Source organism: Anguilla rostrata, chromosome 2 (genome assembly GCF_018555375.3).
Source record: "Anguilla rostrata isolate EN2019 chromosome 2, ASM1855537v3, whole genome shotgun sequence".
Classification (NCBI taxonomy): Eukaryota; Metazoa; Chordata; class Actinopteri; order Anguilliformes; family Anguillidae; genus Anguilla; species Anguilla rostrata.
Genome location: NC_057934.1, coordinates 63,891,707 through 63,956,337, shown reverse-complemented (window position 1 = coordinate 63,956,337; position 64,631 = coordinate 63,891,707). Strand labels below are relative to the sequence as shown.

General features: G+C 48.6%; 3 protein-coding genes and 1 non-coding gene across 11 annotated transcripts in view; 3 read left to right on the top strand and 1 right to left on the bottom strand.

Annotated features, from left to right (window-relative positions):
- The window catches only part of l3mbtl2 (L3MBTL histone methyl-lysine binding protein 2), a 15,309-nt gene extending 13,049 nt beyond the window's left edge, over nucleotides 1-2,260 (bottom strand). For 3 of the 5 annotated variants that reach the window (XM_064323811.1, XM_064323815.1, XM_064323814.1), the window contains exon 1: nucleotides 2,132-2,260. The gene's annotated coding sequence lies outside the window, so the exon portion shown is untranslated. Of the gene's footprint in view, nucleotides 1-465; nucleotides 631-1,987; nucleotides 2,102-2,131 lie in introns of those variants that run through there. The other 2 variants (XM_064323812.1, XM_064323813.1) reach the window with 2 other exon arrangements.
- Nucleotides 2,261-2,436: 176 nt separating this feature from the next.
- On the top strand, nucleotides 2,437-2,508 carry trnaq-cug (transfer RNA glutamine (anticodon CUG)). The gene has a single exon. It is a non-coding gene; the product is annotated as a tRNA-Gln (tRNA).
- Nucleotides 2,509-3,669: 1,161 nt separating this feature from the next.
- On the top strand, nucleotides 3,670-7,535 carry LOC135248837 (RING-box protein 1-like). Its single transcript, XM_064323810.1, has 5 exons — nucleotides 3,670-3,829; nucleotides 4,883-4,961; nucleotides 5,074-5,144; nucleotides 6,005-6,090; nucleotides 7,288-7,535. The coding sequence occupies exons 1-5, from the start codon at nucleotides 3,752-3,754 to the stop codon at nucleotides 7,298-7,300; spliced, it is 327 nt and encodes a 108-aa protein (XP_064179880.1). The 5' UTR covers nucleotides 3,670-3,751; the 3' UTR covers nucleotides 7,301-7,535.
- A 5,104-nt stretch (nucleotides 7,536-12,639) lies between these two features.
- Nucleotides 12,640-61,392, top strand: ep300a (E1A binding protein p300 a). 4 transcript variants are annotated; one of them, XM_064323809.1, is made up of 31 exons: nucleotides 12,640-14,979; nucleotides 25,523-26,130; nucleotides 31,402-31,578; nucleotides 31,968-32,298; nucleotides 32,762-32,875; nucleotides 33,628-33,867; nucleotides 35,405-35,510; nucleotides 35,805-35,939; nucleotides 36,419-36,536; nucleotides 36,837-37,020; nucleotides 38,105-38,182; nucleotides 38,422-38,507; nucleotides 38,646-38,780; nucleotides 39,103-39,543; nucleotides 42,345-42,557; nucleotides 43,042-43,228; nucleotides 45,036-45,154; nucleotides 45,953-46,192; nucleotides 46,901-46,989; nucleotides 49,431-49,511; nucleotides 51,796-51,852; nucleotides 52,416-52,493; nucleotides 52,650-52,717; nucleotides 54,095-54,245; nucleotides 55,033-55,179; nucleotides 55,391-55,504; nucleotides 55,640-55,805; nucleotides 56,157-56,324; nucleotides 56,419-56,580; nucleotides 57,040-57,321; nucleotides 58,141-61,392. In XM_064323809.1, exons 1-31 carry the CDS (start codon nucleotides 14,886-14,888, stop codon nucleotides 61,042-61,044), a joined length of 8,073 nt encoding a protein of 2,690 aa, XP_064179879.1. In that variant the 5' UTR covers nucleotides 12,640-14,885; the 3' UTR covers nucleotides 61,045-61,392. The 4 variants fall into 4 exon arrangements, with proteins under 4 accessions (XP_064179879.1, XP_064179877.1, XP_064179878.1 ...); XM_064323807.1 differs by having other exon boundaries at nucleotides 49,401-49,511; XM_064323808.1 differs by having other exon boundaries at nucleotides 35,402-35,510.
- Nucleotides 61,393-64,631: the final 3,239 nt, after the last annotated feature.

Genomic DNA, 64,631 nt, shown 5'->3' with positions numbered 1-64,631 from the left:
GAGCAAAGCTGAAATGCAGGTTTTTAAAAACTGATAAGAACTATTTCATTAATAAAAAATAACCAAACCAAACCAAATCCAACAGTTGGATGAAACGTTATAGAACCAAATGGATACATGTCATTTCATTTATTTTAGAAGTCAGAACCACTGTGATTTCACCGCCTGTTTAAGCAACAAATGTATTCATCAATCATTGTATTATGGCAAATATATGTTATAAAAATGACTACTCAATACAAGTCAATTTAAAGTATTACAGAAGAATAAATTGTTTGTTTTAACAAACATATCGGTGCAATGGAGTCCACACTTGCTCAGAAAGTCGAAATTTGTTCTGTCTTTTGGATTTCCTTTTAGGATACTGATTTTGGTGTGGTTGGGTAAAAAGGTTCTGTCTAGTGGTATTTTCTTATAATACAAACTATTGTTTGTTCAGTTGACATTTAATTTATTGATTATAACCTGGTCTCGTGTGTCTTATTGATTATGTCATTTTTGTGTTCCTGAGAGGAACACTGATGTTCTCCACTTCTGTAAGTCACTCAGAATGTCTGCTAGGAGTTGAATTGTAACATCATTCTGAACAGGAATGCAAACCACACCAGTGTATTTAAGGACAATTCTGAATTTGACACATTGCATGTAGAACCTGGCAGATTAAGCTTACAGGAAATACATTACATTACATTTATTTGGCAGACGCTTTTATCCAAAGCGACGTACAAAAAGTGCATTTCATGGTCATAGACAACTGCTAAACACAGGTTCAGTAAGGTACAATACTTATTTTGTACAGCTATTTCTAGCCAAGAACACAGTTTAGTTCACACAGTGAACGCTATTCAGACCTAACCTCTGCAAAGCCAACTAGGCAGAAGAATAAGCTACAGTATTAGGACAAATACAAATTACCAAGAAGTGCTGGGATGGGGCAACATGTAACAAGTGGCGGGGGGGGGGGGGGGATTTAGAGTGAAATATACAGCGTGGTGGTGGTTAGTCTAGGTATAGTCTGAAGAGATGAGTCTTCAGGCCACAGCGGAAGATGGGTAGTGAGGGGGAGGTTCGGAGAGGGACGGGGAGTTCGTTCCACCACTGGGGAGCTAGGGTGGAGAAGCTCTGTGATCCCTTCGGGCGGGTGGGAGGGGTTACAAGGCGGTTACAAATACGAGAGTTTGTTTGTCATATAGAGTAATGGTCATTTATTAATAAAGAAAAGGGGCAGCTAAAGGGGACTAACTGTATCCTTGACAAGCAGAGAGTGTTTTCTGTAGGTTAAATGGCTTAATGCAAGAAAGAAAAACCCTGCTGACATTCAATCCATAAAAATTGGTTTGCCTGTGTACGGAAGACACGCTGATAAATTCCAGACTTGGTAGCCCAACGATCTCCTCCAGTTCACCCATGAAACGTGGCTGTCTAGGAATCATGTCACACATCTGAATGACCTCCACAAATTTCTCCTCCAGTCTAACGCATTACCTCCTTTACACGGGCTAAAACGACTTCCGTTTTAAAGAGAGGCGACCAACTTACGTGTAACGTTAAAATTCTACCTCATTATTTATACAAGAATAAACTGTCGGACACACTTTGAATTGGCATAAACGAGTTCCCCACATAACACGAGATGCATACGTGTACAATTGTCACTTTAGACGCAACGTTACAAATAAATATAATAATGCTCCAGTTCACCCTGTATTAAAAAGCCAACCGTTCAAAACAAGATAACGATAGGCCACCTGAATGAAGATGGCACTGAAAAGCCAAGTAGCCTACAGTGCACCTACTAGTTAAATTGTACTCCAGAAATATTCCCTGTCATTATAGGTAATGGATTTAGGCAAGATGATTTATTTTAAAAAGCTGACGAGTTCCTTCGAAAGATTATCTCTGCATATGACCCACTTGGAATCATATGTTTTGTTTTACCGCGTACTAGCCAACATTAGCTAGGTAGTGGTTTAGCCTCGATGTCTACCTTTTTCTCTTGATTTTCACACATAGAGCTTACAAGCAAAAACGCTGTATCTTTGAAAATGTGCAATTAATGCAATTATCAATGCACCTAGCTAAAACACACGCTGAAGGACATTAACCCCATTTAAAAAAAGAAACTGCTTACCTTATAAACTCATCCACTCCATGATGAGACATGCTGATCTATTCGACTATCCTATTGGCTAGGTGAAATTTTCAATCTTCCAATCAGAAAAATGTTTATGCTTTCTGGTGGTTGTAGTTTCTTGCTACTTGTGTACTGCAATCCTCAATATTTGCTTTTGTTTTTTTTTTAAACTTAGTAGGCCTACATAGCTTGAACAATCCATTTGAAGTATTTGGATGATTTAGTCCTATTAACAAAACTTTTTTATTGATCGTATATTTTCTCATAATGATTTCTGGCCGTGTTGGCTTAGTGAAACGTATGGTTCTATGGTGTAATGGTTAGCACTCTGGACTCTGAATCCAGCGATCCGAGTTCAAATCTCGGTAGAACCTGACCTTTTCCACAAAATTGTTGGCTACGTGAAGTTAAACAATACGTCAAATGATGTATTGCGAGCGGACTTCGGGAACATCAAGACGCGTTGTAGATATTTCTGCTATCTGCACTTTAGCGAATTTTTACATAGCAGGTAATGATTTCTAATATCATAGTCTTTATAACTATTATTACCAGAGTTGTAGAAGCCAAACAGTAGCCTATGTCTTCAAAGCAAAGAAGAAAATCACCATCAATGATTTAAAATGAAAGCATGTTAGACCAAAAACACTGAAAATGGTAGCAGAAATAAATGAAGCATGTTTTTTGGACATAAGCCACAAAATTAACAATTTTAATCAATATTATTATTATTTTTTAAATAAAAATAGCAGGGATAGAATTTGTGTATTGTTTTGACTGCGCTCTCTTTCATTTTAATAGTTAATAAATATTATTCCAATTGAGGTTATTTACATAAATGCTACAATTGGTTGATACAAATGAATGGGTTACAACATCTTTCTGAAATAAAGTTTGGATGCTGCGATTACTATTTTGAAATTGTGAAGAGAAGTATATGCAGCTATGACCGATAGTTTCTCTGGATCCATAAGTCGGCTGGCAACCCTGGGCGTTAAAAAGCCGACACGCCACAGGATTATGTTGCTGGAAGACCATTTTTCATAAAACAATGATTTGTTTTTTTATGAAATGTCCCTATTATTCCAAATGAAATACTTTTAGGGGGAGAAAATGTGTTTATAGTGTAACATAAATTCAAGACCACCTAAATGAGAAAAGAAAAAATTGGTATACAATTCCAAAAAGAGGTTGGGTTTTTTAAGATTAGCCCAATCCAGTTTACTTTAAAAGTATTATTGACAGTAGTAAAATAAAATAAAAAGTTGATACCACATTTTTCATACGTGTTCATAATCACAGGCTTCTTTATGTAATGTGCCATAAGTCTCCATACGTATAAATTTAAAAAGAAATTAATAAATCTTCTTACTGATGTGTTTGTTTACTGTTAGGTATAGTGCTGCACACGTTCGTCTTGAGATACCTTCTACATTTGTAATAAGTACCGTACTCTTCAAAGATAAATCTCTCTGTAGCCACTGTTCAGCGTTTTTTTGAGAACGCACCAGCTTACTACAACATTTGTGCGTTTATCGACGTCACCGACGGCATGACACGCTGAGTAACGACCGGTAACGACGCGCAGACGCACACACACTCAGCTGAACGTACAAGATGGCGGCGGCAATGGATGTGGACACTCCCGGTGGCACCAATAGCGGAGCAAGCAAAAAACGCTTCGAAGTTAAGAAGGTGATTTTTGAGTGAAAAATGACAACTTGCTCTTTTCTTTTGATATCTAACAACTGAACACGAGTTTCATATACGTAATGGTGGTCCATGAGAATATCTGTACATGTGCTAGCTAGCTAACAAGACTATAGATATGGACTTGTCTGGCTAGCCAACATCAATGAGCTAATAACTATTAATCGAATTTACCGTTATTTTATTCTATGAACTTTCTAGGGAGCTGACTGTTCGCCAGCAGAAAGGGGTGTGAATTGATTTATTTTTTTCCATAAGTACAGTTAGTCAAACTGTCAAATGGAAACGTTGCTTTAAATGACAAAGCGGTTTCCTGCTGTTCTAATTCCGGGTAAGCTAAGTTCGGGGAGTTCGAATCCACTGACCACATAAGTGAGTGGTTCAACACGATGTAGTAGCAGCCAGAGCTATCTACGGCTCTGGTAGCAGCTAGTCGTATGTGACATTCTAGTTAGTTTGGTTGTAGGTCATGGGAGTAGAGGTTCTTAGAACCGGTTCTGCCCCCCTTTGTTAGCCAGCCAGTCTCAACAGACAAGGGTGTCCACATCCTGTAAGTTTTAGTTGCTAGGAGCCTGAAATAAAACATTTAAACCTAACTTGGTAATAGGCAGTGTAGTATAGTAACATTTAAACCTAACTTGGTAATAGGCAATGTAGTATAGTAACATTTAAACCTAACTTGGTAATAGGCAGTGTAGTATAAAGGCTAAGGAGTTGTAACCTAAAGGTCACAGGTTCACTTCCCTGGTAGGACACTGCTGTTGTACCACTTGGGCAAGGTACCTAAGCTGCATTGCTCCAGTATATATCCAGCTGTATAATTGGATACAATGTAAGTCGCTTTGGATAAGAGTGTCTGCTAAATGCCTGTAAACTAAATTGAACTAATGTAAATAAGCAACTGATGTAGTTATTGCACATAATAATTATTGTCTGATAAAGGTAGTTGTTGTCAGGAATTTGTGCAGGTCAGTTAGTCTTAAAGGTGAACAATAAGTGTCGGATGGGTCAGTGAGTAACAGTTGTGTCTGTCACCAGTGGAATGCTGTGGCACTTTGGGCCTGGGACATTGTGGTGGACAACTGTGCCATTTGCAGGAACCACATCATGGACCTTTGTGAGTATGATTGGCCTGTAATAACGGTCAGTTGCGTGCATCAGAGTTCATTATTTGTGCGGTTCGTGAGCCGTACTGAACTGGTTGCGTTTGTTTTCCTCCGTTCCTCTAGGCATTGAGTGTCAAGCCAACCAGGCCTCGGCTACCTCAGAGGAGTGCACTGTCGCGTGGGGCGTTTGTAACGTGAGTGTTCAGGACCGCTGTTTCCTCCGTCACTGGTCCCATTCTCAGCACAGCAAAAGGCATCTTTAGCCAGCATCTCTGTGTTGGGCTCTTCCTATGTGATGTAAACGGGGACCACAAACATCCTGGCCAGCTTTATTGCTGCCTTGTATTATGCTGTGCTGGCATTAAATAAAACATTTGTTGACCCAATGCTCATTTGGGTACCTGCTGGTTTTCTGACTTGTTCACTAATATGCAGTAATGGTATTACAAAAGGAGAAAGTATAGAGGTATTACAAGTCATTTATTTCATTGTTTCTCTGCTTTAGAGCAGCGTTTCCCAACCGGTGTGCCGTGGCACTCTGGTGTGTTGTTAGGTGAGGTCAGGTGTGCCGCGTGATTTTTAATGTTCAAATGAATTAAAAAATCTTAAATGAACAAATCCCATTCACAAAAGCCGAACTAAACGTAATTGAAATGCATATTGCTTTATTAAAACGCCAAAAGAACATTTAGGCCTACTTTTGGCACGTCACGTCAACGTCAGTACATCGCTCGTGGTTTTTTTCTGTTGAGAGTGGTGTGCCATGAGATTCTGTAAATTTGGAAAGTGCCGCGGAAGGAAAAAGGTTGGGAAACGCTTCTTTAGAGTTCCAGTGTATATTGTCTACACGGTTTCTGTATGCAGTAAGTTAAACCTAACTAATTTTGCTCGCTACCATTCAAGACTTGAAAGGAAATTAAGTATATCCTCATAAAGGGGGTGGAAGTGTATGTCTAATTTGTGTTCTTCCTGCAGGTTTGAATGTTCATAAACTGGTTGTAATTGACTGTAGTTCACGGTTTTCATACTGACCTTCCTCTCCCTCTCAACTCAGCATGCTTTCCACTTTCACTGCATTTCCCGTTGGCTGAAGACCAGGCAGGTGTGTCCTCTGGACAACAGGGAGTGGGAGTTCCAAAAGTGAGTATTTGTGACATCACTTCCTGTGTGTTATTAGGCTACATTAACTGGGGGTATGTCGATACTCTACACATGGCAAGCTAGTTGTGTGGGGAAAAGGCAAGCTAGTTGTATGGGAAAAATAAATGGATTGATTGATTATAAACAAAAGCAAAGCCGAAATGCTTATGTCTGGCTTTGAGGGTTTGTAATGTCTCACATAATTTGGACCATTTATAATAAACACCCAAATCAAAGATCAAAGAGATGTCATATAGCCTACATCAATCACTCAGGGGCGACATAGCTCAGGAGGTAAGACCGATTGTCTGGCAGTTGGGCGGTTGCCGGTTCAAACCCCGCCCTGGGCATGTCGAAGTGTCCTTGAGCAAGACCCCTAACCCCTAACTGCTCTGGCGAATGAGAGGCATCAATTGTAAAGCGCTTTGGATAAAAGCGCTATATAAATGCAGTCCATTTACCACTCAACAGCAACAAAGTTTGCTGTCAGAAACAAGTTTTTTCTAAAAGTTTTTTATGTCAAGATTTACATAGCAAGGAAAAGAATGAAAAGTTACAAAAACCCTGGCCAGTAGTGGCTGGGCAGAGCAGGTCCACCAGTCCCTTAGCTCTACCAGGTGTGGCGCATTGTGCTAATTGAGCCTACTTGTGCCACACAGAGGGGGGGGAAAAAGTAAAACAAGAGAGAAAGCGCGTAATGGTGCATGTGTATTACACACACAGTGCTCATGGCGAAGACAGTGAATTTCATTCCCTCATACCCTGCCAGTTGTGTGGTATTTAGTTGCGCTGGGTTTTTGGTATTAAGTGAAAGATCACAGCAAAGTCGGCCTCCCACTGCTGTTGTAATGGTGGATTTTGTGGATTATACCCAAGGCCTACCGAGCACAGCACCATTTAATATCAGTTTAGAACTGTTATGGAAGTAGCACTTCATGTTGTCTTTCAAGTGTATGTGAGGAAGTAGATGACCCTCATTCATTTTTTCCAAATGTTCCTGAAGTCTGGCAAGTATACATTTACAGTTTGATGAAGGAAGTTTGCCGTGGTCCTAGGCTGTAATATTTATTTTAATAAGCAGTCCTCACTCTTGAGTGCTTATGAAATTAAGATGGAGGGAGGAATATATTTGAACTTGTATTGAAGGAAATGTGTTTCTAACTGTGCATGTGCTAAAACTCTTTCCTTTTTGTGCAGATATGGACACTAGTGATGGAACCAAGGAGCTTTTTCCTTTGCTTCTCTGCTGCAAGCCAGAGGACTGTCATTAATACACTGCAAAACTAGGACGCGCGCTGTTATCAAGGGACCTGTACCCTCTGTTAAAGACATTTTCTTTTTTGTTGCAATTCCTCATTTTGTTTTGAATTGCACGAAAACTTAATTTTTAAATGTAAACATTTTCAATATGATAGTATGCTGTATATAAACAACATAAAATTAAATGATTCCATGACAGTTGTTGTACAGGAACTCCATATGTTGCAGTTGAAATGGCACCTTGACACCGGTGCTGCTTGTTGAATGCTGTAGTACTACAGTACTGCTAAAAATTTTCTTTTTATACCTGTTGCTTTGTTCTTCAACTCTGAGTTGCTCATTTAGTTTGTGGGCTGGTCTCTTCACTGCAGCTTCTTCTGTTAATTTGCGAAACTGTGGACACATGGCCATTAAAATGAACCATTTGGTGGATAATTAATAATTCAAAAAAAGCAAATGACAAGCCAAACCTGCATTGTTAATAAGTTTGAGGAAATAATTATGAAATAACTTAAATACACTTAAACTGTATTTGAGTTCTTTCATAACTTAAATTGAACTTAAATATTCAACAACCTAATTATGGTGCCTGTTGATTCACCTCAGTTTTAAATTTGATCAGTTAAAAAAAATTTGGTGCCTCTTATATAATTGTTTGCACTATAGCACAATAAGCATAATGCGAACATGGGACTTTTTTTCTTCGTGGAATGCACACTGTAGCTATTTCTGACATGATGTGGATAAGAGGGAAAATAATCCTTCTGCCAGGCGTGTAATTCACCATTTGGGTGTTCTCAGCTATAAGAAGCTGTAAAGCGCGTGGCTAGCACAGCCTGGAGATAATACATAGAGCAGGAACTTACGAGGGTAGCCATCTGAGGTTTGAATGTGTGTGAGTGTGTGTCAGAGAGGGTGTCCATCCCCCACTCCTCTCTATCTTTCACTACATAAAATATGTGGCTTGCTTTTCGTTATGAGTTTTAAAAAAAAAATTTTAAGCAAATTGGCAAGTCAGTTTTTAACAGTTAGTTGGAAGTGGGCATCTGAGTCCTGCCTTTAGGTCTGGTGTTCTACATTTCTTCTCTGGTCTTTTGGAATATTCTGCTTCATTTTGGTTTTTGGATTTTGGTCTTGGCACATCCTTGAATTGCTTTGGGACAAGCATGGTGTGGTTTGGTATTCTCTCTCATTCATTCCTTGTGTGAGTGCGAACCTATCCATGTCAGTAACATTTGTAATTCTTTTAAGGTAGCTGAACCTCGTTTTTCGATTAGACGTGAATATATGTTGTAACTTAATAAAAATCTTAATCTGGTTTTGAGTAGTACATTTTGATAAAAGTTGATCCAACAGTTTGCTCTGCCGATAGACGATTTTGTTGATTTGATTAATAATTGTTATCTTTGATAATAATTACAAATTAAATCAAATAAATATACTTTACATGATAGATAAGTGAGGTATTTTAACTTGATGCGCTTGTGTTCGGTATTCAGAGTGCCAGACATTAAATTAAATTAAACATATTTTACATAATCCTCACTTCTCCCACACCTCTAAGCATGAAAAGCGCCAAAATAAGAAAAACGAACAACTTGTTTAATGTCAGTTGCAGTTGTGGTTGGAACAAAAACTAGCACACACAGGTCCCAGAGTTTGAGAACTGCTCTAGTCGAGGAGTGCACAGCAAGAGTCAGTCCATTTCAGTATACTGTGCCAATTTCTGCCCTTAATTATTTAATTAGCTTAATTGTGTCTTGAGCTGACATGTAGAAGCATCAGCTACAGCCACAGACTGCAAGTGTGTCCTAAAGATCTTACTGTGCTGAAGTGCAGGAGTGAACCAGCGTAGTTTATTGAGCTGTCAAAAAACTAAAGCGAAGGTAATTGGTTGGAACAAAAACCAACACACAGACCAGTCCTCCCGAACCAAAGTTTTGCACCCCTGCTCTACTTGATTGTGGTGTCTGCAGTCTCAACTATGCATGTTGTGACAGCCTTCAATCTTCTAGGAAGGCTTTCCAGCAGATTTTGGAACATCGCTGCGGGGATTCGCTTCCATTCAGCCACAAGAGCATTAGTAAGGTTGGGCACTGATGTTGGGGGTATAGCCTGGCTTCCAGTCGGCGTTCCGATTCATCCCAAAGGTGTTTGATGGGGTAGAGGTCAGGGCTCTGTGCAGGTCAGTCAAGTTCTTCCACACCAAACTCAGCAAACCATTTCTTTATGGACCTTGCTTTATGCACAGGGGCATTGTCATGGTGAAAAAGGAAAGGGCCTTCCCCAAACTGTTGCCACAAATTTGGGAGTGCACAATTCTCTAGAATGTCATTGTATGCTGTACCATTAAGATTTCCCTTCATTGGAACTAAGGGGCCTAGCCCAAAACATGAAAAACTGCCATAGATCATTATTCCTCCTCTACCAACCTTTACAGTTAGCACTATTTGGGCCAGTACAGTTGACAATATGCATTTCGCCAAACCCAGATTTGTCTGTCAGACTGCCAGTTAGCGAAGTGTGATTCATCACTTCAGAGAATGCGTTTCCACTGCCACAGAGTCCAATGCTGTTGTGCTTTACACCACTCCAGCCGACAATTGGCATTGCGCATGGTGATCTTAGGCTTGTGTATGGCTGCTTGGCCATGGAAACCCATTTCATGAAGCTCTTGATGAACAGTTCTTGTGCTGGCATTGTTTCCAGTGGTTGTTTGGAACTCTGTAATGAGTGTTGCATTTGAGGACGGATGATTTTTATGGGCTACAGGCTTCAGCACTTGGCGGTCTTGTTCTGAGAACTTGTGTGGCCTACTGCTTCGTGGTTGAGTTGCTGTTGCTTCTATACATTTCTCCTTCACAATAACAGCACTTTCAGTTGAGTGGGGCAGATCTAGCAGAGCAGAAATTTGACAGACTGGCTTGTTGGAAAGGTGGCATCCTATGGACTTAAATGGGAGGGGGGTGTTCTTATAACAGCCCTTAGGCTAACTTTTAAATGAGTAATTGAATGCCACTTTATACACGATTCTTGTTTTTATTGTGCATTTATGTATTTTTGCACGGCTAACATTTGAACTACTTTGTCCATCACGATTATGCTGCCAGATTAATAAATAGCTTGGTGAACAATGCTGCCATGACAATGCATACTCAGCTGAAAATAATATGTTCAGTAGAATATTAATTATATATATTTTATACCAATCTGTCTGAAAGATATGTTCAGTGAGGATACGGAATGCATATTTAATATCAAGCCATTAATTTGGCTGCTGATGGAAGGAAGGAGACAAAAATCGTTTATATTTAAGTTCCCATGTGAAGTGAGATGATTCATCAGTTAGTAACCACCACTATGGATACCAGCACTATAAAATGTTAATCTAAGCAAACCAGGAACAATGTTTGTTCCTTTTAACCTGGTAGAGGAAAGGAAAACGTAGGACTGGCCAGGGTTATTTACAAGGCTTTTATGCCAAATGGCTGGTGGCTTCGAGCTATGGTCAAAAGTAGGGATGAGAGAGTGAGATTTCATTAATTCCATAATGGGTGGAGCTACAATGACATGTCAGTCTTTAACCTATAAGAACCAAATAAAAACATCCTGCTCTCTTCTGCAATGCACAATGATTGGATTCACATCTATGAAAGTACAATAAAGCCATTCATTTGTGTAAGTGTGCCCAAAATTGTTTTGGGGGCTAAGGCTTTGGAAAGAGGGAGGGTCCTTAGTCCTGCCTGGACCCCTCACATGATTTTACATTGCATGATGTTCACTGTACATGCAATTGCCTGAAAAGATATGACAATACAGGAGTTTCGTGCCATCTCTAAAAATGGCACACATTCCAGATTATGGAGGCAAGACTGTATAATGCCATTATATAAAAGGGGATACTGTACTGACAAAGGAAACTAGAGCCTGTTTGTTTAACTTGCATTAATAATAAAAAATCCTAGAGCCTTTAATTTGGGAAAGGCTAGAATTCATCCAAGAAAAAAGTATTTTATGTGATAGCATATATATTTTTCAGCAGGGAATCATGGCAAACAAACCTCCTGGACTTATTTGAATAAACTACTACTAGTAGTAGTTTTGACTCAAACTAGGCTAATAATATTATATATGGACTTTCTAAAAGCATTTTGCAAAGTACCTAAAGTGTGACTTGTCAAAATGAAATCGGTAGGAATTACTTATTAGTTGAAGTTATTTCAGAGTGGGTTTGAAAGTACAAAGCTACAAAGTAGTTAAACTAAAAAGAATAACTTTTGGAGGGATACTCTTGTAGTGTTCAAATCCAGTTTGAAGCAAAGCTAGATGCTCTCTAGACTGTAGGCCAATGGGAGATATTTACCCGTTTAATGGCTTGTTCAAGTCATTATACATTATTATGTTTTTTATCACAAAGGAAGAGGGTGGGATGGATCTCAGAGGGGAAACAGGAATAAGAGAGCAAGCTGGATATACAAAAATCCTTAGAATAAAAAGTAAGGAGAATTTAGGAGATTTTTGGTTTTCTAAGCTGAGAGATTCAGCTGTCAGAGTTGGTGTATATACCACAATGTATTTATGCATCTAGCTTTAGTTTTCAATTACTTTCATTATCGTTGGAAAGTATAGGTTTTGTCTCCACAATAATGAAATAAGAAAGGCAGACTCTGCCTAAAATGAGTGAGCTTTAAAAATGTCCTTGAACTAATGGATGCTTTGAATCCCTACAATGAGGAAGAATAATGAACAAAGAGTAAAGGGATTTTTTAAAGCTCCCAGTAGATTATAAATGAAAAAGAAAACAAAAAATAAATTCACGTATAGCCTACAACATCCGTTAAGTGGACATTTCAGATGTCAGCAAAATAACTTAACATGTTGCATTAACAGTAAATGAGTAGGCTAGATTAGGGCCGATTTGAATATCCAAACATCTTTGGCTATTCAAATCTGTTGTTAGAGTCACTATCCCATTTAAGCATATAGCCACATTAATAATGATATTTTTATCCCTCTCATTATGATATTTATGAATCAATCAACTTTCGAGAATCTACCAAAGAATGCTAGTAGAATAAGGAAGAAATTATCTAATTATAATCAAATTACCTATTTTTGGCGTGACACTGCTCCCCGCTGACATCGTTCTGGTACTACGGTTCCGGAAAAGGACGAAATACCTTCCCGGGCATTCCCGAGCTCTACCCCTTTCGAACAGAGTACCTCCAAACCCAAACCCCCCACCTCCCCAGCAGAGGATAGAAACAACAAGCCACCATTTTGTTTGTGCAAAAAGACGGGAGACAGGAGAGAAATCGAAAGAGGGAGCGACTGTTACACCGAGCACAACGACATCGAAATCCGCCGCCGCTATACGACTGCCAGTGTCATCTCGGAGCAAAAAATAAGATAGTCCTATAAGAGACAAGAACAGAAAAGTTGCTGTTTGTGATCAAAGGAAAGGGTGCTCATTTTTACGAAGCCTAGAAGAGAGACAGAAGAGGGCAATAGCTACATTATAACGAAGGAACATCTGAGTGATACATTCCAATAACTCTAACTAATTGTCAGAGGATGAAAATACAAAAATGACAACTACCGGAAATGTGAAATAACCATTGATTAATGGTCTGGGAGAGGGACAAAATAACCAAAAGGGGAATATTAAAACGAATCAAGAAAATTAAAAGGATAAACGAAAAGAGTGTACTCCAGAGACTCAACGAAAGGATGAGGAAACAGAAATACATTTTATGGAGTTGTAACTGTATTTCTGGACCCGAAGCTCGCCGCTTCTAAATCACCCATAATATTGTAGCTAGCGACCCCCCTCGCTCATCAGATTTGAGCTAATCGACATCGCCGTTTTCTCTTGTGCTTCGTTTTCTCTCGCAAACTCATTGTTAGGCTATATATTTTGTTTTATGTGGTGTCAGTGGAAAATACAAGGGATTTACTGAAACATCTGCAATCATTCAGCTAGTTACCACGCACCTGTCACTTATGGGTTAGCTATTTTTCATTATACTTGGTAGGCTGTAGCAATAAGATAGCTACTTGATACAAGCAATAACACTAAGACTCACAAGACGAGACGTCCTTTACAAAAATAAAAGGCTAGATTGAGTATATCCTATAGGCTATATATTTTAATAAAAAGGTAGCAGACCGCCTTGTGCAGAAGCCAAGCGATGCATTCAGAAATTAGATATGGTTCCAGATTTGTGCAAGTATTTTGAATGTATTTTTCAGCGATCAACAGCACATGCAGAGGATGCCAAATCCAAATTCGATAATATACGAATCACAAATGTTTTTTTTTAAATGTACCAGACAGTTTAATTTAGTTGGACCATTAAATAAATCGTGTAAGTATGCGGTTATACGTCAGATATTGGCTGGATACCTTATAAGCATCAGTGACAAGTAATGTATTATCTTTTTACTCGAACCAGTCATCGACACTTGCACTAATATTGCACCCTGCCATTTTTTTATTCCACAAAACAATATATCACACATTTCCTTGTGGAAGCCCAATGAAATTAATGGTGACTACACATGTTTTCACCAACTATCAGCTGGATTGCACCTGATTAACATTTTATATTAAAGAGCAACAACACACAGAGAGTGGTTTATTTTGTGGTATTTCACGAATACATCACCAACAGCAGCCGACGACACTGGAAGACATGCGGCTAATCGTATAGTTATAGCCTAGGCTAAACTTTCTGGTCAGTTTTGAAATGACAAAAATGTGATTGGCTCATGTTTAAAGTTTTTCCCCCATGGGTCTCCACTCAGACATCCAGTGCATTCAGACAGTTCAGAAAACATATCACCCCAAAAAATTAATGTCATGTAAAAAGAAGTGACATTTCTTTAAATAAAAAACACTAGTTAACTCCATCGATGAGTCATTTGATGCGATCAGTTTTTTTCAAGCCAGTATTTGGTAATGGGATCAAACTGCAATTATTACAATGGAAAGCCTGTCCAACTTGAAGTTGTGCTCCTTCTGGAGTTCGTCTTGAACGGCGATTTCCCAAAAGCAGTTTCGGGGGTGCATTTCTGAGTTGCAATTACAGCACTAGCCTCGCCCTGCGATTCCCCCAACCTTGCTCCCAACCTTAGATTTCACCGCCGAGGATGGCGGAAAGGACGGATACAGTCATGGAGGACATGTCTTGGGACAGTTTCTCCGTCTCCGAAGAGGCTACATAAGTTAGTCAAAGGCCTGTACGGTTCTCTCCTCTCGCTGACTCCCCCTCCCTCCTCCTCCGCTCGCAGAAATCTATAAAGAACAAAAAATCCGACAGGGGAGGGGGGTTGATACGCCGAAGCTGAAAACGAGAGGCGAACCCAGGAAAGGAGAGTGTTTTGTGTACGAGACTTTCCCCCCCTTCGTGCCAAAAAGGAGGGGGAAAAGTCAACCATTCAAAGGGAAGAAAAAACAGAAAATCCCGTCAGGATTCAAAGGGAAGAAGCCTGTCTTTCGCGGATATACAGCTATATTTTTAATTCGTAAAAATATGGCCGAGAACGTTCTGGACGTTGGCCCGCCTTCAGCCAAGAGGCCTAAACTCTCCTCTCCGGCACTTTCTGTCTCCGCTAGTGATGGAAACGGTAAATATATGCATTTTAAGTAACTTATTTGAGCTTCTGTGTCCATTTTTGTGTTTTAAAGTCCAATGTTTCCATGTATGCTCGTCTTTGAAGACGGAAGACTCGTGCGGGTAATTGCCTTTATCGTTAGCCGTAGCCAGCTTGCTTCTGGGACTTCACAGAGACTAGCTAGCTAGCTAGCTAGCCTGCTTGTAGCTAGCCAAGTTACCTGAACGCAGACTCCGGGGGATTTTTTTTTTCGTTTTTGGTTTCGTTTGTTGGATGGATATATTATTTAAAAATGTACAATTAAACGTGAATTTATTTAAGAAACATCAAGACGACAATACACTTACTTTAAATGTAGAGGTGATTTCATGTTTCAGATGAGGCTGACAAAGGCAATAATTTCAGTAAAGATAACGCTGGCTAGTTAGCTCGCTGCTCGGTAACATGTAAGGTGCCTAGCTAACCATCTAATAACGGTAACTTATCTGTATTAATGAAAGGCCTTTCATTTGACGTTAACTGCTAGAAATGTTCGAATACTTTTGAAGAGCATACAATAATGTTTTACTTGCTTGCTAGTTGGCTAAGTATATTGTTGAATGTTAAAGATGGCGAGAACTTGTACCCTAATAAAACTTAGGGAAATGCAGCACATACATGTATCGTTTAGTTTGTTACATATCTTACTGGTATTTTTGATCGCTACAAACTTGCATTTTTGTTATTGTTTTATTTAAAGCGGAGACGACAAAAAAATAAACATTTGTTTGGTGGCTTGTGGGCCAGCGTTAGCCACAGTTAGTTAGCTAGCTAGTTAGCTCGAAAGCAATATTCAGCTGTAACAGGCCCATGTTGGCTAGCGAGCTATGTTCAGCATTGCCATTGTTAGTTTTTCTGTTGGCCTCAGCTAAGGCTCGCTAGACTGCGGCACATTATAAAATTAAAATATGCTTGTTAACGTTCAGTTGCTACTTGGCTGACTGGTTGACTTGATCAGTTGTTTAGACGCAGAAACCTAAAATGTCACTGCGTCGTGATCATGGATTTCAAGTTTGATTATTGTTTTCAGGCTGTTCGACACAGCGTATGAAGTTAGCAAATGAGTTGGTTAGCTTGCTCGCTAAGTGTTTCGGACATTTTTTCATTGTATCCCGTTGCCATTGTTCCCACTCATTGGATTGTAGCAGTAGTATTCACGTCACAAAGTGTTTCATATTTTGATCGCCGAATTAAATGCACAATTTTATCCTTCACAGAGCCTTAAAAAGTAATTTGACTAACTTTGTTCATGAGCTCTTTGCTAAATTCTTTTAAAGTCCGAATACAGACTTCCATGCTTAATCAATTAAGGGAAATGTTGTGATTTATGTTTTGTGAGTCTGCAGTTGTATATGGCTTGCTAACGTGTTATCATTTATGTTTTGAGTTTCCAACTGTTCTTCCTCATATTTTATTAAATACACTAGCCATTGCGTGTGACCATCTTCCCTCTTTAATAGTGGTTGTGCAATGAAACGTAAGCAAAAACTACGAAAGCCTTCCTCTGTTATAGGGACTATATTAAACGTTAAACTGTTCATCTTATCGAGTATATTGGCTATGAAAAAGCCCCAATATCCCCCACATTATGTTGCTTATTTTCTAGTGCCATGTTCATGTCGCGATCGCAATTTCCCCAGTCCGTTAATGTTGAATTCCTAAAATGTTGGGGCACAGACAAGATTCAGTGGTCATTGTGAAGAATTTGATATTTGTTACTTTATTGGTTTGATGGCCGAATTGCGTACTTTGTGTAGTCTCTGCTATGTAGTTAGATCAGAAGCAAAAAATGCGTCACACTTTTAGTTCTACAGAACGTTAAGTATGATAAGCTGAGTATAGAGAACTTGTTGCTGATCAGGCAGCTGAAATGCATAGACACTCAGGGTCTTTGAACAGCTTGCTATGTAGCATGTATGCATTTTGAAGAGAATGCCTGAACTTGGCTCTTTGCAGATTTAGCTAAACAAAAGTATGGTGTAAACAATGCAGTTTTGAGATTATGGCATTGTTTGCTAAATTATATTGTGACAACTTTTTTAGATTAATGTTAACCCTTTGCTTGACTACACTGAAATCCACATGTTGAATCCTGTCAGTAGTGCCTTGTTCAACAGCTGCTTCATATAGTCTTGCAGTCAAATTCAGAGTACGACAAAATCACTTGTTGCCTCTTTACAAAGTTTCTGGGAGTTTTTCTTGCCCCTTTTAATTGCAGTATTTTCCAACAAACATTTTCTATCAAATGTAACAAATTTGTGTCATTTTGTTGAGTATTCATTGCTTATCTCATTTAGACTGATACATTTTTTTAAATCAGGGTCTGCCAGGGTGTATTTCCAAATATTCTGCAAAGTGACTGCCCTTGAGGGGCAGCTGCTTGTCTGTCTGGTACAGGTGCAATAGTTTGCTAAACTCACGGTTTGGTTCACAATTTTGGTGTCATGATTTTGGTTTTTCTGTATGCAAATTAGAGAAAAAATACCATTGCCAATGCAAATCTTGATTAAATTTAGAAATTTCTTCAGTTTAGTTTACTTTCAAAAGGAGTGTCACTTTCTTAATGTAAAATAATGTTCACATTATAGGCTAAGGCCATGAACATTTAAAGCACATTAAAGTCAGCCTGGACCAGACTATGTAAACAAGGCAGAGTAGGTTCATTAATTTGAATCTGATTAAAGATGGCCCACTCTTAAATGAAACATTTTTCTAATTGTAATTTAAATGCAGTATTTTACTGTCAAAATGAAAAGAATATGGTTGCAACTTTTCTCTCAAAGAGTGAAGCAGCATTTTGTTAAATGTGTTTCTTGTGGTTTTACCAGAGACACTGGGGTGATGTTGGGGTAAATGGGCTGTCGTGTTTCACATGTTTCCATCGGCTTGCAATGCACTTGCAGTCTAATAATTAGTGGGCTTGCTTTGGCAAGCCCACTCTTGCTATCTTTCATATATTTTTTTTAATTATCTGCACTTTCTGCCCAATGTTTCTAGCTCTAACTAGTCCGACAGTTTTTGTACTACATTCAAACTTTTTACACCAAAATGACTGACCCTAACATGTTAGCGTTTCGCCCACTTTAGTTAACCTAGTTAGCACGTATGGATACTATCCTGCACGCATGAGTAGGAGCTAATGACACACAGCTACAACCACCGATACAGATGTATGGACACACGAAGGACAACAAATAACCTTACAGAGGTGAGGACATGCCATAGCTAGCTAACTATATAGTTAGCCAAGTTCTACTCATGACACTTAGGATATGACTAATCCCTGGAACATAATCGCTACTTGCTGATCCCCGGCTGTATATGTAACACTACGGTGCGCCCTGGGTCTGGACGGTTTCGTGCTTCTTCTTTCGTGCCCCCCCCACTACCTTTATTAGCACTAAATCCATATTTCTAAGTAGCGGATTTAAACCGTGTCGGCAGATCCTTTAGCTGTTAAACTGTTTTTTTTTTTTCTCCCCTCATGCACTTGCCATTTCGCAAACTGGCTGAAGTTTCAGCCATTAGCTGCACTAGCCACAACTGCACCTGTGCAAATGGTTCTGCTGGTTTTGGATTTAAATGGAAGTGGTGTGAGTTTGTGATCTTTGTATTTCTTATTTTCGGTGTTGTTTGCCAGCAAGTAGAAATGGGGAACATAACTGCTACGTGACAAATTTAAAAAAGCACACAGTTGTTGTCAAAGTGCCTATTTTGAAAATATAGCTGGATATGAAAGGGGACTTTTGAAGCTACTGAACCGCGGGTGGTAAACCGAATGGGAGCCTTTGCATCCCTACTGTCTGGTAATGGAGCGAAGCTGTGGCAGTCCGTGTTGCTGTCTGTGAAGCGTAGCGGACACTGTTCTTTGGAATCAGAATACATGCAAGTAGCAAAGGTTGAGTAAAAGCTTATGGGGGAAAGATGATGTTCATATTTCAGAAGAAGAACAGTGAGTGCCGGTTCTACAGTTTTCATACTGGAGTGTGATGAAAGTAATAGCCTGATACCAAAAAAAGAAATCGGGCACTGGAACGATGTGCGTTCACAGATTTGTTGTGCTAATGTCCTGGATTCTTGCCTTTCCAGTGACTAGGGTTGTGGTGGTTTATGCAGCACAACTCATTTTTGTGAACGTGTGTTACAAGGCGTCCTTTAGGAGCTTGGTGCATTTGTTCTCGTAAAAGGTTTACAACGGTACAAGAAGCTTGCGGTCTCATCAGTTGCTGCTTTTATAGACTGCTTACAATTTTTGTATGCAGATATGAAGAAAATTGACTGACTAGTTGAAATCCTGGGCCATAGCCAGATTTACAGATAAATACATTTTCTGTTGTAGGAACCAGATTTTTACTCCATATACAAATTTCCGAGAACAGAAAACATTGAGAGCTCGGTACAGAATGTCAGCGTCATCTTCCACACCTCAGACATTTTTGGATGGTTCACATTTCTTGACAGTATATTTTTCACTTTTGGTTTCAAGTCATTGTTAACCAGGACTGTTGCTAGGAGAAGGATGTTAAGGCTGTCCCTGAAAAAGACTGATTTGTTTGACTCTGAATAGATTGCACTCGGTGAATGTTTTCATTTGGCATCTAGTGGTAATTTGCCCCAAGAAGCTCAATCAGGCAAAACTCTGTCAGAGGTCTGTTGAGCTTGGTTTGGGCTGGATGGAATAAAAGCAGTTCACCCCTGCTGCGTTTCCATATTTTAAATTCCACATCTGCAGAAGTGCATTTTGCAAGTTGCCGGTTGGATGCTTTACTTTGAAGGCATGTGACCTTCAGCTTTAGCCCAAGTTTTTTTGTTTTTTCTGCCGGAATTAGTCTCCTGGTTTGTTCTGCTACATCATCGATTAACTGTGCGTCCTCCCATTTCCACACCCTGGTCAGTGTCGCCAGCGAATTGAGTGATCACATGACCCAACGGCCAATGACGACGGGTGGAAAGAGTCTGTGGCCTTTGCGGCGCTCAGATCAGTTGGTCTGTTCCTGGAGTTCTCTGTTGAGTTTGAGGAAATGCCAAACCAAACCTGAGGGTAATGCTGCCCACTGGAGCACTGCTGATTGGCTGGCCATGGCCAACATCAGGAATATGATTGGATGCTCCTGTGAAGCGCTGGCGTGTGCTGTTCATGCTGCTATGTATCGGCTTGACCTCGTTTGCACCGCTTTTCGTGTGGCCTCATGTGGCTCTTCCCTGGTGCTGGTGGAGCAGGGAGCACACAGAGTGGTGTGTCTCTGAACGCTTGCTGCTGTAGAACGTCTGAAAGGCCTGTGAACTGGCTTTCGTCGGAGCGTGATGGCGGATGGCTCTTGCCTGTACACTGGGCTGTCCCCACGAGGTTCACTGTAGTTCAGCACCGGCACTCTGTGGAGAAGTCTAGGGCAGGTGAACTCTTCTCTTTTATAAAAAGGCAGAGCCTCTCTGTGTTTCCTGACTGACTGTAAAAGCTGTGCAGTGAGTTATGAGTGCTTAGGTTATGTGTGTATGCGATTGGCAGAAAGGACCCAAGCTGTGATGTCACAAACCTTAATTATTTGCTGTAATTGGGGTGCTGTGGCCAGGCCTACAGAGGGCAGTGGCATTAACACTGTGCCACAGAGAGCAATGGCATTAACACTGTGCCACAGAGAGCAGTGGCATTAACACTGTGCCACAGAGAGCAGTGGCATTAACACTGTGCCACAGAGAGCAGTGGCATTAACACTGTGCCACAGAGAGCAGTGGCATTAACACTGCCACAGAGAGCAGTGGCATTAACACTGGCCACAGGGCAGTGGCTTTACGCTGTGCCACAGAGGCAGTGGCATTAACGCTGTGCCACAGAGGCAGTGGCATTAACGCTGTGCCACAGAGCGCAGTGGCATTAACGCTGTGCCACAGAGGGCAGTGGCATTAACGCTGTGCCACAGAAGGCAGTGGCATTAACGCTGTGCCACAGAGGGCAGTGGCATTAACGCTGTGCCACAGAGGCAGGGATACACTGTGCACAGAGCGTGCATTAACACTGTGCCACAGAGAGCAGTGGCATTAACTCTGTGCCACAGAGGGCAGTGGCATTAACACTGTGCCACAGAGGGCAGTGGCATTAACGCTGTGCCACAGAGAGCAGTGGCATTAACACTGTGCCGGTGTGCCTTGTGTAGAAGGGCAGTTTTCTCGTAGTAGTCTTTCAGTGTTTAGCTGTTCAGGCCGTCCTGGCCTCACAGGTGTGTGGTGCCCTGTGAAAGCGCGGTTTGCCCTTTGGAGAGGGATCGCGCGCCCCGCTCCCCGGGGGCGCTGGGTTTGGGGGAGGTGAGGCGAGGTGAGGCTCTACCCTAAAGCAGCGGGGTCATGGAGAATCCCGTCCGCCCCTCTGTGAGGCGGTGCTGTGTCCTGCCAGTCATCCAGAGCACCCCCAGCCCTGCTCTGCTCAGCGGGGTGAGAGTGTAGCCGCTGTGTCCTCAGTCACAGGCTCTCCATTAACCTCACCCTCTCAGGTCTGTGTTAACGCACTGCTGCTGCCCATTCACCTGTGTGTGTGTGTGTGTGTGTGTGTGTGTGTGTGTGTGTGTGTGTGTGTGTGTGTGGTGTGTGTTCAGTGTGTGTGTGTGTGCATGTGTGTGTGTTTGTGTTCGTGCGTGTGTGTGTGTCTGTGTGTGTGTGTCTGTGTGTGCGCGCGCGCTCTCGTGTGTACCTCCGTGCATGTTTGTATGCCTGTGTGTGTGTGCACGTGTGTGTGTTTGTGTTCGTGCGTGTGTGTGTGTGTGTGCGTGTGTGTGTGTGTGTGTGTGTGTACGCAACGCATGTGCTCGGTTGACCCGTGTTTGGATGTCTGACAGCCTGGGTTATACGCTGTTCTGATTAGCATTGATCAGGTTGCACCGTCATGATCGAGTTCTCTCTCATTCTCAGACTGGCTCTGTATTTGTTCATTTGTGGCTGTCGGCGTTGGGACAGTTTCTGATTTCTTCAGCCAGGAAGGATCAGAAGAACATCTAATCCCCCAAACTGCCTTAAATCTGGAAGGCACTCAGTAGTGAGCAGGACGGTCAAAGGTCTAAAGGTGTGAGGCACTTTGCAGGTGCGATATTGCCAACAGGACACAGTACATTCAGGCAGATTAGCCCTGTGACCATCACTGGCCAGGCCAGCAAGCTTCAGGCCCCTTGTGGAAGCGTGGTGTAGATTCCTCAGGGATGAACTCCCTCACACACGTCCTCAGGCAGCTGTACGCTACTCTAGCCAGGTCTGCTTCAGCATGGGGCACCAGAGCCTAGGGTGGTGATCATCGTTCAGTCCTCCCGGGCCGCAGGGGCCGCTGCTTTTTGCTTTTGCTTTAATATCAGCGACCGATTCAGACCCCAGAAACCAGGTGAGGTGAGTTAAGGGTGTAATCGTCTGCTTTACTTCATCAATTAAGTGCTGAGTAACAACAAAAAGCAGCAGACCCTGCGGCCCGCCGGGACCAGGGAACGGGGTCACTGGACTGTGAACACACCCGTTTGGTGCAGAATAACAAGTGTAACAGCAGCATGGATCACCAGGACGTGGACAATTCTACAGAAGCTCGGAAAATTTACCTTGTGCGCTGTTGTATTTAGCGATTTAGTGCTGGTGGTTCTGCGTGCCTGCAGAAGGGCCGTATCGCTGTATGGGGGCCGTCCGTGCTGTGTCGCGCTGGTGGACCGGCTCAGAAGTTGGGGGGGGGGGGCGATCGGACGGCCCGCCCGCTGTCGAGCAGGAACGGAAGATCCGGACGCCGCCTTGCCCCACCCCGCCCCGCGTCCTCGCCCCAGGCCGGCCCCCGGCTTTTTTCCGGCCTGCGCCGGCACGCTCGGTCGTCCGATTCGCCTCGCGCTCCGCTCGCTCTGAGCACCGCTGGTGGATTTGAAGAAGTCCCCCCCCCCCCCCCATTTCGGCATGGCGTTGCGCGCGATCATCGCTGGCAGGAAATGGAGGACAGAGGGTGTTGTTTTTCTCCTTCATTGAGAAAATGGTGCCCCTTTGTGCCTAACCTCCTTCATCTTCATAATGGCTTTGAACATCAGCGTGTCCTCAGGGGGCTCTGGCATTATACACGGTCCACCCCCCCCCCCTCCCCCCCCCCCGCTCAAGAAATTAATCTCCCTTTTTTTCTGTGTTTTAGTGCAGGTTGGTGTGAAAACCATTTGTTGCATTTTAATGCCTCGCGGTGTAATCTCCAGCACTTCAGCTCCTGAGCGTTCAGTAATGTGGATCCACGCCGCTCCTCCTGCTGACCGTAAAGCTGCTCGCTGCATAAACAGACATCACAGGCCGAAGCCCGGACTTTGGCGCTGACTGACCGGATTTTTAAAAATTATATTTTTCTCTTCCCCCCCCGTTGGATTAGGGTGGGTCCAAAGCCCCTTTCACAACCTGCAACATTGTCGGATTCAGTTGTCCAGGTTAGGCAGCGGTGTTCCCTGTGCACACACCGGTCTCCTTCACGGGAAAGGTCCATGTCGAGTCTGCTCACACATGACATGACTGCTCCAGCTATACTGAGCAAGGCAGGATGTCTGCCCTGTGAAGCAATGCAGGACAGATCATTAACGCTGCGTTAGTTTGTCTAGAAAGCAGCCAGATCATGTTCTGAAATAATAGTTTTGGCCAACAAGTGAATCCTACCAGCAAAACACAGCTGAAGAGTGGATAGTTTTATGATGATTTATGGTAACCTCTTTAGCTGGCATAGCTCAGTTATATGATCCAAAATGGCTAAGGGTAGATAAACAAAGGAAGCATGATTTATAAAAAAAAAAAAAGTTACAGAAATAATTATTTTAGCCAAGTTAAATAGCTCTGCCGTATCTGCCTCTGATAATGGGGTCTGCTTCATTGCGTTAAAAAAGCAACTCAAAACTGGCAGAGCCTGACACAGATGTTTACGAGGGCGAAGTATTGCACAGCACCCGAGCAACGTGTGAGGCAATGATGACAATTTTGTAACCGTGTTCTTAAAGGAGACAAAGCTGCGTCACGCAGGGGGCAGTGGCACCGTTTGTTCCATTCCTAAAATAAACGTCCGCGTTTCCCATCGAAAAATGACACGGTGCGGCTCCAACATCGTCCGCGTGCAGCGTCGCGTATCTGTGCGAGAATTGTTGAGAGGGCGGATTCAGTAATGGTTGTATTTGTTAAGGAAATTGTGCCAAAAACAAAGGTCTTCTTGGAAGGACGTTGTAACCTTTTGTGTCCTTCACGTTGCTGCTTCTGCTCACACTGGAGTCGCAGCATAAGATTTCCGTAAATCTTACACGGTCCTGACCTGGCAAATTGGCGGGAACGTCTTACACGGAAAACCGACACCTGCTCCTGTTCACGCGTGACGCCGACACGAAAAGTTGCGGGAACATTTACGGGTGAAGATGCGCGCGTGAAAGGGGATTCGGTTTGCCGTGGCTCATGGGGATAATTCCTGCATTAGTTGGTCCCAGTTGTGTGCCAGTTACCCACAGGGTGCCAGTTGTCATGAGTGAGGTGCCCCTCTAGATTTGGCGCTAGCTGTCCTGTAGTACGGTGTGGTCGACTGTGTGGCAAATGGGCCTGGCTTTTAGTTAGTGGGCGAGTGCTCTTGGCCCAGATCTTGCTGGGGTGTGTGTGGCACAGTGGAACCCTGCAGCCCAGTTGATAATTCCAAAGTGGGGAAATAAAAAGGGGGAATGGCATGAAGTGGGTCCACTGGCACCTGTGAATCCAAACCAACATTAAGCTAAAAAAGAAAAAACATGCCCGTTTCAAATAACTTAGGCTAAATTGTACTTAACGGAATCATTTCAGTCGATCTCATTTGCCTGTTTGTGTAATGGTTGCAATTTTGCATGTGTGCACATCCATTTGGCACACAAATTTAGGCCCCTATGCGATAATCTGGCTGCAAACTCTTGGAAAGGCATTTCAAAGAAAGAATTGCCTTTCAGGTGGCGATGGGTATCTTGCTGCTGTGTGGCGCTGCTGCAGATAGCTGGGTCTAAATTTGCATGCGATTTGCTTCACACTCGCCAGGTTTAAGATGGCCTTTTCATGGGTGCGGTTTTCCTTGATGTGTGTGTTGTCTGTGTGTGTTGTGGTTTGTATGGAGCTGTGCATCGGTCTGTGATGTCTGAAATACACTGTCATCAGCCAGTAGCTGAAGGCTCATTTGCCTTCTGCGTATCTGCCTATCAGCACAGCTGAAATCAGTTCAGATAACGGTCTGATAACCCGCCGCTGCCTAGTGAGCTGCCATTCAGCTTACCGCAAAGCACCGTGAAGTTTTCGGTCTCTCTCCCTCCCTCTCTCTCTCCCCTACAGAGAACCCCCCCCCCCCCCACAGGGCGACGCTAAACTGATATTATTTCCACTTCTTTAACTTCGAATGCACCAAAATTATTTTTCCAGTTGGCAAACGTAAATTTTCTGGAGCAAATGTTCCTAAAATGGGAGCCCTGTGGAGCCTTTCCCTCTGTGCTGGTGTTGGTATGGGCCGCTGTCTAACCTCTCTCCCCCCCCCCCCCACCCCCCTCAGATTTCGGCTCGCTCTTCGACCTGGAGCAAGACCTCCCGGACGAGCTCATCAGCTCCACGGACCTGGGCCTGGCCAACGGCGGGGACCTGAGCCAGCTGCACACCAGCCTGGGGGGCGCCGCCCAGGACGCCGCCGCCAAACACAAGCAGCTCTCCGAGCTCCTGCGGTCCGGGGCCCCCCAGCCCCCCGCCCAGCAGGGCGGCGCCGGCAGCCCCGGCGGGGGCCCCATGGGGCTGCTGGCCGGCATGAAGTCCCCGGGCATGGGGCCACAGCAGCAGCAGCAGCAGCAGCACCTCTCGCCCCAGCACGCGGGCATGATGCAGCAGCAGCAGCAGCAGCAGCAGGCGGGCATGGTGGGCGCCATGAACAGGGGCATGATGGGAGCGCAGAAGGGCAACGGGCCGCAGCAGGCGCCCGCGCCCCAGCAGCAGGGCATGATGGTGGGCCAGGTGATGAACGGCTCTCCCAGGATGGGCTACTCGAACCCGGGGATGGGCAGCAACAGCAACCTGCTGGCGGACACCCTGCAGCAGCAGCAGCAGCAGCAGCAGCAGGGAGGAGGGGCACAGGCGCCACTGCGGGGGCAGCAGCCAGGAGCACTGAACAAGGTAAACAAGGCACCTGTGTGAGCGGCAGAGCTCCGTACTGCTCCAGCTTACAGAGACCGTTCACCTAAAAATTAAATTCCTCTCACCCAGAGCACTGTCTGTCCATACAGATAGTATCGCTGAGATTTGATCTGTTTTTTTTTGGGTATCCGCTGCAGCTCACCCCGATGCAGTGGACCTCATAAGACCCATATTTTTGTGGTGCTCAGTGCGCCAAAAAATTCACATAAAAAAAACTCAACAGCAATATCTCCTTCCAAATAGTGCGTGTGAGTTCCAAAGAGAGTTTTTTAATGTACATTTTTGGGACATTGAGCGCTACAAAAATATGGGTTAGTTGAGGTCTGTTGTATCAGGGAGAGCTGCAGTAGAAAACCAGTCAAATCTCAGCTGGATGTATACATGGTGCTCTGAGTGAGTGTAAACACATGGCTTAATTACATTTTTGGGTCAACTAGGGTTACAACGAGTTTTGTTGCTGTATCCTTGAGTTGGGGATTTTTAAATTTATTATTTGATTTTTATTTATTTATTTTTTGATTAACCGATGAGTTTGAAAGGAATTGAATTGAAGGGTATAAGGGAATTTGACTAGTAGCAGGGCAGTTAGCCTTATTATGCTGTTTGAGAGTTACTGTTGGGCCTATTTGTGAGAGTGATGACAGGTTTGGTAAAAAGGTGACTCCTTTTCTCCTGCTGTTACATGCGTCGTATCTTTTTAAATGCGGCTTTTTCATTTTATGTGGAGTTTTAATGGACCGCATCTCCCTGTATGGGACTGATGACATCATCATGCAGAAAGGCTGGTATTGGCTGAAGGAGCCCAGTTGCCTGCATAAGCCAGGCTGCTCTCAAGAGCAGGGGAGCCAGGAGCAGTTTCTGGGTGCTGTACCCCTTCTTCCCCCCACAGTTCCCATCTGTTGACTAAACTAAACAAAAGTTTTCAAAAGCCCAGAGTCCTGAGTAGTGTGATGCCTGTTATGAGACCAGCCCCTCCTTTTCTATGTGAAAGTTGCAGGAGGCGGGAATTCGGTGCATTCCATTCATTCGAACCCAGCTCTCGTCTCTGAGCTCCTCCTTAGTATACGCGTCCAGTAGGCTTCATCGAGGGCGAGGATCTGAAATCTGGCCTCGTTCAGTCCGAATGGTAATTTGCTGGGCGGGTAATTGATGCCGTTCTCCCTGTGGATGTGGTGTGCGATCGCGTTGCCCGCTCTCGATGATCTTTATTTTCTTACTTTGTTCTCGCGCTGATTCAATTACCGGGGTCCTCTCGAGTTTTGGTAATGCGTACGATCGATTTTTATTATTAATTTGTCCATTTACTTATTCCCCGTAGAAAGTCTTGCGCTGGTGATGTCACTGGCATCCGGCGGGCTGTGGGTTTAGCGCTCCCGCGGCGAGCTTAAAAGGCGCGGGCGCTTCCGGAACGTCGTATTTGGTGCGCAGCAGATATAGCCTATTTGCCACGGGAGCACTAAAGTGTAGTCGGGATACTCTTCCTCAGTTGGGTTTTGTCCTGGCACACGGGCGTGCGTATCGACGTGCGCGTTGCATACCGTAGTGCTTGCCGTCAGAGGCGGGGCCGTCTCAGGGCAGCGTGCGCTGCAGGCTCTGCCCTCGGGTGTCGTTTCTTGTCTTGTGTGTGGTTGCTAATGGACGCTTTCTCGGCGCGCTCCTTCCAAGGACCGTAGCGTTTGCAGTGGCCGTTTATTGTTGCGCTTTCTGTTTGAGCCCAGGTCTTCCTTAAATGAGCGGAGTGACCGGGAATGTGCGCGGGCTGGAAGGGGAAGAGGCTGGCTGATTGTCCCCTCCCTCCGTGCGTTCCGCTTGTGTTTGTTGTTTGTTGCAGTGCGCTGCTCCAGCATTAACAGCGAGTGCACTTACAGGAAGCAGCGGGGCGTTTATTAGTTTGTGATGACAAGTGCGCGATGACTGCACTCCGAGTGTTGATGTGTGGGTGTTCTGCGCCACAATGATGCATTGTGCTGGCTATTCTGTCCCATGCTCTGCACCACTGGTCGCTGTTCTGCCTCCCATAATGCATCTGCCACGCTACTGGGTTTTTGCTGCTCCATGCTCTGCCATGGCTGTGCTATTCTGCCTTGCTCCCATATGATTGCATCGTGCTCTGGGTGTTCGCCTCAATGCACTGCATGCTGGCTGCTGGGCTGTTCTGCCTCGCTCCCATAATGCATCTGCATGCACTGGCTGCTGGGTGTTCTGAGGAAGGCTGGACTCATTAGTCCCTATGTGCATAAGGAGGAATAGGACAGAGCTGCACTGGCCTGCTGAGCCCCTACAAAGCACCAGTGAGCTAAATGCACACAAACCCTAAAGGGCCAGAATCCACACATCGCGATGCAGAAGCTCTAAACCCATTGCCGTCGCTAACATTGTTACCTGATATTTTATTTTGCAGTTTAGCTTCTTTTGTCGTGATCTGTCAGAACGACGATGGTAACGAGTGATAATGTGTCTTGCTTGCCTGGTGAGATGCGTACTGTTGTTGGACGATGACTGCGGATTATGGAAGCCCTGAAACCATATCCACTCCCCGGGTATGTTCTGCGTTCTGTAGCTGTGAATGGACTCCGATGCGCTGCTGCTTGGCAGATCGTCACAGGTGTTCAGCGGCACCTTTGAAAACCCTCTCACAGGGCTGTTGTAGCCCAAAGGATTACTTTAAAAATGTGTTCAAATAAAACCTGCTTTGGTGGGAAATGAGTCTCGGGGAAGAATAAGTGAACGCTCATTCTGGGTTCTGTGTTCGCTTGCTTTTGAACCATGTTTTCCAAATTATGTTTGAAAGTCACCACTAAGAAAAATATATCTGAGACTGGGCAGTGTCCTTCAGAAACATTAAGCTCCTTCTCTTCTCATGAGCTGTGTGAGGTGGAGCAGTCCTTCTCAGCCTTGTTTGTTGAGCAGGTGTCTTTGTGCTCATTTTCACACCAGCTCAGTTCTGACTGAGGTTGATTGGTAAATGTGAATTAACTATGCAAAAATACGAAATGAAGGGGCTGGGGGAAATGAGCTGTGTTTTCATTATATATTATGTATATTATGTATATATTATGTATGTTATGTATGGATAGTCTTGATGGGCAATATCTGTGTTCACAGAATACCTCAAAGGGATTCTGCCCACAACATTTTCATTTGGCTGAATGTTTGGCCAGCATTTTGTGCTCACTTGGACATTGACCAGCGAGTGAGCCAAATTAAATCCGCAGTCTACAATGCAGTGCAAATGGAATGCAAACAATGTTTTCAAAAAAAATTGTTAATTACAAGAGAGAAATGCAGTATTCTGCTAATTACTATAATCTCTGCTATCATTTGCACATTTTAATAAATTGTGGATTTAAGTGGTGGAGTAAACTCCTTTTTCTGTTCAGTTATTGTGGCATGAGATGTTTGACCCGAGCCGGGTGATGAAATGGGGTTTAAAATATTTAGCCTCTGGACTCAGTGAGCCCGAATTCCAAATTTAATAATCGGCTCTGCAGTAAGGCCTGGGGGCGACTGCTTATTTTCACTTTATTTTTGGTGTTTTCCCACTAAAATTCAGGGGCAGTTTGAGCGAGGGGGGGGGGGGTGTGCTGTAACTTGCATACAAATTCCGTCGCACCCTTTCAGATAAATCGGTGTGTTTTTGTGTTCTGAGCTGCTCGGTTCGTCCCGTGTCCCGTTGCCTCGATGCCTTCCGTTTGTCCAGAGCCGCATTTGGAGAACGCGGTGCTCCCCCTAATTCACGTGTCCAGAGGCGCACCCCACTACGCAGACTTTAGAGGCCAATGAGACGCCGAGGGCGGGGCAGGTTACTTGAGCGCTACTGCTGATTGGGTACTGATCTTCACAAGCTGTGGAAATTAGAAGGAACTTAAACAAGCCTGTAACCCAGCTTTGTGAGTGTTATTGTTGGAGTTAACACTGGGATGCAAGACTAGGACTCCCAGAGGTACTAAAAGAAATTGTACGGTTACGCAATGAGAGGTAAATAATTGTTCTGTAACTGTTAAAATCTGAAGGTGTGGCACATCTTTGAGTGATACTGGGGCCCAAGGCTAGCAAGAGTACTGTTACAGAATTAGAGATTTGTGGTTTATTAACAGTGTACCAAAAGTGGAATTTTATGGCGACCGTTTAAAATGCGATGCTCATCGAACTCCTCTGTGCAGTGTTTGAGTTGAAGAAGAAACTTGTGTTTGTGCGCTTAGAGTGCGTTCACAGCATGTGTGTGTGTCTCCTCCGTTCAGTCTTCCATTTTCAGGGAGAAGCTCATTGGGGAGCACCAAACGGGTGCTGGGTTAGGTTCGGGTGTAAGCTGCTTTAGCATTTCACTGGCTGGAAGTAGTGCGCGGGGGTTGATTGATTCGTTGAATATTAATGATGGACGAATCTCAGTGAGTTCTGCTCTGCGTGCGGAACTCCGGGAATGTGGTGTTGGTGCATTTTCCATGGGAATTCGGCTGCGCAGAGTCAACGGTTTGCTGCATTCTGCTTCAATCAATTCGCAAACATGAATCCAAACGATGAATTTAAAATGGTTCTCCTCAGACTCTTGCCTCCCAAACAAGGGCTTCCCTAAGAAAGGGCTTCAGATTTTTTACCGGTTGGGAGACGTGAAATTTGTGAATGAGACGAGTGTGCGCTGCACTCGGCTAACCGCGGTTTTGTCCTGACGTGACTGCAACCCCACACGCGAGAACATCCAAAAATAAAACGCCGTCGCGTTCAGGCGCTGCGAGACTCGAGTCCCCGTCTGGAACGTTGGGTTGTTCTCCTTTCAAAGCGCAGCCTTGCTGCTGTGCCCCCTGCCTGACATCACACTAACCAGCCATGTCATTACATTGCATTTTAGCAGACGCTTTTATCCAAAGCGACATACAAAAGTGCATATCATGGTCATTGGAACAACTACAAAACACAGGTGCGATAATGTCGTCCTTTTGCAGCGGCTGTTCTCTGTTTGTTAAGCAGAACATTGTCATTCCATGATATTGGGGGGTGGGGGGGACTTCATGCTATTTCCTTGATGGGGAAAATGTTGTAGCTACCTGGCTAGCTGATCTGTGTAATCCGTATGAATTAAGTGGTGTGCGTGTGACATAAAATGCACCCTCAAACTGGTACTCATGCCCTCGTCTCCTTGTGTCCCTCTTTTCCCCCCTCCTTTTCTTTCTCTCCCTCTCCCTGTCTTTTCCCTCTCTCCTCCCCCCCTCCCTCTCTTTCTCTCTCCCTCTCTCCCTCCCTCCTTCCCTGCAGATGGGTCTGATGGGTAATGCTGGTCCCTATGGTGGCCCGTTTGCTCAGTCTGCAGGCCAGGGTCTGGGGGGTGCCGGGCTGGGCCCGCAGCTCCAGAACAAGGCAGGTCTTCCCAACAATCTGGCCCAGTTCAGCATGGACAAGAAGACCCAGCCCATGCAGGGCATGGCCAACATGGTGAGAGTCCAGTGGCCCGTGCCTCTTCTGTTCCTTCGGTCGGAGCGTGTGCGTGCTGGCATGCGCTTAAATCCATTTACATTAAAGACTTCCAGCTCGACGGTTCTTATTTCAAAATTCCCTGAGCCATCTACACCTCTCAAGTGCACTGTGACCATTTTACCTGCGCAGTTCTTGGGCAGTTGCTGCCCTTTTAACTCCTCAGCTCTGTCCTGTAGCTAATGGCTGCTGTCTCTCCACCCCTGCCCCTGTGTCTCCACCCCTGCCCCTCTCTCTCCACCCCTGCCCTGTCTCTTCCCCTGCCCTCTCCTCCCCCTGCCCTCTCTCTCTCCCCTGCCCCCTCTCCCTCCACCCCTGCCCCTCTCTCTCCACCCCTGCCCCTGTCCCAGGGCTCTCCGCAGGCCTCTGCAGTGGTGCCCGGTGTGACGGGACCAGGAGGGGCGGGGGGAATGGTGTCCAGCCCCCAGGGCGGGCTGGGCTCCGCCTCTGCAGCCTCGGCGGCAGCGGCGGCGGCGGCGGCGGCAGCAGCGCCCCCTACGGCCGACCCGGAGAAGCGCAAGCTGATCCAGCAGCAGCTGGTGCTCCTGCTCCACGCCCACAAGTGCCAGCGGCGCGAGCAGGCCAACGGGGAGGTGCGCCAGTGCAACCTGCCCCACTGCCGCACCATGAAGAACGTCCTCAACCACATGACCCACTGCCAGGCCGGCAAGTCCTGCCAGGGTGAGCGCCGCGCCTGCTCTTGATGTCATCGCTCGCCGCGCGCGCCCCGGCCCGTGATGTCATCGCTCCCCGCGCGCACTGCCCTGTGTGCGCTCACACACAGCCGATTGCGTGATTAACCTCTGAGCCGCTTTTTAATCGCGGCTGGGCTCTTGTGCCCTGCCTCTGCTCTCCACACTGGTGGTGCTGCATGTTCCCCTCCTTACAGAAACGCAACGCACTGCAGTATACTGTACATGTGCGGCCGCAGTACAGGATGTGATGCATGTAACTCACAGAAATGTATTGAGAGAGAATTTGAGTGTTCTATGTACTATTATGATTATTATTATTTTTGTTCAGTGTCTTTTTCTGATCTTGAGACTGCATTTTATCTCCGTAGGATACAGTAGGGTAGCCTGTTCCCCTAAGGGTGAGAGTTTGGGAGGAGCTCATTCTAACGCGCTGTTCCTTACCCCCCCAGTGGCGCACTGTGCCTCTTCACGACAGATCATCTCTCACTGGAAGAACTGCACGCGGCACGACTGCCCCGTCTGCCTGCCACTTAAAAACGCCGGGGACAAGAGGAACCAGCAGTGTGAGTGTCTGTCTCTGTCTGTCTGTCTGTGTCTCTGTCTGTGTCTCTGTCTGTCCCTCTGTCTGTCTGTCTGTGTCACTCTGTCTGTCACTGTCTGTCTCTCCATCTGTGTCTCTGTCTTCATCTCTTTGTGTTTCTCTGGTCTGTCTCTCGTCTCTGTCTGTGTCTCCGGGTGATGTGTAGATACAATGTATGTGCATTGATCCCATGGCTCCTTGAAAATCTCTGAATAATCTTAAATAAATAATGTCTCCGTGCAGAACATTACTGTACTGCTGCGATTCTTGGCCTTGGCTGAGGGTTTATTTTTTGTATTTTTGTGAATGTGCTGATGGCCGCTTGGCGTTTTGTCATTTGTTTGTGTTCCTGGCCTGTGAATCACAATGGCGCACTGTATGCTGGGAAAGTACTGTGAAGACCCGTCCTCTCCCTGTCCAGTCTCAGGAATGCCATTGAGTCTGTTTCCTTCTTTTCCATTGTGTTATGGGTAAGAGTGTTAACACATCTCTTTTTCTCCCCCTCCTCCGTTTCCCTGTCAACTTCTGTTTTTCACTTCCCTCTCCCTCTCTTCCCTCTCTCCTCCTCCTGTTTCTCCCTCTCTTCCCTCTCTCCTCCTGCTGTTTCTCCCTCTCCCTCTCTTCCCTCTCTCCTCCTCCTGTTTCTCCCTCTCTTCCCTCTCTCCTCCTCCTGTTTCTCCCTCTCCCTCTCTATTTTGCCTCCCTCTCTCCTGTTTCCCCCCTCCCCCCCCGCAGCTCTCCTGGGCAGCGCCAGCGTGGGCCTGAGCTCCTCCCTCGGGGCCGTCCCGGGGGGTCAGCCGAGCGCCCCCAGCCTAAACCCGCCCAGCCAGATCGACCCCAGCTCCATCGAGCGGGCCTACGCCGCCCTGGGCCTCACCTACCAGGGCAACCAGATCCAGGCCCAGCCCGCCCAGCCCGCGCTGCCTGGCCAGGGGCTGCAGGGCCAGCCGGGCATGAGGCCTCTCAACGCTATGGGTCAGTGCGGCGCTGCGCGGGTACAGCTCGGGGGGTTAGGAGCCAAATTCGGCTGAAATCGACACGCTGGTCGGGGGCGTAGATTCAGATTCTGCGGTTGTGGTAAACACAGGAAGCACAGAACTGATGACATTCGCTGCCCCGTACACAGAAAACAAAATGGCTGTGGTAAAGGAGAAGGAACTTCTAGCAATAGACTTTGATTTCAAAGTCGCTTCAGTTTATTTAGCACTGCAAAATCAGAAATGAACAAAGAGGAGATTGTATGTTCGTCTGCTCAGTCAGACAAGGGGACTGGCCGCCAGTGTGATGTTTTAGACCAAGTGCAGGCAACCTCCACATTTTCATCAGTGTTTCTGCTAGTTTGGCGAGCAAGGATGTGTACACTGGTGGCCAAATTCAATGTGGAGTTACGTTTTCTCCACAAACGCGTTGTTTTATGTCATTTAGTTCGTACAAACTAGCTGAAGTTTGTTTCCGCAGCAAGTATACTCTCAGCTTAAGACAGCTGTGATGTCATCATACCGGTAGAAAACGGAGAGGAGCTCCTCCAATAAGAGCACACTGGTGCCAACCAGAGAAATGATGCAGACTGTGATTGAACACTTTTTGGCTATGCTTCCAGGATCCTTGTGGGAATTACTTGGGATAATAAAATGGAGACAAGATGGCTGTAATGTCCCGTTAACGGTAGATAGCCGAGAGGAGCTCCACCTATCACAGCACGCCGGTAACAGCCAATAAAACCGTGGCAACAGAGATTACATCTGCGTTACATTTAGGAACACAGTAAAAGCTCTTATCCAGAGTGAATTACGCAGCTTACATTTATTTTTATGTACAATCCATTTGTAAGGCTGGATATATGACTGAAGCAATTCAGTTTAAGAGCCTCGCTCAAGTGTTGGACAGCAGAGGCCCTGCTGGGAATTGAATCCACAGCCCCAGAGCTCCAATCCCAGCTGCCTGATCGTCACACTACGCTGCTTCCCCTGTGTGATTGGTGGATACGGTTAGGCTGCTCTTCCAGGAGCCCAGTAGAAATCACCGGGAAGTATCCTCCAATCACTGCTGCCATTGTTTTCCTTGATGTTAGTAATGTACTCTGGGATTGGTGGAGCTCTTCTTCTTTTTCTTTTTGTTTTGTTTAACAATGAACTTCGTTACCCCTTACTACAGTGAGGTGTAATGTACAATATGTAACGTAATAAGGAAGCAAGGACACGGTTTCAAAAACAAACAAAAAAAAGCAGAACGTGGTCGAAAGTTTTGTTTCATGGGGAAGTCCAGCGTGTGGCTTTTGTCGCTTGCCAGGCCGCCATTGTAAAGAATTTATTGTTAATGACTTGCCTGGTGAAATACAGGTGAAATAAAAAATTTAAAAAAGTGTGGTGCAGTGGCCTGGGCCCCTTCACCACAGTGTGTGTCATTTACGCTGTGTTGTTGGGGTTGGTGAGCAGGTTGGTGTGTAATTGCAGCGAGGCTGGGTGTATGTTCAGTGCTTGATCTGTTTCTCTCTCTTCGTCTGCACCAGCAGGAGGTAACCCCATGGGCGTCAATGGAGGAGTCGGGGTGCAGCCCCAAAACCAGCCGTCTAGCCTTCTGCAGGATGCCATGCTGCACACCAGCATGAACGTGCAAAGGTACGTCCTTGAACTGCCTCTGAGTGTCAGTTAAATAAAAATGTATATATAAATTGATCTATAGATTTATTACCAGCGGGATGTGTGTTTTATTGAGTCTTTCTAATGTGAATATCAAGCTGTGGCCATAATTATTGTAATTTATCTTAGAAGTAATGATGAAATGGTGAATTTCAGGCGAACGGAGAACCGGCCTGTTTGCCCTTCTATCCATAGCCATATTCATACGACTCCTCTAAACGTTATCTGACCTTCTCCTCCCTCCTCCCTTCATTCTTCCCTCCGTTTCTGCAGTCTGATGAATGACAGCGTTGGGGTCGGAGCCTTGGGTTCCATGCCCACGGCCACCCCGCCCTCCAGCGCTGGCATGAGGAAGGGCTGGCATGAGGACATCACCCAGGACCTGCGCAACCACCTGGTGCACAAGCTGTGAGTACTGGGACCTCCTAGTGCACACACCTGCCAGGACATGTACTTTAACCCTTTAAAAAGGTGGCTTTTTTCCCCCCCTTCTAAATTCTAAGTCTGTGTTCTAGAACATTGCTTTCAATCACCACTAGTGGTTGTTACATCGGCATTAGAATTTTCTGCTCTTAGCTGAATATTCTAATGCTGATGCAGCAAAACACTTGTGTTAATTGAAAGCGAGTTTTTGAGCGGTAGAACACTTGACTCAGAATTCTGGAAAGAAAAAAAAACATTCCCAAGAACCAGCTCTTCACAGGGTTAAGACCTCCTGGTGCAGAGCTGTCGGTACTGAAAACTCTGAGCCCGCGGGGCTGTCTGCTGTCATACACCCCGTCCAAACCGCGCGTGACTGTTGCGCTGCCCTATAACGAGGCATGCAAACTTCAGCGGTCGCGGTTCGGGGGGTGACGGCGGCTGCTCTCTTCCCCGTCTGTCTCCAGCGTGCAGGCCATCTTCCCCACGCCCGACCCCGCGGCCCTGAAGGACCGGCGCATGGAGAACCTGGTGGCCTACGCGCGCAAGGTGGAGGGGGACATGTACGAGTCGGCCAACAGCAGGGTGAGAGCCGCCCTCCCGCGCTTTTTTAACTGGTCTGTTTTCGCACTTTTTCCACACGCGTGCGAGGTGGCGACAGTCAGGTCCTCGTTTAAAGACGTGACCGTTTCAGCCCATCAACACGCTTTCTCATGCATTCTGTTTTATAATGGAGGGAAGGTGGTTGTGTTTGTGTGTATGAGCCCTTCTAACATCCAGCTGTTTTACTTTCTTTGCTTATAGTCATATTAAATGTACAGGCCCCACTCCCACCTCACTGTCTGTCCGTCCCCGCCCCCTCACTGTCTCTCGCCCCCCCCCCAGGCGGAGTACTACCACCTCCTGGCAGAGAAGATCTATAAGATCCAGAAGGAGCTGGAGGAGAAGCGGAGGACGCGGCTGCAGAAGCAGGGAATGATGCCCACACAGTCCGGCCTGTCCCCCTCTGCCCTGCCACAGGGACCCACCGGCCTGGGCCAGCCCCCGCCCCCCAACGCACTGCCCTCCAGTGAGTACTGCACCCTACACACTGCCCTCCAGTGAGTACTGCACCCTACACACTGCCCTCCAGTGAGTACTGCCCCCTACACACTGCCCTCCAGTGAGTACTGTCCCCTACACACTGCCCTCCAGTGAGTACTGCACTGCCCTCCAGTGAGTACTGTCCCCTACACACTGCCCTCCAGTGAGTACTGCACCCTACACACTGCCCTCCAGTGAGTACTGCCCCCAATGCACTGCCCTCCAGTGAGTACTGCCCCTACACACTGCCCTCCAGTGAGTACTGCCCCCTACACACTGCCCTCCAGTGGTACTGCACCCTACACACTGCCCTCCAGTGAGTACTGCCCCCTACACACTGCCCTCCAGTGAGTACTGCCCCTACACACTGCCCTCCAGTGAGTACTGCCCCTACACACTGCCCTCCAGTGAGTACTGCCCCTACACACTGCCCTCCAGTGAGTACTGCACCCTACACACTGCCCTCCAGTGAGTACTGCACCCTACACACTGCCCTCCAGTGAGTACTGCACCCTACACACTGCCCTCCAGTGAGTACTGCACCCTACACACTGCCCTCCAGTGAGTACTGCACCCTACACACTGCCCTCCAGTGAGTACTGCACCCTACACACTGCCCTCCAGTGAGTACTGCACCCTTACGCACCTGCCCTCCAGTGAGTACTGCACCCCCTGCCCTCCAGTGAGTACTGCCCCTACACACTGCCCTCCAGTGAGTACTGCCCCCTACACACTGCCCTCCAGTGAGTACTGCACCCTACACACAGCCCTCCAGTGAGTACTGCTCCCTACACACTGCCCTCCAGTGAGTACTGCCCCCTACACACTGCCCTCCAGTGAGTACTGCCCCCTACACACTGCCCTCCAGTGAGTACTGCACCCTACACACTGCCCTCCAGTGAGTACTGCACCCTACACACTGCCCTCCAGTGATGCGTGGCTGCTCGGTGTTGGAATCCCTCAAACCGGGGGGTAAATTTGAGCTCGGGTGCATCAGGATCAGAATGCAGCTGTTCTAGTGAGTTCCCTGTGGGACGGCGCCAGTTCTGACCCCTCTGGGTCTCTTGCAGACGGCCCCCTCTCGGACCCCTCACTCGTGCGGCCCTCAGTGCCCAATCAGATGGTGAACAGGATGCAGAACCCTGCAGGTACGCTGGTGTGTGTAGGGCAGGCTCACAAACCCGTGACTGATGTCTGTGTTCAAGTAGGCTCACAGACTGCTGGTGTGTGTGTGTGTGCGTGTGCGTGTGCGTGTGCGTGCGTGTGGGGCAGGCTCACAGACTACTGGCGTGCGTGTGGAGCAGGCTCATAGACCGCTGATGTCTGCGTGTGTGTGAGCGATCGGACTGTATCTCCTCTGTACTCACCTGCTGCTGTGTGTCTGTAGGCATGAACCAGTTCAGCTCGCTGGGGATGCCGTCTCTGGGCCAGCGCTCCACCCCTCCCCTCCAGCTCGGCTCGCCTCTCAACCAGGTCAGTAGGATACTGTCCCCTTTACACACGGTCACTGCAACCTTTACACACGGTCACTGTTCCCTTTACACACGGTCACTCTTTATGTTTCTGTGACCGCGCGGTGACGAACGTGTTCTGTGTCTGGTTCTCCCTCAGATGGGCATGGGGCCGGCAAGGATGGGCCAGCCCAACGTGGCTCAGCTCCAGAACCAGTACCTGCCCCCGGGCCAGTTCCCCGGGTCAGGCATGGGCGGCATGGCACAGCCGGGGCCGCAGGGCGCGATGGCACAGGTGAGAGGCGTGGCCCACGTGTCCGTCCCGCGACTTACAGAACACTGACCGAAAACCACTATGGCTCTTCCGTGCTTCCATTTCAGGAGCATTTGCTCCTGAAAACTAATGTGTGCCAACTGGGTTCTGGGGTGCGTCTACTGATTACTAATTGCATTAGCGTGCTCTTAAATTCCAGCTCGGGGACACGTGCTCCTTTGGGAGAAACGCTAGCGTAGAGCCCGGTGGCGTTTTGTGCGGTGATGGTTGGAAGCAGCATCGCATGGTGCCTGTGTCGATTGTGATTATCTGGTACTAAATGATCCCCCTCCCCTCCCTGCAGGCTCGGATCCCCACCCCTCCCTCGCTCCCCGTCAGCAGTCCAATCGCGCAGCCGGGGTCGGTCGGGGGCTCCATGGGGCCCGGCAGCGTCGGCGGGGGACCCCCCTCGAACCTGGGCCCCCCCTCCAACTCCTCACAGCCCAGCTCTCACCCGCACTGCCCGCCCGTCCGCCAGAACTCCCCCTCCCCCGCCCGCAGTCGCACCCCCACCCCCCACCAGACCCCCCCGGGCCTGGGGGGCTCCCTGACCCCGCAGCCGCCCACCCCCAACCCCCCTCAGCTGGCCCCTCCGGCCCCGCAGCAGCAGGGCATGAGCGCGGACAAGCCCTCCCAGCTGCAGCACCACCAGGGGCTGGGGTCCGCCCCGCCCCCTCATAGCGGCCCCGCCCCGTCGGCCCCGCCCGCGAGCGCCACGCTGGCGCCTCAGCTGCCACGCACGCCGGTGAGTACAGGGGCACCCTGAACCCGTACACCCCCTACCCCCCATCCCATGCCTGGCCAGCCCCTCTCTTAGCTCTGTGTCATGCCCCCTACACCCAGCACACCCCCTTCCTACTAATTCCATTTTTAATATATTCATGGTTTAGGTTTCTCATCTTAGGGCTGATTATGGATGTATAATCTGTATTTATAATTTGTACTCTGGTTGGCATAGTTAGTGCTGATGTTGCCCCAGCATTAGCTAGTCTGGGACTGGTACTGCTCAGGGTTTCCCCCAGGAAAGTTGTTAGGCCCGGTAGCAAGTATCTTTTGACGGGGGCTGGCGGCCCGGCGCGGGCCGGCGGCCAAGTGTCTTTTTTGGGGCACATTATTTAACTGACTAGTACTGATAGTTTAACTTAAGGTACAGTGGTGGCTGCTGAGCTGAAAATCGAGGAGGCAGAAAACTTCCCCTGATTATTAGTCTTGACTTCCAATCATTTTCCTTGATTAACAAGTCTGCCCACAATCTCAATAATTCAACTGCAGATAAACACAGTTTCCTTCGTCACGCCATGCTATGAAGATCAAATAAATACAAAATAAATTATAAACTCAAAAATGTCATCTAACCTGTGCTCGTTCAAATGACATCATCTGCGTATTCCAGATCTTTGCCATGAACATTTTCGGAGTGTCTACGTTTATCCAGTTTTTAATATGCTAATGTCGATTGAAATGTGCACAACTTTGCGACGCAAATAGAATGTTTTTCTCGTCTAAACTAATTGAGGAGAACTGTTTCTAGTTTACACCAATAATAACGTTAATCAGTTTAAGGGATGTTCTGCCTGCTCATTTTTCCGCTCAGCACCCGTCACTAGGGCACCCAGTGGTTTTCTTTCACTTTAAAAACAGGACCAAGTGAAAACCTAGTATATGGTTTTGGGGACTGCCCCGCTATTGCGGTCCAGCTAAAATAACTAGCACTTTGCAGTAAACGGTGGGTAGACATTTTGACAATTAGGACGTTGGCTCTTCTCCATTGCTCTTAATGGTCTACAAGAAAATACAAATAATTCGAAATCCACGCCTGCAAGTCCATTATTAAAATACTTGGGTAGATTAGTTAATCACCGCTGATGGCGTTAATTTCTACTTGTTTAACGTGAATTTCGAAAGGTTAGTTAGCGCTGTCGTAAAATTTAGTGTTAACACATTACTACGGTTTCGGTAAGAAGAAATTTTAGGATAGCGCTTCCAATGCGACGGAAACAGCCATAGATTTACCCACGAGCCACATCTGTCCAAAATGTAAACAAGTAAGACAGTCTTCGCGGTCGGGGAAAATTTTATGACTGCGTCACCCAGCGAGTGAACACCACAAACAGCGGTGGTGTAATAGTTATTAGGTCATTACTAACTGATTGTGGCGAAAAACTGCTGTGAAAACTTGCTAGGTTAACCACCACCACCACCACCACCACCACCCCCACCCCCCCCCCATTTCAAAAACTCATCGGATGTACACGAATCACACAAATGACCTATTTTGGATTCAAAACGGCGAATTTCGTCGAAAAGCGACTAGTTTGCAGGTATGCGTCAAGAGTGGCTGACCCTCAACCGTAGCGTTTATTCCCCAAAGGTGGTATTTCTAGATATAGCCTAATTTTGCCGCTGTGTTAACACATTTCTACGTTTGCCGGTCAAGCACTCTTCACTGTAAGAAGAAATTTTAGGATTTTCCGTTTTTTTTGTGTCGAAAGTGCTATGACGGAAACAACGATAGATTTACTCGGGAGCCACATCTGTTCAAAATGTAAACAATTCCGGCAGTTTTCACAGTCGGGAAAAAAATTATGACAACGTTGTCGTGCACGTCAATGTCATCAAGCTAACGCTATTAATAGTCGTTATTTCGATGGCGATTAATAAGTCATGTAGGCTAATGTTACAATGTATCGAACGTTACATGCATGCTACTAGTTTAACGTTACCTACACACTGCTTAAGTTAATATAAAAAGAATGTATGCCTACTTACCAACGAGATTAAGTGATAACGCGGAAGTTTGTTACGAGGTTAGTTAGCCTACTAAATAAGAAATGATGGCTTGCTAGGTAACGTTAGCTTGTGATAGTTGGAAGCGTCAAGTGTTGAATGTCACTACGCACAATGAGGGTAAAGAACACTGATCTCAGACCTGCTGTTTTCCTATAGTGCGTTCACGTTTAAACCAACAGATGTCGCTGGGGAGCTTTCCAACCGAGCCGCCCCACTGTAACTGTAGTTTAAAAAACATCTTTAAAATACTTTTTTAAAATTTTTATTCCCCGATGCTTAGGCCCGGCGGGCCGCCGGACTTTCAATACACTGGGGGAAACCGTGCTACTGCTCTTTAATCACATTTGATTTAACGCATGTTTGTTTGCTCTACATTGTAAGCTGCCCTGGCTAAGCCTACCTACCTACCTAGGGGCGACATAGCTCAGGAGGTAAGACCGATTGTCTGGCAGTCGGAGGGTTGCCGGTTCAAACCCCGCCCTGGGCGTGTTGAAGTGTCCTTGAGCAAGACACCTAACCCCTAACTGCTCTGGCGAATGAGAGGCATCAATTGTAAAGCGCTTTGGATAAAAGCGCTATATAAATGCAGTCCATTTACCATTACCATTTACCTGTTAAATGAATGTGATGTGATGTAAAGTCCGTGCTGATTGGCTCTCTCGCGGTGTTGCTCTGTGATGGCCCCTCTCTCTGTTTCTCTATATCCGCTCTGCTGTGGCCCCTCCCCCTCACCGCTGGCGCTCTCTCTCCTCCCAGCTGTCCCAGAAGTCTGCGTTCACGGCGGACGGGCAGGTCTCCACGCCGGCCTCCGTCAGCAGCGCGGACACGGGCTCCCAGCACCCCCCCTGCGACGGCCACGCCCCCCTGGACTCCAAGGTGGAGATCAAGCAGCAGGACGAGGAGAGCGGGGACACGGACGAGGGCTTGGGCGGGAAGCGAGCCGACGTCAAGGCCGAGGAGAAGCCTGAGGTGAGCGGCTGCTGGTTGAGAGCGGCGGGGGAGTGATAGAGCAGCGGGGGAGCAGCGGTGGGGTCTCCTTAAACTGGCCTGCCCAGCGTTGTTTTTACTGGCCTCTTTAGGCCATTCGGGTTGGCCCTGGGTTGTATGGGTGACCTAGGGACAGGCTTGGCTGGTACCAAGGTGTAACTCCTAAGTAGCAGAATCTGTATCCTGAGTCCTGGGATCATTCTGTCCTTTAGCCGGGCTCAAAGTTCTCTGAATTCCCTCAATTCTCAGCTGTTCCCCCTCATATGAAAAATAACAGCGAGTGCAGATCACCTTGAGCCAGGTGCATGCTGGTCAGACCAGCAGTGCCATGCATGTCAGTGTGGGTGGGATCCTACCTTTGGTATTTTTGAAGGGTGTTAACTGTCCTCAGCCTGATTTGGCCGTGAGGGGGGTTTGTATTTTGCCTCACACTGATGCCCCTCCCTCCGCCCCGTCCCTCCCGCAGGTGAAGGAGGAGTCGGCCCGGGAAGGGGGCAAGGCGGAGCCCATGGAGACGGCGTCCGCGCCCTCCGCGCCTTCCGCGCCGTCGAGCGAAGACCGCAAACCTGAGGTGAAGACGGAGCCTAAAGAGGAAGAGGAGGGGTCGGGGGGAGCTCAGAGCTCCCAGTCCAGCGCCCAGACCAAGAGGAAGAGTAAGTCGCCCGTGGTCTGTCTGTCTGTCTGTCCGTCCCCCATGGGCTGCTCTCCTGTTTGTCTGCCTAGTGCTGGCAGGACGTGAGGACTGTATAAATGGGCGAAGAGTCCCCCTCGTTTACATCCATTCACTTAATTCAGGAAATGAATCGGAAGTCAGTTCATTATCTGAAAATAAAATCATTGTAGAATGTTACGGGCATTTTTTAAAGCGGTGAAATAAATGTCGGTTAATATCCTGAGTTGGCTGGATCTGAATGGAGTTGACCCAGAAGAGCTGTACTCCCCTGCTCTGTGTTGTGCTTTCTGTGGGGGGTTTTCGCAGGTAGAATGTCAGCTGGCTCGATCCCAAGGGCCTCGATTTAAAATGGCGGTTCTTCCGTCCGTAAGGTGCGAGGCTGTCGCCGCCTGTATGGCGGCCCGTACGCGCTCCTCCAGGCCTGAGGTGGAGAGCGGCAGGGTCCCGGTGCGGCTGGGCGGCAGCCTCTCGCTTTCAGCATTAACGCGCGCTGTTAATTCCCTCTGCTTGATTAAGTCATCTGAAACCTGGCGGGGCTCCAGATGCAACCGCTTCTCTGCCAGATATTTTGGAGAGGAGGCACCTGTGACACGAGCGAAAGCAAGCGGAATTGTTTTTGTCTCTGAATTATAACGGACTCACGCTTTGTTTAAATATTTGCATGTTTGCCACGGAACCTGAGGAGTTCAAAATTTGACAGTGCCCTCCCGCGATTGGCTGGTTGTTTGCCATCCAAGCGGCATTGCTAAACCAATTGAGTGAAGTGGGCAGCAGTCGTGTTGAAAAAGCTGAAGGAGAGCGCAGTTTCTCCGTTTGCTGTACACTCCTCGTGTCTGGAGAGTTTGAGCCTGCTCTGACAACACAAGTCTTCTCTGCTCTTAAATTCATAATGGAGAAAATGGAGTTTAATTAATTGAAGGAAATGATTAATAGATATCTATTAAAATTGGATATTGTATTAAAACCAGCAGTAAGCACTGGGAAGTTACTGCAGTGCTTTGTTGCTGTTCTCACTGAGCACTGCAGGTGTGTTCAGGGCATATTGCCCAACTGCTGCAGCAAAATGCTCAGACATCAAACATTTCTTTGTGTTAATGCTGCTTTATTTCCTTGTTCATATTGCTTATATTTAAATGAATGTTAAATGCATTAAATGTGATTTGAACTTGAGACGGCATGTGTATAACAAGTAGTGCCTAGCTCTGTGCTGCCTCCTCTCTCTCCCCTGTGCTCTGACTCCTCTCTCTCCCCTGTCCCTCCTCCTCCTCTCTCCCCTGTGCTGACTCCTCTCTCCCCTGTCCCTCCTCCTCTCTCCCGTCCCTCCTCCTCTCTCCCGTCCCTCCTCCTCTCTCTCCCGTGCTGACTCCTCTCTCCCCTGTGCCTCCTCTCTCCCCTATGCTGACTCCTCTCTCCCCCGTGCCTCCTCTCTCTCCTGTGCTGACTCCTCTCTCCCCTGTCCCTCCTCCTCTCTCTCCCGTGCTGACTCCTCTCTCCCCTGTGCCTCCTCTCTCCCCTATGCTGACTCCTCTCTCCCCCGTGCCTCCTCTCTCCCCTATGCTGACTCCTTCCCCGTGCCTCCTCTCTCTCCTGTGCTGACTCCTCTCTCCCCTGTCCCTCCTCTCTTCCTGTGCTGCATTCCTTCTCCCTGTTCCTCATATCTCTCTCCGGTGCTGACTCCTCTCTCCCCTGTCCCTCCTCTCTCTCCCGTGCTGACTCCTCTCTCCCCCGTGCCTCCTCCTCCTCTCTCTCCCGTGCTGACTCCTCTCTCCCCTGTGCCTCCTCTCCAGACTTTAAACCGGAGGAGCTGCGGCAGGCCCTGATGCCCACGCTGGAGGCGCTGTACCGCCAGGACCCCGAGTCCCTGCCCTTCCGCCAGCCCGTGGACCCCCAGTTACTGGGAATACCCGTACGTATGCGGGCTGGTCACCACGCTGCACTGACATCCATCTCTCCCGCCTTCCCCCCCCCTTTAAATCTGTGTGTTTGTGGGAGGTTTTACTGTGGGGTATAACACGGGTGTAATGAACTGTCCTGTTTCTCACTATTAACGCTGCATTTGCGGTATTCATAGCCCACTGGCCACACCGTCTAAACTTCTAGAACACACCAGACACTTGGGTATCAAAACATTGGGGCAGGTTTTAAGTTTTATTCTTGTATAGTAACGGTGGAATTGAATGAGTTCTGGTGCTCGTATTGTAGAAAATTATTATAATCTTTAGTTTTAGTAACATTAGGTTACAGCGTTTACACACTATGAAGTCGATGCCAGACTGCTATTCTTACCGCCTGTCGGTAAAGTGTGGTGTAAGATTGCTGCGTTTAGTACGTGTGGTCGGTGTGTTTCAGTTGCAGTGTTGAGGTTGTGTTTAGTGCAGTTAGGTGGTTTAGTTGCAGTGTTGGGTGGTGGTTAGTAGCGTTGAGGTTGTGTGTTTAGTGGCAGTGTTGAGGGTCGGTGTGTTTTAGTAGCAGTGTTGAGGGTCCCTGTGTGTTTTAGTAGTGTGAGTCAGTGTGTTGTGCGTAAGGGTCATGTGTTTAGAGCAGTTTAAGGTCGTGTGTTAGTGGCAGTGTTAATGAAAGAAAAGCGAGCGAGTGCTCCATGCATGAAACACTGCAGCTTTCAACACGCTGTTCCCTTCCCCTGCTTTTCTTAATTTTGCCCCCACCACACCCCCCCCCCCTCGCCCGTGTGAACCCCAAACAGGACTACTTTGACATAGTGAAGAACCCCATGGACCTGTCCACCATCAAGCGCAAGCTGGACACGGGCCAGTACCAGGAGCCCTGGCAGTACGTGGACGACATCTGGCTCATGTTCAACAACGCCTGGCTGTACAACCGCAAGACCTCGCGCGTCTACAAGTACTGCTCCAAGCTGGCCGAGGTGTTCGAGCTGGAGATCGACCCCGTCATGCAGGGCCTGGGGTACTGCTGCGGCAGGAAGGTGAGCCGCGGGACTCTGCCAGGGCCAGGGTGTCTGTGCCTGTCTGTGTCTGTCTGTCTGCTAGTCTGTGTCTGTCTGTGCCTGTCTCTCTGTCCCTGTCTGTGCCTGTTTCTTTGTGCTTGTCTGTGTCTGTGCCTGTCTCTCTGTCCCTGTCTGTGTCTGTGCCTGTCTCTTTGTGCTTGTCTGTGTCTGTGCCTGTCTCTTGGTGCCTGTCTGTGCCTACCTGTGTCTGTACGTGTCTGTGTCTGTGTCTGTGCCTGTCTGTCCCTCTGCCTGTCTGTACCTGTCTGTATCTGTCCCTGCACCTGTCTGTGCCTGTCTCTGTGCCTGAGGCTACTGGTCTGAGTGTGTCTGTATGCTTTACCATGATAACGAGGAGTCCTTAAAGAATCACATTAGCTCCTCAGACATTGCAGTTCACAAAGGATGATTAATATCAAAGTGCAGTTTTATGAAGGATTGTGTCTAATGATGTTAATGATGCTTCTGTAGGATGATTGATGTCCCAGTGAGGCTTATAAAGGATGATTAATGTCATAATAATGGTGATTGTAATGAGGCAATGTAGGTGACATTGGCAAGTAGAGAGGGTTTGGGGCTGTAGGCCACACTGCTCTTCTGTGGAAACTGGCTGTTGTCCGTGACTAACGTGGATGCCTTGCTCTCTCACTCTGTCCTTCCGTCCATGTCTGTCTGTCCGTCCCCCAGCTGGAGTTCTCCCCGCAGACTCTGTGCTGCTATGGGAAGCAGCTGTGCACTATTCCCCGCGACGCCGCTTATTTCAGCTACCAGAACAGGTGAGAGCTCCCCCAGCCCCTGCCCCCAGCCCAGCCCCCAGCTCCCCAGCCCCCAGCCCCTGCTCCTCTGATCTCACAGCCACACACATTCTCACACGGGCGCACACACACACACACACACACACACTCTCACACGGGGACACACACGCACACACACACATGCTCACACGGGCACACACACACACACACACACACGTACAAACGGGCACTAATGCGCACACACCCACAAACACACGCGCGCGCTCACATGCTCACTCTCTCACACACACACGCAAACACACACACGTGCTGAATTGGCACCCCCATACCTCCCCTCATTGGTAACAGGCTAATCTGCAGTGGGCGCTGATAGATTAGGTGAGGCTTGTGCCATGTCGCTCAGGTGAGGGAATGGTGTGTGGATGGATGTGACCGGGCACATGCAGCCTGAGGGGGGGGAGGGGGGGGCAGGAGCGGGGCCGGTGGGGGCGGGATGACCGCATGCTCTGGCACGCAATGCGCATGGTTACCACGCTGCTGTCGTGACTGCGGCCATGCGGTCCGCATGCACACGCACAGTACATCCAGACACGCAACCAAAATCACCGGTTATTGGCATGGGAATGCTGCTCTGACGTACATTACACTATTGACAGATGTATTGGGTAGCCTGGGTGTGGGGTGTGGGGTGGGGGGGGGGGGTTGTAATAAAATAGCTGATATTACATCCCGACTGTTCCATCCACTTTATTACACACGCTGAACAAACAGCTGGAAACAGCTGGCAGTGCGTTAGTTTGGCAGTGACTCGCTGGTTGAAGGTTGACTCTGAAACTGCAGAACGAGCCTCATTATCTCCATCACATTCTGATCTGCACTCCCGCAGAATATATGAAAGCAGAGCACCAAGGAAGGACATTTTTAAGTGTCCGTGAGACTTACGGGGTTTGATACTCGAATGACAGGGGTTTGATCTGAGTCAGGAATTTTGGGGAAGACTTGGTTCTGTTTGTCTCTGTGCTTATTGCTTCCATGTCATCGGCTCTGAATGGATCAGCAAAGTATTCAGACTCCGCCTGCGTCCAAATCTGGTTGATTTCAGTCACTGTTATGCCGTATCCGATAGCTAATAACAATGCCTTTGGAGGAAAAGGGGACTTGGTGTGTGCAGTAAAGTGATGGAGACTGTGGGTGATGATAGCGGGGCCTTTGGAGTGAACGTTCGCAGTGGAATGCTTTCGTGTAGCTATTATTCATCATCGTCCATAATCGCTGCAGCACGATATTAAATGAACTGTGTGTGAATGTCATCTTGGAATTGATGCACTTTGAGCGATATCGGCTACAAATGTTTTTAATGTAATAAAATTGTCTTGCTGATAAATGCTTTTCCCCCCCTGAGCCTCATTCACTGTCATTTCCCCATTGTAATAATAGTCTATAATACACTGGCGTTTGTAAAGTTGGTCCCTTTTTATTTCTGAATTGTTTGGGTGGGAATACGTAACCATTTCAGACTAAAGTTACTGAAACGTAAGGGGCAAATTCAGTGCTTTTACAGCACAAATGTTACAATTTTAACACCTCACTGACTGTGAGGAGGAGGAGGAAAAGTTCTCAAAGCAGCTGCATGTTCTGCAGCTCTGCGCTGGTGCTTTTCCTGTACACTTGGTCTTAAGTTTTTTTTTTTTTGCCGTCTACGTACACCAGTCATTTTTAGCAGACGGCAGGTTACTACATGTGTTTCTATAAACATACGGATTATATACAAATTATATATTTGCCTCGCTCGCCGTTCTCCGTAAAGCTGTTGTGTTCCCATCTCTGTGTGTTGTGGGTACAGAGCGACGCTCCTGTGGAAATAAAAAGGGACCTCCTTTAAAAGGCGCTCAGTGAAGAAATGCCGCTGCATCTGTTGCTTGTTCTTATTTTTCTCATCTCCATGTTATTACGCCCCCCCCCCAGCTGATACCCCATTGCTGTGTTGCTGTTATGTACTGCTGTGCCTGGTGATTTGTCCCAATGCTAATCTGTGCTTTGCCTTGGCTTTCTGCTCTGTGTTATCTTGGATGTTGTCACGTCTTCCCCCGCCCCCCATCCATCCATCCGTCCATCCTTCCCTCCCTCCATCTATCTCTCCACCCTGGTCTTGTCTGTAACGTTTTGTTTTGTCCTCCCCATTACCACCATTTCCCTTGTTTTCCTTCTTACGCTTGTGCCATCTGCATTGGCCTGATCCACTCCAAAATTTACCCCCTCCCCAAAAATTATCCTGCATCTCGATTGGCTGGCTTGATGACGACCCCGCCCTCTGCTCCTCCTGTGTTGCCTGCTCCCTCTTGGCCTGCCCTGCCCTGCCCTGCCCTGCCCTGATTGGTGGCTGCTGCTTCGTGCCCTCACTGTGATTGGCTGTCCTGTGCGGAATGGTGTAGTTCACCAAAATTTGGACTTATTGCTGACAGGTACCACTTCTGTGAGAAGTGTTTCAACGAAATCCAGGGCGAGTGCGTTTCCCTGGGAGACGACCCCTCCCAGCCCCAGACGTGAGTACCGCCCCGCCCCCCTCCTGCTCGCTCTGTCTCTCCGCGTGCAGTCGCTCTCGTTTTTCTGCTGCGTCCATCCCAGTAAGGACTTCCCCCCCATGTATTTTGCCCTTTGAGGTAGCGATAAATGTTTTGTATTTATAGACTTATCTTGTGTCTCCTTCCTCCCCTCTCCCTTTGAAGTGGTGCTTGTTTGGTCTGTCTGTCTTCCTGCAATCTCTCCCTGACCCACTTGTTCTCCTCTGAAGCCCTTCCTGTCATCCTCCCCTTCCTTCCGGTCAGCCTCCTCGGCTCTTTCCCGGGATTCCCACAGTCCGCTGCTTTCGGTTTCTCGCTTAGCCTGTGTGACTGCGTGTTACTGAGGAGATGTGTGTGACTGTGTGTTACTGAGATGTGTGTGACTGCATGTTACTGAGGAGATGTGTGTGACTGCGTGTTACTGAGGAGATGTGTGTGACTGCGTGTTACTGAGGAGATGTGTGTGACTGCATGTTACTGAGGAGATGTGTGTGTGAGAGATGTGGGGTGAGGGCGGGAGGCCGGATTGGGAGCAGGTGTGAGGGTGGTGTTGGGTTAGGGTGCAGGTGTGATGGGTGGTGTAGGGAAAGGGAGCAGGTGTGATAGGGTAGTGTTGGGTTAGGGTGCAGGTGTGATGGGTAGTGTTGGATTAGGGTGCAGGTGTGATGGGTGGTGTAGGGTGTAGGGAGCAGGTGTGTTGGGTGGTGTTGGATTAGGGTGCAGGTGTGATGGGTGGTGTAGGATAGGGAGCAGGTGTGATGGGTGTTGTAGGGTGTGGGGAGCAGTTGTGTTGGGTGGTGTTGGGTTAGGGTGCAGGTGTGATGGGTAGTGTTTGGTTAGGGTGCAGGTGTGATGGGTGGTGTAGGGAAAGGGAGCAGGTGTGATGGGTGTTGTAGGGTGTAGGGAGCAGGTGTGTTGGGTGGTGTTGGGTTAGGGTGCAGGTGTGATGGGTGGTGTTGGGTTAGGGTGCAGGTGTGATGGGTGGTGTTGGGTTAGGGTGCAGGTGTGATGGGTGGTGTAGGGAAAGGGAGCAGGTGTGATGGGTGGTGTTGAGTTAGGGTGCAGGTGTGATGGGTGGTGTTGAGTTAGGGTGCAGGTGTGATGGGTGGTGTAGGGAAAGGGAGCAGGTGTGATGGGTGGTGTTGAGTTAGGGTGCAGGTGTGATGGGTGGTGTAGGATAGGGAGCAGGTGTGATGGGTAGTGTTTGGTTAGGGTGCAGGTGTGATGGGTGGTGTAGGGAAAGGGAGCAGGTGTGATGGGTGTGTTGAGTTAGGGTGCAGGTGTGATGGGTGGTGTAGGAAGGGCAGGTGTGATGGGTGTGTGTAGGGAGGGAGCAGTGTGTTGGGTGGTGTTAGTTAGGGTGCAGGTGTGATGGGTGGTGTGGAAGGGGCAGGTGTGATGGGTGTGTAGGGAAGGGAGCAGGTGTGATGGGTGGTGTTAGTTAGGGTGCAGGTGTGATGGGTGGGTTGTAGGGTTAGGGAGCAGGTGTGATGGGTGGTGTTCAGTTAGGGTGCAGGTGTGATGGGTGGTGTAGGGAAAGGGAGCAGGTGTGATGGGTGTGTTCGGGTTAGGGTGCAGGTGTGATGGGTGGTGTAGGGAAAGGGAGCAGGTGTGATGGGTAGTGTTGAGTTAGGGTGCAGGGGGTGTAGGATGGGTGTGTAGGGTGAAGGGAGCAGGTGTGATGGGTGGTGTTCAGTTAGGGTGCAGGTGTGATGGGTGGTGTAGGGATAGGGAGCAGGTGTGATGGGTGGTGTTCAGTTAGGGTGCAGGTGTGATGGGTGGTGTAGGGAAAGGGAGCAGGTGTGATGGGTAGTGTTGAGTTAGGGTGCAGGTGTGATGGGTGGTGTAGGGAAAGGGAGCAGGTGTGATGGGTGTTGTAGGGTGTAGGGAGCAGGTGTGTTGGGTGGTGTTGAGTTAGGGTGCAGGTGTGATGGGTGGTGTTGAGTTAGGGTGCAGGTGTGATGGGTGGTGTAGGGAAAGGGAGCAGGTGTGATGGGTGGTGTTCAGTTAGGGTGCAGGTGTGATGGGTGGTGTAGGGATAGGGAGCAGGTGTGATAGGTGGTGTTGGGTTAGGGTGCAGGTGTGATGGGTGGTGTTCAGTTAGGGTGCAGGTGTGATGGGTGGTGTAGGGAAAGGGTGCAGGTGTGATGGGGTGCTGTACAGGCTAACAGAGAGACGGTGCTTTAGACGGGCTCATCTGGTCCCTGAAGCTGAAGCCGTCCCACTCAGACTGACTCTGACCCCCTGCTTTTCCCTCTCATTTCAGCTCCATCAACAAAGATCAGTTTGAGAAGAAGAAGAACGACACGCTGGACCCTGAACTGTACGTTTAGCTTTCAGTTCTGTTTCCTCTTTGCATTCCGTTAATAAAGACAGTGATGATGCTGTTTGTCAGTGGTGTTAGTGCACAGCTGTGCCTGGTAGGTAATTGGCACTGACCTACGATATAGGCACATCTACAGGTTGGTACAGTGCAAACACTGGGTTCAGAGTATATGCTTCGAGAGTGTATAGCATGATAAAATTTTTGGTATCAAATCAATTTTATGTAACAATAGTTTGATGCATTTTATTTTGCGTATATGGTTGTACTGCACAAGGCTGAAAGCAGGCAAAGCCAGAGGAAGGTGAAGCTCAGAATTCAGATAAAGAGGCGCTGGAAATGTTCACCATAGATCCCTCTTTCCTGCTATAGTTCATGAAAATGGAGAACAGGTTTAAGCCCATCCTGGGCTGGGGGAGGTATAATCATGCGCTGAATGATTCTCTCTCCTTCCCTCTCTCCCTCTCCCCCTCACCCTCCTTCCCTTTCTCTCTCTCTCTCTCCCTCTCTCTCTCTCCCTCCCCCCTCTCTCTCTCTCCCTCTCCCTCTCTCTCTCTCGGCAGGCTTGTGGAATGTACTGACTGTGCTCGCAAAATGCACCAGATCTGTGTTCTGCACCATGAGACGATCTGGCCCTCAGGGTGAGGCTCTCCTTCACTCTCCCGTCTCTGCGGTGTGCTCTGTCACAGGTGCACGCGTGTGTGTACCTGCGTGAGCATTGTACGTGTAATTAGGGTGTGTAATGACCTCCTTTTGCCCCTGCCGCCCTCCGCTCACCCGCTCTTCCCGCCCCACAGCTTTGTGTGTGACGGTTGTCTGAAGAAAGCCAACAAGTCCCGGAGAGAGAACAAGTACGCTGCTAAACGTGAGTGCACTTAGTGGGGGGGGGGGGGGGGGGTGTGTCTCTGTGTCAGACCCGGTCCGTATGTGCGTCTGCATCCCCTGTTTTTGCACCCCGCCTGCACATCCCTGAGAATTCTCTCCCAAACACGGATGCTTCTTTTAAATCTCTCCGTAATCTGCATTCATGTTTCTGGTACCTGAGGATTAAAGTAGAGCAGGTGTATGAGCCCCATGTCCTCTTTCCCACATTGCAGATGCACTTCAGGAAAAATAAAATAAAAATAAAAAAAAGAATCAAGTGTAATTTTCTGTGACAAATGCATAGCAGATACAGGTTGAATGTAAGTGTTGCTTTTTCTGAAAGGTGCTTTGTATTTCTCATCTTGAGGGCATGGCTGAAGCAGGGACAGGTATAATGCAGATGAGCTGGGGGGGAGGGGGAGAGGGGGAGGGATGCGCGTCAGAGTGCGCTCACGCCCCCACACCGTATGCAAATGTGTCCGTGTGCCGCACGCGCTCACTGCTACCCGGGTCACACCAGGCGAATTCCTCCTCTTCGGTTGCTCGGCAACTGGATCTGTTTTTGTATTTTTGTCCGAGGAGCCGCGTACTCCTTGGCGATGGATTTGAATCCGTCGGTTTGGAGGAAGAAGCCGTTGGCAGGGAAGAGCTTGGTCTTTTTCAGCTCGTTTTGCGAGACACTGATTCTAGATGGCCCAGTAAATAAGTGACTTGCTTCGGGCAAATGAGATTCCAATGCAAATATTCAAGATTATCCAGGCCTTTCTGAAACCATTCTAATTTCAAATAGCTGAAATGACAGCTACTCTCCGTTTGATTGGATGGCTACCCAGACAGGATGAGCAGCTATTTTTGCAGTGGAGGCTTTTATTGTAAAACTCTCAGAAGCCCTGTTCCGATATTTATGTTTGCTGTGTTGCTTCCCAAACAGATGTTTTCCTGACACTGGGACTCATTAACATTTCTATGGTTTGTGATCATAAAAAGTGTTAATCAGGGATTTTCAAACACTCATACATGATATTCCAAAACATTGGTCTCTCTGTTGGTGTTTTAATTCAATTAAAATTACATGCCTCAATACCCCCTTAACAATCCCTATGTATACCTGATCTTGTGGTTCCCTGCAGTTCACTTGATGTCCTGTCGCTTCTGAATATCGTTTCCTGTAAAATCTCTTGTCATTTTTCCGAGATATATTTCCATGTAAGTGGACTAAAGCAATTAATAATTCAAGCTTTTCTGCTTTGGAGGCCTTTGCCCTGCCCGTTTTCCCCCTCTCTCTCTCAGGGGTGAAATGTGATATGCGTTGACGTCGTCTGCCGTCAGAGCTCCATCCCACTCTCACCCTCGCGCTCACCTGTGCTTTTCCTCTCAGGGCTGCCCCAGACCAAGCTGGGCAGCTTCCTGGAGGGGCGGGTCAACGACTACCTGCGGCGGCAGAGCCACCCGGAGTCGGGCGACGTCACCGTCCGCGTGGTCCACGTCTCCGACAAGGTGGTGGAGGTCAAGCCTGGCATGAAGGCCCGGTGAGTCTCTGGGAATGGGCACGAGTGGAGGGGCCAGTGATGTCACAGAGTGCGGAATGGGGAGTGATGTCACAGTGTGTGGAATGGGGAGTGATGTCACAGTGTGTGGAATGGGGAGTGATGTCACAGTGTGTGGAATGGGGAGTGATGTCACAGTGTGTGGAATGGGGAGTGATGTCACAGTGTGTGGAATGGGGAGTGATGTCACAGTGTGTGGAATGGGGAGTGATGTCACAGTGTGTGGAATTGGGAGTGATGTCACAGGGAGTGGAATTGGGAGTGATGTCACAGAGTGGAATTGGGAGTGATGTCACAGAGAGTGCAATTGGGAGTGATGTCACAGTGTGTGGAATGGGGAGTGATGTCACAGTGTGCGGAATGGGGAGTGATGTCACAGAGTGCGGAATTGGGAGTGATGTCATAGAGAATGGTATTGGGAGTGATGTCACAGAGTGGAATTGGGAGTGATGTCACAGAGAGTGGAATTGGGAGTGATGTCACAGAGAGTGGAATTGGGAGTGATGTCACAGTGAGTGGAATGAGGAGTGATGTCAGAGCGGAGGGAAGGGTGTCAGTGGAGGACAGACTGATGTGTTGGAGACTGAAGATTGAGTGATATCACAGTGGAGATCACTGAGAGAGTGGCGTTTGTGTGAAATGAAGCTCTGAAGGCAGTCAAGGTGCCTGAATGGATGAATGTCATTGTGCAGAGGAGGTAAGGGCTGGATAGTGTTATGCATTTCCCTGCTTGCTGGCTCACTGGCTCTCTCCTGTGTGCTCTCCGCAGGTTTGTGGACAGCGGCGAGATGGCGGAGTCCTTCCCTTACAGGACGAAGGCTCTGTTTGCGTTTGAGGACATCGATGGCGCCGACGTCTGCTTCTTCGGCATGCACGTGCAGGAGTACGGCTCGGACTGCCCACCGCCCAACCAGAGGTCAGAAAAACCGCTGGCCTCTCTGACCCGGACGTGACCTTACACACAACCTTCACTTCCCCGCTACCTGACCTCCCTGACCGTCCCCCCATGTCCTCACAGCACCGTGTCTGTTATATTGATGTAAATTTGGGCGTTTGAGAGGCTCTTTAATGGGAGGGCAGCGGTGCTGTGTGTGTTCGGCGTTGAGCTCTGTGTGTGTCTCCTCCAGGCGGGTGTACATCTCCTACCTGGACAGCGTTCACTTCTTCCAGCCGCGCTCCCTGAGGACCGGCGTCTACCACGAGATCCTCATCGGGTACCTGGAGTACGTCAGGAGGCTGGGGTGAGGAGAGGCCCCGCCCGCGCCCGCTCCCGACGGGACGTCCCGTCAGCGCCTCTGCCGTGCGGTCGGGCGACCCGCCGCGCCGGCCCTGCCGCGGGACGTTAGTAACGTGTCCCCCCCCCCCCTCCCCCGCAGGTACACCACGGGGCACATCTGGGCCTGCCCCCCCAGCGAGGGGGACGACTACATCTTCCACTGTCACCCGGCCGACCAGAAGATCCCCAAACCCAAGCGCCTGCAGGAGTGGTACAAGAAGATGCTGGACAAGGCCGTGTCCGAGCGCATCGTGCACGACTACAAGGTGCCGGGCCCAGCGTGGCCTTCTGAAACATCGCCCTGGTGCTCTGCATGTGCATGTGTGGGACTAGCACATTGGGTTTAGTGCAATCATTGGAAAAATCTATACCTCTAAAGTTCATTAAGTGTGAATGTTTATTTCATGCAGCCTGGTGTTTATGGTGAATGAGTTTCTTATCCGTCTGTGGCGTTGGTGTATGCTGTAAGGCTTTCTAAGCGTTTAGTAAAAGTTTGAGTGAGAGTGACCCGTCTCGGTCTGAAGCGGTGTTCTTGGGGCGCGGCCGCGCCGGTCTGTGATTGGTCGGCGCGCGCCTGGCGTCCGTGCTGCGCTGACCCGCCTCTCTGCTGTCCTCAGGACATCTTCAAGCAGGCCACCGAGGACCGGCTGACCAGCGCCAAGGAGCTGCCCTACTTCGAGGGAGACTTCTGGCCCAACGTGCTGGAGGAGAGCATCAAGGAGCTGGAGCAGGAGGAGGAGGAGAGGAAGAGGGAGGAGAACAGCACCTCCTGCGAGAGCGTGGATGTGAGTGACGGAGATGACGGAGGACGCCTCCGCCCCTTTGTGCTGGCGGGATCGCGGGCGGCCAGGCTGATATTCTAATCTGATCTCTCCCCAGGCCGTTAAAGGGGACAGCAAGAACGCCAAGAAGAAGAACAGCAAGAAGACCAGCAAGAACAAGAGCAGCCTGAGCCGCGCCAACAAGAAGAAGCCGGGCATGCCCAACGTCTCCAACGACCTGTCCCAGAAGCTCTACGCCACCATGGAGAAGCACAAAGAGGTGGGCCCATCGTTTATACGTGTACACACACACACGCATGTACACGCACACACACGCACACACACACGCACACACACACACACACACACACACACACACACACATACACTCACGCATGTACACACAGGCATACACACACACATTCACATGCGTACACACACACACACACGCACACACACACACACACACGCACACATGTACACACAGGCATACACACACACATTCACATGCGTACACACATGCACACACGCACACACGCACGCATGCATGTACACACACACACACTCATTTGATTGCAGAAATGGCAACGTTCGAGCACCTAGCCGCTAGCATAAGCCCTTGAAGCAGTTGATGTTTATTGGGTTGCTCAGTTGAAAGCCCTGCAGTGGCCTTTTTCTAAAGCTGACCCTTAGACCCCCTAACCCTAACCCTAACCCCCCCCCTTCTCCCGCTCTAAAGGTGTTCTTCGTCATCCGCCTGATCGCGGGCCCCACCGCCAACTCCCTGCCGCCCATCCTGGACCCGGACCCCCTGGTGGCGTGCGACCTGATGGACGGGCGGGACGCCTTCCTGACGCTGGCGCGGGACAAGCACCTGGAGTTCTCCACGCAGCGGCGGGCCAAGTGGAGCTCCATGTGCATGCTGGTGGAGCTGCACAACCAGAGCCAGGACCGCTTCGTCTACACCTGCAACGAGTGCAAGCACCACGTGGAGACGCGCTTCCACTGCACCGTCTGCGAGGTGAGCGGGGGGGCGGGGCGCCGTCGCCACGGCGACGCGTTCAAAAGCGGTACCGCTACGCGCAGCCGATGCCCCGCTTAAAATGAAGAGCAAACGACGGCGCTGAAGAGCGCGTTTTATTACCGAAGCTATTTTTTATTTGTTCATGATTTGTTTGTCGTACGAGTAGACTGAGCGAGTGTAACGTTGGCTAACGCAGATTTGTCGGGCCGAAGTGAAGCTCCCAAATGTGTGTTGCAGTTTGGGCCGGTGGGTACCAGTCGTATGGGCACCGGTGCCATATGAGTGCTCCTTTTCTTTTTTTTGGAAGGAAGGGCAGGGCAGAAGGTGCGATGCCACGCTGGTCAGATAGGGGTGACGGTGGGAGGGCAGTGTCAGGCTGATCTCTACAGGGTTTCCCAGTCCCTGACTTAGAAAAAGAGTCAAGAAGTTCATTTTTTAAAGCGCTCAAGTTTCCAATCCTCTGATCTGAAATTTGTGATGAATTGAATGCGCTGGTCCTGGATCAGCAGCCACATTGCGCTCAGAGTAATGAGGCTCTGGGGTGGCGTGGGAGAAGCTGACCCGAGCGCACTGAAACCAGCGCGTTTTTAATGGGCCTCATTGATGGCTGGCAGCCCTCCCTACGCCGCCAGCCGTTTCACTGGGTCCTCCAGCGTAGGGGCGCTGAGTCACGGAAGGGCTAGAGTGCTTGAGTTCGGCAGCAGGTGGGTGTAGGAACCCCCAGCAGCAGCGAGTCGCGGGGTCCCTGGGACGTGAGCGCGAGTAATCGGGTTGCCGTGGTAATGCTAACGCCCCTCCCCTCCTCTCCCCTCTCAGGACTACGACCTGTGCATCACCTGCTACAACACTAAGGGCCACGAGCACAAGATGGACAAGCTGGGCCTGGGCCTGGACGACGAGAGCAGCAGCCAGGCGGCCGCCTCGGTGCAGAGCCCCGGCGACTCCCGCCGCCTCAGCATCCAGCGCTGCATCCAGTCGCTGGTGCACGCCTGCCAGTGCCGCAACGCCAACTGCTCGCTGGCCTCCTGCCAGAAGATGAAGCGCGTGGTGCAGCACACCAAGGCCTGCAAGCGCAAGACCAACGGCGGCTGCCCCATCTGCAAGCAGCTGATCGCCCTCTGCTGCTACCACGCCAAGCACTGCCAGGAGAACAAGTGCCCCGTGCCCTTCTGCCTCAACATCAAGCACAAGCTGCGGCAGCAGCAGCTGCAGCACCGGCTGCAGCAGGCGCAGATGCTGCGCCGCCGCATGGCCAGCATGCAGCAGAGGGGCCAGCAGCCTGCGGCGGGCGGAGGAGGGGTGGGGAAAGGAGGAGGAGGAGGGGGGCTGCCGTCGCCGGGAAACAACGGCGCCACGGGCCCCAGCACGCCCACGTCCTGCGGCACGCAGCCGCCCACGCCCCAGACGCCCACCCAGGCCGGGCCCCAGCCCCTCCCCCCGCCGCAGCCCCACCTGCAGCCCATGCCCGGGGGCGGGATGATGAGCTCGCCGCAGCAGCAGCAGCAGCCGCAGCAGCAGATGATGGGCCAGCTCCCGCAGCAGCCCCTGCCTCCCCCAGGCCCGCACCCCAACAGCCTGCCCCCCTACGCGCCCCGCCCGCCCGGCTCCTCCCCCCACCACGCCCCGTCCCAGGGGAAGCCGGGCCTGGGCCCCGCCACCCCGCCCCAGCAGCAGCAGCAGCCCCTCCCCGGCCAGCCCCCAGCGCCCCAGCAGCAGCCCGGAGGCCCGCCCACGGGCCCGCCCCCGGCCGCCGTGGAGATCGCCATGAAGATCCAGCGGGAGGCGGAGAGCCAGCGGCACATGGCCCTGCAGTGGCAGGCGGCCCAGGCCGCCCGAAAGATGCCCCCGCACCCCCTGCACCAGCCCCCGGCCCAGATGGGCATGGGGATGCCCCCCCAGGCGCAGGCTGCCCGGGCGCACATGGAGCAGCAGGTGAACCCGCAGGCGCAGCTCCAGGCCCAGCAGCAGGGGGGCGCCCCGCTCCCGCTCCCCCAGCCCCAGCAGCAGTGGGGCGGCCCCAACATGCAGCCTCAGCAGAGGCCGCCGGGCATGATGGGCCAGATGGGTCATCCGGGGATGGCGTCCCCGCAGCAGCAGCAGCAGCAGCAGCAGCAGGGGCAGGGCCGCGGCGTGGCGGGGCTCATGGGGGCTGCGGGCGGGGGGAACCTGCCGCAGCCCGGCCTGCAGGAGCTCCTGCGCACGCTGCGCTCGCCCAGCTCGCCCATGCAGCAGCAGCAGGTGCTCAACATCCTGCGCTCCAACCCGCAGCTCATGGCCGCCTTCATCAAGCAGCGCGCCGCCCGCTACCAGGGCACCGCCGCCGTGGGCATGGACGGCCAGCCGGCGGGAGCCAGCCCCGGAGCCGCCCCGGCGGGCGTGCACGTGAGCCAGGGGGCGGGGATGTCCCCGATGACACCACAACAGCAGCAGCAGCAGCAGCAACTCCAACAGCAGCAGCAGCAGCTCCAACAGCAGCAACTGCAACAACAGCAACAGCAGCAGCAGCTCCAACAGCAGCAGCAGCTACAACAGCAGCAGCAGCAGCAGCTCCAACAGCAGCAACAACTGCAACAACAGCAGCAACTGCAGCAACAGCAGCAACTCCAACAACAACAGCAGCAACAACTTCAACAGCAGCAAGTACAGCAGCAGCAGCAACAGCAGCAGCAGCAGCAGCTACAACAGCAGCAGCAGCTCCAACAGCGCCCCCTGCTGGCTGGGAGTTTGCAGCAGCAGCAGCAGCCGGGCACCATGCAGGCCCAGGGCTCTCCCATGGCCAACATGAGCCCCCAGTTGAGAGAGATGTTCATGAGGAGGCACCTCCAGCAGCAGCAGCAGCAGAAAATGAGCAACCACGCCCAGTTCCAGCAGCAGCAGCAGCAGCAGCAGCAGAACTACCTGGGGCAGCCCCAGCCTGGAGGGCCGCAGCAGGGCCCACAGCAGGGCTACCCGGGGGGCGTGTCCCAGCAGCAGGTTGCCGCGGCGCTGCAGCAGAGACTCCAGCAGCATCAGCACAACCTGCAGATGCAGCAGCAGCAGCAGCAGCAGCAGCAGAACGCCATGGCGGGGCTGCAGGGGGCTGACGGAGGGCCCCCTCCCCCACAGCAGCAGCAGCAGCAGGCTCCGCCCCCCCAGCAGGGGCCCCAGTCTTCCCAGGCCATGCTCCAGCAGGCCCTGCATCAGAGGCTCCTACTGCAGCAGCAGCACCGCGCAGCTGCCGCCGCCGCCGCCGCCGCCGCCGGTGGTGCCGGCTCCCCCGCCCAGCTGGGCAGCAGCCCCATGAGCCCCCAGCAGCAGCAGCAGCAGCAGCAGCAGATGTCCCAGTCCCCCCACCTGCAGGGGGCGCAGTCGCTGCCCTCCTCCCTCGGAGGCCAGGTGCGCTCCTCCCCCCAGCCCTCCCCGCGGCCCCAGTCCCAGCCGCCCCACTCCAGCCCCTCCCCGCACCACATCTCCCCCCAGACTCAGACCGGCTCCCCGCACCCGGGCCACCTGGCCCCCCCGCACCACCCCGGCATGGCCGGCCCCCCGGCCCAGCAGCAGCAGCAGCAGCAGCCGAACCCCATGGACCCCTCCTCCGCCTTCGGCGCCGAGCAGAGCGCCATGCTGTCCCAGCTGGGCGGGATGGGGGGCCTGCACGCGCCCGGGGGGGGCGACATGCTGGCGGGGGGTAACCAGGACCTGACGGCGAACCTTAATCACAGTACCCTCAACATCATGTAGCATTAACAGTGCGCTCTGTGCTGCGCTGGGGAGCTGGTTTTAGGATTTTTTTTATTATTATTATTTAATATTTTTTCAGTATAAATAAAAACCTGAACTTCCTATGGGAGGACTCTACAATACAGCCACAAATCAGTGAATGGAAGAGTAAATGAATGATAAGTTATTGTTGTTTATATATATATAAAATTATATATATATATTTTGCCAATTGTGTACAAAGCAAGAGGGGATTTCTCTCCTTCAGAGAATGACAGCGGATATTTTTGGGAGGTGTTTGCCTTTAATAAATATTTTTAAGATTTTAAAAGCAGCAAAAAAAGAAAATTAAAGAGCAAAGTGAATTAACACAGTGGTCTTTTTTTTATTGTACGTTTCTCTTCATAAACCAGTCATGATTGTATCCGTCTTGCAGAGTGAAGTGGATATATTATTGTAATTAATAATTTGTCTCGCTACAGACATTGCATCATATCTTTCTTTAAAGTTTGGCCTTGCTTTTGTTTTTATTTGTAATAGTTTTTTTTTTTGTTTTTTTGGGACGGTTGGCGAATATACTGCTAAGATGAGACTGCTAAAATTCACAAAGAGTCTATTTTTGTTAATGACTGTTAAAATGGAGAGGGGGTTGTAGAATTTTTCCGGGGGCGGGGGCTTTGCGTGACCCTGTGCAGTGTTGGAAGTGTACCGCTGGCCTTTTCAGAAGCGCCAACTCTGAGCCCCCCCCCCCTCCCCTCTCACCCCCGTCCTGTGAATGTGCACTCCTTGTATCTGACACACATGTAACATTGGACTATCTGCTGAATTTGGGGAGTGGGTGGTGGGGTTCTGTATTATGTGGTGGAGCTGTAGTGGGTGGGACTGGCACCATTTGAAGTGTACCAGGGGGATTTATAAAGTGGGATTGTACTGGAGAAACCTGCGAATAAATGATGAACTCTACTGATGAAATGAAGAGGAGTGGGGGCTACAAGGAAATTGCCCCCCCCCCCCCCCATGTTTTATCAGACCGTGAGAAACTGCCCCTCTTCCCCCACCCCCACCTCGCCTATGAAGTAACTTGCTGTCCCCTCTTCTCAGTTCCTACGCGCTTAGAACTTTGGGATTTTAATTTAATATTTTTTATTGTACAAACAAAACAAAACAAAAAAAACTGTGGACTCAAATACTGCTTTTGTAATAAAATTGAAATCTAAAAAAAGATGTACAAACATTCAGACCGACAGACGCAGAAGGACAGGGATTTTTTTTCTTTTATTGTATTGCTATAATTTTCCCAACAACTTAGTTTCTTTGGAATTACAGACATAATTTGAAGAGACAGAATTCCACATCAAATGTTTAAAGCTTTAGAATTTTGGAAGGGGGTGGGGGGTGGGGTGGGCTGTAGTTGACCAGCACCAATGCGCCTTTTGTATGATATTTAAAATATTAAGGTTATTCAAATAATGACACTGCGATGCTGTAAAGCAACACTCACCCACACTCAAACACACACTCAAACACACACACACACACACACAGTGTCCTGTGCCCCCCCTCCCCCCCCCAAATATGTATGAGGAGGGGTTCCCTTAAAAACACGAAACACACACAATCACAAATGCGTTCACACTATTTTCCTTTAGGGGCGGCATAGAGGAAGGTACCACACAATGTAAACAGTGGCAATATGGCTTGAGACTTATTTTGTAAAGAAAAAAGAAAAAAAACGTAAACTCCTTTTTATATATAGATATATTATTTAATTTTATTTTTTGAAAAGGAAAACTTGAACCTACAGGAATTAATACTTTTTTTTTGTACTGAAGATGTAAATGTGATGCAAAATGACACTGAGTTCGTACATGTCCCGCAAGGGAGCTCTGAGAGATCACACCATTCTGATGATCCAGTTGGTATACATGCATATATAAATACACGCCCAATCGCTGTACAGATCACAGCCACACAACTTTATTATTATTTTTTTCCTCGCAGAGAAATGGACTTGGACGGAGGAAAAAAAATTCTTTGTTTTGTTTCAAAAGGAAACTTCGGCCACTTGTCTTGTTGACATATTTTGGTGCTTGCTGAAAGGAAGCAAAAAAAAAAAGAAAAAGAAAAAAAATGAACTTTTGCTGTTTTCGATTATTTTTTTTTATTATAATTATTTTGGTGGTCAGTTTTTTTGCCAATTATTTAATTGTATATTAAAGTATGTTTGTACCATTGGAAAAATACACAAGCTGTTTGTGGAGTGTTTATTTTACTTGCTTCGATCACATGACTGCTGAGTGATGATGTCACAGTCACCTTGGATGAGGGGGCTGGACCCTCTACCTGCTGGTTTAGATTTCCTTTCTCTGTTTTTCTCTTTTCCCCTTCCCCCCATTATTATCAGGGTTTAAAGAGTGATTTATCACTTATCAACTTACTTCAACCCATCCAATAATAACAACCATCCACACGGTTGGGAACATTCAGGATGGTGAATTTGGGTGCCCTATCGAGAGCGATGGTACTGCTAGTTTTTCTTTTCCACCCGATGGTTAATCGATCAGTTAAATCTTTGGCCAATCAACGGTATGAACTGACCCGGTGTCCCAGGGTCAGTCCTGATTAGAGGGGAAGAATGACCAGTGGTACTGTTGGCCTCGAGGGCCAGATTAGAGTATCCCTGGATTCAAAAATCTCTGCACAACAAAACGTGCTCGTCACAGCTGGGAGGAAGTTGGGAGGATTCCAGGTGTCCTGACTGGCCGGGGCCCTCAAAAAATATTTGAACTTGGGATTTTCTGGGGTGATGGGGCCAGTGTAGCACAGTGGGTAAGGAACTGGGCTTGTAACCGAAAGGTCGCAGGTTCGATTCCCGGGTAAGGACACTGCCGTTGTACCCTTGAGCAAGGTACTTGACCTGCTATGCTTCAGTATATCCAGCTGTATAAATGGATACAATGTAAAATGCTATGTAAAAAGTTGTGTAAGTCGCTCTGGATAAGAGCGTCTGCTAAATGCCTGTAATGTAATGTGAGATTTTTTTCATTGGTCTCAAAATCCCTGGTGGCACCCTAGAACAGGATCGGTGTGGTTCCATAGACCTTGACCTAAGTCCAATTAACGTTTCTCCTTAATGGCGCAGTGTGTGTTCACTCAAATGTTTTTTACGTTCATTACCTGTACGTCGTGATGTCAAAATATACTTTTGAAGATTTTGAACGTAAGATGACAAGGTGTAATACCTGAGTTTTATGTTGATTGGAGGTCTAGCTTTAGTCCTATCTCTGTAGTGTCTCTGCCCTTACCTGTGTAGCCCCACTCTGCCTGCTCTGGCAGCACTGTGAACCTGCAACAGGACTGACCAGCAGGTAGCGAAGCCTTGCATAGAGCTGTCCTGATTGGTTAAGATTCAGGCGCCGTGAAATTTGGAGTGACTGTCTTCAGAACCTGGGGCAGTCAGAGAAACCCAGTTTTTATTTATTTATTTATTTATTTATTTTAGAGCTTTTACAGATATCTGTTGGGATGTGAAGGAAATTTAACCAAATATGAACAAAAGTGTTCTAAAACAAACTTGCATACCGCACATTTAACTTTGACACAGGAAC

Coding starts and splice junctions, on each gene's coding strand:
- LOC135248837 (XM_064323810.1), top strand. CDS start 3,752: ATGGCGGCGGCAATGGATGTGGACACTCCCGGTGGCACCAATAGCGGA. Junction 4,962..5,073: donor GAACCACATCATGGACCTTT/GTGAGTATGATT, acceptor CCGTTCCTCTAG/GCATTGAGTGTCAAGCCAAC. Junction 5,145..6,004: donor TCGCGTGGGGCGTTTGTAAC/GTGAGTGTTCAG, acceptor CTCTCAACTCAG/CATGCTTTCCACTTTCACTG.
- ep300a (XM_064323806.1), top strand. CDS start 14,886: ATGGCCGAGAACGTTCTGGACGTTGGCCCGCCTTCAGCCAAGAGGCCT. Junction 52,494..52,649: donor GAGACGATCTGGCCCTCAGG/GTGAGGCTCTCC, acceptor CCCGCCCCACAG/CTTTGTGTGTGACGGTTGTC. Junction 52,718..54,094: donor GAACAAGTACGCTGCTAAAC/GTGAGTGCACTT, acceptor TTTTCCTCTCAG/GGCTGCCCCAGACCAAGCTG.